The 72,089-nt window shown below is 37.8% G+C and overlaps 1 protein-coding gene across 1 annotated transcript; it reads left to right on the top strand.

Moving 5' to 3' along the window:
• The first annotated feature begins 17,638 nt into the window (after positions 1-17,638).
• On the top strand, positions 17,639-51,815 carry PPARD (peroxisome proliferator activated receptor delta). Its single transcript, XM_053706845.1, has 6 exons — positions 17,639-17,765; positions 41,832-41,977; positions 45,653-45,791; positions 46,361-46,557; positions 47,111-47,561; positions 48,356-51,815. Exons 1-6 carry the CDS (start codon positions 17,756-17,758, stop codon positions 48,601-48,603), a joined length of 1,191 nt encoding a protein of 396 aa, XP_053562820.1. The 5' UTR covers positions 17,639-17,755; the 3' UTR covers positions 48,604-51,815.
• Positions 51,816-72,089: the final 20,274 nt, after the last annotated feature.

Below are 72,089 nucleotides of genomic sequence, written 5' to 3' on the forward strand. Positions count from 1 at the left end.
CAGACACAGCCTTTCCACAAAATGACAACAGCCCCCCTCACCAAACAAGGACACAAGGAGAAAACCGGACTACCCACACATCTGTGGGGGTGCACACTGTAAACGGCCAGGCTAGCCACAAACATAAAGTGAAACTGCAAGAATGGCAGCACACTAAAAGCACCACAGGAAAAGTACAATATTTAACTTTTATTAGTCCATTAAAAACCCTTACACGTTTCGTGCCAATGACAGGCACTTAATTATAGGTTACGAATTATGCTGCAGTCTCCCAATTTAAAGAGATGATAGCCAATCCGGATTTTCAAATTAAATACATAAGAACAATTACATTTTTCTCTAAAAGATGCAAATATGTACAAGCATAATATCAAATTAGGAAACAGCCCCCCCCCCCCCCCCCTCAACCTCATAAGTCCCTAATACCTAGCCACAAATGTTGTGAGGATCTTTGGGTTATATTTTCAGTTCTGTAAGTTATCGAAACAAATGGTAATATATTTATATGTTGCTACCAATATAAACCAATATAATTTAGAATTAAACATATAGGGGTAGATTTACCAAGCAGTGGATGCTGCTATATACCCCGCCATACTTTTCCGGCTCACTGGAAATGTAAGTTAAGAAGTAGCGGTCATAAGACCGCTGCTCCTTAACTTGTCTGCCACTTCTGAGATGGCGGACAGCAATTAGCCCAATTAGATCCGATCAGTTGATTGACACTCCCTGCTAGCGGCCGATTGTCCGCAACTGTGCAGGGGGCGGCACAAGCATTCCACTAGAAATGCTTGTGCAATGATAAATGCCGTCAGCATATGCAGTCAGCATTTAAAATCTACCCCTTAGGATTAAAAAAAAATGTGCATTCAGACATTAAACATTATTTTATACTACACCTATTTCTCCAACATTGGTGTGTCCGGTCCACGGCGTCATCCTTACTTGTGGGATATTCTCTTCCCCAACAGGAAATGGCAAAGTGTCCCAGCAAAGCTGGCCATATAGTCCCTCCTAGGCTCCGCCCACCCCAGTCATTCTCTTTGCCGTTGCACAGGCAACATCTCCACAGAGATGGTTAAGAGTTTTTTGGTGTTTTAATGTAGTTTTTATTCTTCTATCAAGTGTTTGTTATTTTAAAATAGTGCTGGTATGTACTATTTACTCTGAAACAGAAAAGGATGAAGATTTCTGTTTGTAAGAGGAAGATGATTTTAGCAGACAGTAACTAAAATCGATTGCTGTTTCCACATAGGACTGTTGAGATGAAGTAACTTCAGTTGGGGGAAACAGTTAGAAGACTTTTCTGCTTAAGGTATGACTAGCCATATTTCTAACAAGACTGTGTAATGCTGGAAGGCTGTCATTTCCCCTCATGGGGACCGGTAAGCCATTTTCTTAGTCAAACATACAGAATAAAGGGCTTAATAAGGGCTAAAAAACTGGTAGACATTTTTATGGGCTAAATCGATTGCTTTATTTGGGCATATTATTCAGATTTAGGCTATCAATTGGCATTTATAATCTTGGGGAACGTTTATAAAACGGCAGGCACTGTGTTGGACACCTTTTTCAGTCAGGGGGCCTTTCTAGTTATAGACTGAGCCTCATTTTCGCGCCATTACTGCGCAGTTGTTTTTGGAGAGCAGGGCATGCAGATGCATGTGTGAGGATCTAAAAATCACTAAAAAAGCTTCTAGAAGGCGTCATTTGGTATTGTATTCCCCTCTGGGCTTGGTTGGGTCTCAGCAAAGACTATAGCTGGGACTGTATAGGGGTTAAATTTTAAAACGGCTCCGGTTCCGTTATTTTAAGGGTTAAAGCTCTGAAATTTGGTGTGCAATACTTTTAATGCTTTAAGACACTGTGGTGAAATTTTGGTAATTTTTGAACAATTCCTTCATACTTTTTCACATATTCAGTAATAAAGTGTTTTCTGTTTGAAATTTAAAGAGACAGTAACGGTTTTATTTTAAAACGTTTTTTGTGCTTTGTTGACAAGTTTAAGCCTGTTTAACATGTCTGTACCTTCAGATAAGCTATGTTCTATATGTATGAAAGCCAATGTGTCTCCCCATTTAAATTTATGTGATAATTGTGCCATAGCGTCCAAACAAAGTAAGGACAGTACTGCCACAGATAATGATATTGCCCAAGATGATTCCTCAGATGAGGGGAGTAAACATAATACTACATCATCTCCTACTGTGTCTACACCAGTTTTGCCCACGCAGGAGGCCCCTAGTACATCTAGTGCGCCAATACTTATTACCATGCAACAATTAACGGCTGTAATGGATAACGCCATAGCAAATCTTTTATCCAAAATGCCTACTTATCAGAGAAAGCGCGATTGCTCTGTTTTAAACACTGAAGAGCAAGAGGGCGCTGATGATAATTGTTCTGTCATACCCTCACACCAATCTGAAGGGGCAATGAGGGAGGTTTTGTCTGATGGAGAAATCTCAGATTCAGGAAAAATTTCTCATCAAGCTGAACCTGATGTTGTGACATTTAAATTTAAATTAGAACATCTCCGCGCACTGCTTAAGGAGGTGTTATCTACTCTGGATGATTGTGACAACTTGGTCATTCCAGAGAAATTATGCAAGATGGACAAGTTCCTAGAGGTTCCGGTGCCCCCCGACGCTTTTTCTATACCCAAGCGGGTGGCGGACATAGTAAATAAGGAGTGGGAAAAGCTCGGCATACCTTTTGTTCCCCCCCCTATATTTAAGAAATTATTTCCTATGGTCGACCCCAGAAAGGACTTATGGCAGACAGTCCCCAAGGTCGAGGGGGCAGTTTCTACTCTAAACAAACGCACTACTATTCCTATTGAAGATAGTTGTGCTTTCAAAGATCCTATGGATAAAAAATTAGAAGGTTTGCTTAAAAAGATTTTTGTACAGCAAGGCTACCTTCTACAACCAATTTCATGCATTGTTCCTGTCACTACGGCAGCGTGGTTCTGGTTCGAGGAACTAGAAAAGTCGCTCAGTAGAGAAACTCCATATGAGGAGGTTATGGACAGAGTTAACGCACTTAAATTGGCTAACTTTTATTTTGGATGCCGCTTTGCAATTAGCTAGACTAGCGGCGAAAAATTCAGGGTTTGCTATCGTGGCGCGCAGAGCGCTTTGGCTAAAGTCTTGGTCAGCGGATGTGTCATCCAAAACAAAATTGCTTAACATCCCTTTCAAGGGTAAAACTTTATTTGGACCAGAATTGAAAGAGATTATTTCAGACATCACTGGGGGAAAGGGCCACGCCCTTCCACAGGATAGGTCTTTTAAGGCTAAAAATAAGCCTAATTTTTGTCCTTTTCGCAGAAACGGACCAGCCTCTAATTCTGCATCCTCTAAGCAAGAGGGTAATACCTCACAACCCAAACCAGCCTGGAAACCAATGCAAGGCTGGAACAAGGGTAAGCAGGCCAAGAAGCCTGCCACTGCTAACAAAACAGCATGAAGGAGTAGCCCCCGATCCGGGACCGGATCGAGTGGGGGGCAGACTCTCTCTCTTTGCTCAGGCTTGGGCAAGAAATGTTCAGGATCCTTGGGCGCTAGAAATAGTTTCTCAAGGTTATCTCCTGGAATTCAAGGAACTACCCCCAAGGGGAAGGTTCCACGGGTCTCACTTATCCTCAAACCAAATAAAGAGACAGGCATTCTTACATTGTGTAGAAGACCTGTTAAAAATGGGAGTGATACACCCAGTTCCAATAAAGGAACAAGGAATGGGATTTTATTCCAATCTGTTCGTAGTTCCCAAAAAGGAGGGAACGTTCAGACCAATTTTGGATTTGAAGATCCTAAACAAATTTCTCAGGGTACCATCGTTCAAAATGGAAACTATTCGAACTATTCTACCCACCATCCAGGAAAGTCAATTTATGACTACCGTGGATCTAAAGGATGCGTACCTACACATTCCTATCCACAAGGAACATCATCAGTTCCTAAGGTTCGCTTTTCTGGACAAGCATTACCAGTTTGTGGCCCTCCCATTTGGGTTGGCCACTGCTCCAAGGATTTTCACAAAGGTGCTAGGGTCCCTTCTAGCGGTTCTAAGACCAAGGGGCATTGCAGTAGTACCTTACTTGGACGACATTCTAATACAAGCGTCGTCTCTGTCAAAAGCAAAGGCTCATACGGAGATCGTTCTAGCCTTTCTCAGATCTCACGGATGGAAGGTGAACAAAGAAAAAAGTTCTCTGTCCCCGTCAACAAGAGTTCCCTTCTTGGGAACAATAATAGATTCCTTAGAAATGAGGATTTTTCTGACAGAGGTCAGAAAATCAAAACTTCTAAGCTCTTGTCAAATGCTTCATTCTGTTCCTCGTCCTTCCATAGCGCAGTGCATGGAAGTAGTAGGATTGATGGTTGCAACAATGGACATAGTCCCTTTTGCACGAATTCATCTAAGACCATTACAACTGTGCATGCTCAAACAGTGGAATGGGGATTATACAGACTTGTCTCCAATGATTCAAGTAGATCAAAAGACCAGAGATTCACTCCGTTGGTGGCTGACCCTGGACAATCTATCCCAGGGAATGAGCTTCCGCAGACCAGAGTGGGTCATTGTCACGACCGACGCCAGTCTGGTGGGCTGGGGCGCGGTCTGGGAATCCCTGAAAGCTCAGGGACTATGGTCTCGGGAAGAGTCTCTTCTCCCGATAAACATTCTGGAACTGAGAGCGATATTCAATGCTCTCAGAGCTTGGCCTCAACTAGCAAAGGCCAAATTCATAAGGTTTCAATCAGACAACATGACGACTGTTGCATATATCAATCATCAGGGGGGAACAAAGAGTTCCCTGGCGATGAAAGAAGTGACCAAAATAATTCAATGGGCGGAGGATCACTCCTGCCACTTGTCTGCGATCCACATCCCAGGAGTGGAAAATTGGGAAGCGGATTTTCTGAGTCGTCAGACATTCCATCCGGGGGAGTGGGAACTCCATCCGGAAATCTTTGCCCAAATAACTCAATTATGGGGCATTCCAGACATGGATCTGATGGCGTCTCGTCAGAACTTCAAGGTCCCTTGCTTCGGGTCCAGATCCAGGGATCCCAAGGCGACTCTAGTAGATGCACTAGTAGCACCTTGGACCTTCAACCTAGCTTATGTATTCCCACCGTTTCCTCTCATTCCCAGGCTAGTAGCCAGGATCAATCAGGAGAGGGCCTCGGTGATCTTGATAGCTCCTGCGTGGCCACGCAGGACTTGGTATGCAGACCTGGTGAATATGTCATCGGCTCCACCATGGAAGCTACCTTTGAGACAGGACCTTCTTGTTCAGGGTCCATTCGAACATCCAAATCTGGTCTCCCTCCAACTGACGGCTTGGAGATTGAACGCTTGATTTTATCAAAGCGTGGGTTTTCAGATTCTGTTATAGATACTCTGGTTATGGCCAGAAAACCTGTAACTAGAAAAATTTACCATAAGATATGGAAAAAATATATCTGTTGGTGTGAATCCAAAGGATTTCCATGGAATAAGATAAAAATTCCTAAGATTCTCTCCTTTCTGCAAGAAGGTTTGGAGAAAGGATTATCTGCAAGTTCTCTAAAGGGACAGATCTCTGCTTTATCTGTCTTACTACACAAAAGACTGGCAGCTGTGCCAGATGTTCAAGCATTTGTTCAGGCTTTGGTTCGGATTAAGCCTGTTTACAGACCTTTGACTCCTCCCTGGAGTCTAAATCTAGTTCTTTCAGTTCTTTTTCAAGGGGTTCCGTTTGAACCTTTACATTCCATAGATATTAAGTTACTATCTTGGAAAGTTTTGTTTTTGGTTGCAATTTCTTCTGCTAGAAGAGTTTCAGAGTTATCTGCTCTGCAGTGTTCTCCGCCCTATCTGGTGTTCCATGCAGATAAGGTGGTTTTGCGTACTAAGCCTGGTTTTCTTCCTAAAGTTGTTTCTAACAAAAATATTAACCAGGAGATAGTTGTACCTTCTTTGTGTCCGAATCCAGTTTCAAAGAAGGAACGTTTGTTACACAATTTGGACGTTGTCCGTGCTCTAAAGTTCTATTTAGAGGCTACTAAAGATTTCAGACAAACATCCTCCTTGTTCATCGTTTATTCTGGTAAAAGGAGAGGTCAAAAAGCGACTTCTACCTCTCTTTCCTTTTGGCTTAAAAGCATTATCCGATTGGCTTACGAGACTGCCGGACGGCAGCCTCCTGAAAGAATTACAGCTCACTCCACTAGAGCTGTGGCTTCCACATGGGCCTTCAAGAACGAGGCTTCTGTTGACCAGATATGTAAGGCAGCGACTTGGTCTTCACTGCACACTTTTGCTAAATTTTACAAATTTGATACTTTTGCTTCTTCGGAGGCTATCTTTGGGAGAAAGGTTTTGCAAGCTGTGGTGCCTTCCGTTTAGGTAACCTGATTTGCTCCCTCCCTTCATCCGTGTCCTAAAGCTTTGGTATTGGTTCCCACAAGTAAGGATGACGCCGTGGACCGGACACACCAATGTTGGAGAAAACAGAATTTATGCTTACCTGATAAATTACTTTCTCCAACGGTGTGTCCGGTCCACGGCCCGCCCTGGTTTTTTAATCAGGTCTGATTAATTATTTTCTCTAACTACAGTCACCACGGTACCATATGGTTTCTCCTATATATATTTCCTCCTGTCCGTCGGTCGAATGACTGGGGTGGGCGGAGCCTAGGAGGGACTATATGGCCAGCTTTGCTGGGACTCTTTGCCATTTCCTGTTGGGGAAGAGAATATCCCACAAGTAAGGATGACGCCGTGGACCGGACACACCGTTGGAGAAAGTAATTTATCAGGTAAGCATAAATTCTGTTTTTTACTTGCTTTTCGCCCATACTTTAGCAAAAGATCTAACAAAATTGTTGACTTAGTAAATTCTGTGCTAGTTTTGAATCACTAAAAACTCTCAAACTCTCATGTATCACCCAGGACTCCAGATGTTTGCAAATTCTTTCCAGAGCATAAGCACTTGGTGAATAGTGATTTTTCCAAGATTTACTAGCAGACTATTGAGGAGTATCACTAGAAGGTTTTTATCTCTTGTGGAGTAAAACAGCTTGCAGTGAGGTTTTTATTTAAAGGGACATAAAGCCCACATTTTTTCTTTCTTGATGCAGATGCAATGTTAGGATTCATGATTACATGATACAGATAGAGCATGCAATTTTAAAGGACCAGTAAACACAGTAGATTTGCATAATCAACAAATGCAAGCTAACAAGACAATACAATAGCATTTACTCTGAATTTCAAATAAGTAGTAGATTTTTTTCTAACAAATTTCAAACTTATGTCTATTTCCACTCTTCATATACCATGTGATAGCAATCAGCCAATTACAAATGCATATACGTATAGTCTGTGAATTCTTGCACATGCTCAGTAGGAGCTGGTGACTCAAAAAGTGTTAATATAAAAGAATGTGCACATTTTTTTTAATGTAAGTAAATTGTAAAGTTTAAAATTACAGGCTATATCTGAATCATGAAAATGTTATTTTACCTGAGTGTCCCTTTAAACAACTGTACTTCTATTATCAAATTTTCTTCATTCTCTTGGTATATGTTGTTGAAAAACAGGGACATAAACTCAGTAGTCTGCACGTGTCTAGAGCACTATATGGCAGCAAGTTTTCAAGAATGTTTTTTTTTCAGAATTCAGAAACGGCATGTAATTTTACACAATGTTTCAAGTTAATTCTATTATCAAATTGTATTAATTCTCTTGGTATTCCTTGTTGTAAAGCAGGGATGGGGACTGTGTTTATACAGTAAATAGATATGTATATGCTTATATACATATATTTATGTGTTAATATGGGTATATTCACATATAAACACATAAATATATATTAAAGTTATTTGATCCCGCACACCACAAAAGATGTAAACACTAATAAGAAAAAATGCAAAAAGCATTATTAAACCTTTCAAAGAAGCACCTTACAAGACATCTATAAAAAGTATATGGGGCCTATCTATCAAGCGCCGTATGGAGCTTTAGGGGCCTGTGTTTCTGGCGAGCCTTCAGGCTCGCCAGAAACACCAGTTATGAAGCAGCGGTCTAAAGACCGCTGCTCCATAACCTGTTTGCCTGCTGTGAGGAGGTGCACAGACATTGCCGCAATTCAACCCGATCGAATACGATCGGGTTGATTGACACCCCCTGCTAGCGAATCTGCAGGGGGCAGCGTTGCACCAGCAGCTCACAAGAGCGGCTGGTGCAATGCTGAATGCGGAGAGCGTATTGCTCTCCGCATTCAGCGAGATCTGTCGGACCTGATCCGCAATGTCGGACAGGCCTTTCATAAATAAAGAGGCAAAAGTAATGTACCAGTGAATCATCAAATACTAGTATATAAAAAAATCAATGCAGTCGTTCTGATAACAGAGTGGATAGCAGTCAAGGGTTAAATATCCGCTAACCACAATACAAATGCATATACTAGATCTATACAAATAAAGGGATTGTTAACATTCAAAAGTGACACAGCCCTTTCGTGGCTCTCTTCCTACCTGTCAAACTGTACCTTCAGTGTAGCCTTCTCTGGGGCCTCCTCTGCCCCGTCACCACTTTCTGTCTGAGTACCGCAAGGCTCTGTCCTCAGTCCCCTTCTCTTCTCAATCTATACGTCATCACTAGGTTCCCTAATTAAGTCCCACGGTTTCCAATATCATTTGTATGCCGATGACACCCAAATCTACTTCTCTGCACCAGACCTATCTCCTTCCTTGCTAACCCGTGTCACTAACTGTCTTTCTCACATCTCTTCCTGGATGTCCTCTCACTACCTCAAGCTAAATCTATCCAAAACTGAGCTCCTCATTTTCCCCCCTTCTTCCAAAATCTCCACCCCCAATATCTCTATAACTGTCAGCAACTCCAACATTACCCCTACACCGCATGCCCGATGTCTCGGGGTCACATTTGACTCAGATCTTTCCTTCACTCCTCACATTCAGTCCTTGGCTACAGCCTGCCTCTTCCACCTTAAAAACATCTCTAAATTAGACACTTCCTTACACAAGACACAACTAAGATTTTAATCCACTCTCTCATTCTTTCCCGCCTTATTTACTGCAACTCTGTCCTCTCTGGTCTCCCCACCTGCCGCCTAGCTCCTTTACAATCCATAATGAATGCCTCTGCCAGACTCATCTTCCTTACACGTCGCTTTTCATCTGCTGCGCCTCTCTGCCAATCCCTTCACTGGCTTCCTCTTGCCTCTAGGATCAAACACAAAACTCTCACTCTTACATACAAAGCCCTGAACTGCACTGCTCCCCCCTACATCTCAGACCTTGTCTCCAGATACTCTCCCTCCCGTCCCCTTCGCTCTGCTCATGACATCCTACTCTCCTCCTCTCTTATCACCTCATCACACTCCCGTTTACAGGACCTCTCCAGACTGGCTCCCATCTTGTGGAACTCTCTGCCTCGCTCCACAATACTCTCTTCTAGTTTTAAAAGCTTCAATTGCTCCCTAAAGACTCTACTGTTCAGGGACGCATACAACCTACGCTAACCTTTCCTAATACCAGTTCCTCTCCTCCACTGCAATCCCCTGAACCCTCTTAGCATGTAAGCCTAAAAGTCCAGCTGTTTGTAGTTCACCTTCTTAAGAGCTGACTACAACAGTGCAACTCTTGGCAGGGCCCTCTACCCTATAATTGTTTTGTTGTACTCCCCCTTTTTTTATAGCTCTGCGGAATCTGTTGGCCCTCTACAAATAACCGATAATAAAAGTTCGGCTCCCTGTTAACCACAGTGTGTGTGTTCCGGCCCTCAAGGGTTAAAACCCGCCAACATATGGAATAACAGGTTTGGTGTCTAATCCCACTTTATGTGCATTTGCGGTAATAGTAACCTCCAATTGTAAAAAACATTCTTTCAGGCTTTAAATTGTATGGTCCCTCTCGGATAAAGCACTAGTGGCACTTAAGTATATTAATCCGCCACAAGTATATGACAGTGTTTCCACTGATGTATCTATGCACAGTTCATTTTGTAACGCCTCCTGCAGAGGTGGTATGAAGTGTAAAAATAATGTTCCTTTTAGCCAGAAGCATCTCTTAAGCAAGCGGCTGTCACAACAAATGTATTTTAGACACCGCTTATATTACCTTTCCGTCTTTCACTGCTAGTCTGGTCCCTTTCACTTTGGCCATTTGGGCTGAATGAGTGATATACTCACAGCACTTTCAATAAGTATTAGGTCCCTCAAAGTTCATGCAAGGACCCCATTGCTGTAGTTGTATTTGAAGTCAAGCCTTTTGCAGTCGACACAATCACCACTACCTCTGGCGTCTCACAGGTACAAACAATGCCTCGTTCACACATACATATATATTTTTATTTTGCTGCCCAACGCTGCGCGAATTGCCCTCTGAGATCGCTAGGTGCTTTGCTGTGTCTGACGCATGAGAACAAGGCTCCCATTGGAGCCTATGAAAGTGCGCTCTCGTGAGCGCAAGGCTTCTAGGCAATGTAAATGCAAGGTTGCGTTCGCATTGCTCCTAACTTGTAATACCAGCGCTGGTATTACTGAGTGAAGCCCAAATATCACTAGCCCTAAAATTACATTCTTTAACAAATTAGAGTAGGATTCTAAAAACTTTTTTCCCAAGACCCAGTGCAATGATCCCACATACCTTTGCGACCCTATTTTTATTCCTGGTCTGAAAAGTTTGTAAGTAAAATACAACAAGATAGCTGCAATTTTTGGCAAAGTGACTAAAATGTGTGTGTACTCTATTCCTAATCTTAGTCATACCTGAAAGTGTAGTAAAAGGTTACAACACACACACGCTCTCATACAATACACACACCACACAACACACACTCTCCTACAACACACACTCCCATTTAACACACCACACACTCTAATATAACACACACCACACACACACTCTCCTACAACACACCACATGCTCTAATATAACACACACTCTCCTACAACACACACTCCCATATAACAAACCACACACTCTAATATAACACACACCACACACACTCTCCTACAACACACCACACACTCTAATATAACACACACCACACACACACACACTCTTCTACAACACAACACACGCTCTAATATAACACACACTCTCCTACAACACACAAACAAGTCATGACCCAGTAAACATGGTGTTGTGACCTAGTAATGGGTCCCGACCCGTGGTTTGAAGAACCCTGAATTAGAGCATGTAATTTAAAGGAAATTTAAAAAAAATATATAATTATATAATTATTATTCCTAAGTAAGTATTGGTCTGATGTCTATGCCTCCTTCTTTTTCCCAAGACCCTTGTTCTCCAGTACAACTTGCCTTATCTTACTCATGTCAAGGTAGAAAACCCTGTATCCAAACTGTTTGCAACCGGAAAAGGTTTGGATTTCGAAATAGTTTTAATTTTGGAATATTTGTATATTAGCATCTGCTAAATGTGATAGCTTGGAGAAGGGGTGGGACCAAGTGTATACGATAATATATTATTTAATTTAGGCAATGTTCACGTCATGCAATTTAAAGGTAGTTTTACATAAATGTGAATTATTTTATACATACATAGTGCCATAATAAAGATAGTACAGAACTGTAATCAGAAAGTTAATTGTATTGTTTTAAATAAATATAGAGTAGTATTTGCATTTTAGAACACAAAAATAAAGAATTAAAAAATAAAGAAACAGACAGAGATGATTGGAACTTACTGGTTGGGGAAAATGATCATTTTAAAAAAACTTTATTAAAAAAAAAATGAAAAAGCCTGGATTTTGGAATTCTGGATTTGGGGATTAGTACCTGTATTAGGAAACTGCTACAAATATAACATTCCATCACTTCTTGTTTCAAACTTGTCACAACTACACTATAATCTTTACAGCCTTTATGTCTGCATCACCAGCTAAATTCTAATCCACTCACTTGTCATATCTTGCCATGACTATTGCAGCTCTATACTCTACAGATTACCACACTACCATTTGTCCCGTCTGCAATAATCATGAATGCTGTTGTCCGACTTATATTCCTTATACACAAGATACCTCATTTTTTTTCCAAACCGAACCCCCCCCCCAAAAAAAAAGACACAACTATACAGGGAAACATAAACAATTAAAGGTTAACTAAATACAATAGAACTTCATAATCATAAATGCTTAAAGGGACATTAAACTTTAAGTAGATTTTTTAATCATTGAAATTCGCCTTTCGTTGCATTCCGGTGCTGACCTATTTGCGCATGTGCAGCAAGTCTCCTTCAGTTACCTGCAGTGAAATGAGGTTACAAAATGGCAGCACCCATGATTAGATGGAGCCGTAGGCAGGGGTCAAGTCGAGCGGGAACGCATGGGAAAGGAGTTCCTGCACTATTTTTGCAGGAGGAACTAAGTTCCCTCTGGACAGAGAATAGAAACATTTCAGTAAACACTTCTGCTGCTGCTGCTGGTGGGAGGAGTTGGAGCACAGTCTAGTAAGAAGGGATAGTGAGATCCTCTAGTAATGGGCAGTAACACTTCCTACAATACACTAAATGCAAGACTGTCATTGGTCCTGCTGTGTGATCAAAGGCAAGCATTTAACCCTTCTATGGATTTAATTTGCTTTCATTAACCAAAGTGTATAGATTATATACATATAAATACAGTGTGTGTGTATTTGTGTGTGTATGTATATATATATATATATATATATATATATAACAATATTAATTGTGAGGGAGGGTGAAAGTCTTGGTGAGTTCCCACACTCTTTTTTGTAGGATTTGACCCCTGGCCGTAGGTACATGAAATCTGTTTAGGGCCAGATTACAAGTGGAGCGGTATTAAATGCTCCTGCTCGAGCACTAACTCCACTAGAAGTCAGCTTTTTGTGCGCGTCGGGTAGCACTCGTATTACAAGTTGAAAGCAGTTTTCACTTGCGCGCTAACCTGAAGCGTTTAAAAATGTATTGCACACACAATAATGTATTCCCCCATAGAAGTCAATGGAGCAAAAAAAGGAAAACAAAAACACCCTACTTGCGTGCAAACCCGATTGCATATTCTCAAGTGAGACATTTAAATATGAAACATTCCAATGTTCTTCACATAACACAATATGTTCTATTTATTAATAAATACATATTTCTACATATATCTGATGGTATTTTGGTACAATATATTTCTAAACCTATATATATATATATATGCATGATTATATATGGGAATAGATATTTACAGATATACAGAGGAATATCTATTAAAAAATATATACATATCCATCTTTAGGCACGTATATGTATATATCTCAATGGTAAAGCCCTTTGCCTGCCTTTTTTTCCTTACATATGAGCCCTTTTATCTTTGAGCCCTTATAGCTTTCTTGAGTAATTTTAGATGGTGTTATAATGAGTGTGACTCTGCTTTGTAATGTATTTTGATGTGTTGTGTTGATTGTGACATTTTTTTTGTTTTGTGAAACAGTTAACCAGAGCTCTGAGGATGTGGTAATCATTCTAGTGTAAATTGCGATTCCTCTCAAGCAATTGTGTTTACTTTCAACTTGTAATACGAGCAGTAAACCTGACACGTGCAAACACCCGCGATAAAACCCTTTTTGCTCACAAGTAACTGTTAATGCACCACTTGTAATGAAATAACACAGAGGACCCGATTTGTTAAAGCTCTCTAGTCCAACGAGATTCTATAAAATACCTCTTCAGTATTACACGACCCCTCCAAGATTTTTTTTAAACGCAATTTTTACCTTGGGAACTGTGTATTTCATTAAGAGGAGTTCAAAAATATTCTTAATGTGAAAGAGAGACACTTAAATATAGTACTCAGTAAAATAAACTGATGATTTTTATTAATGACGAAAATCTGGCCCATAGTCTTAGTACATAAGTAGAAGTTCTGACAAACTTCAAAGATACTAACATTTTCCTGCCCCCTGTATCATGTGACAGCCACCAGCCAATAATAAAAGAATATACATATTTACTGTGAACTCTTGTACATGCTCAGTTAGTACAAGCTGGTGCGCCATAAAGGGCACATTTAAAAATATATATATATTTTTTTAAATATATCTTTATTATCCAATTCAACATAACATTCCATTAAACAGAAACAGATAAGGATTACCGAGGAAAAAACATCAGGGTTCCTTATAAATGCATTACAATCAATACAATTGTTAACAGTACCACAATATATTACGTAGTCATGCATACATTGATTCAAATACTGCATATTGGGCCAAAAAGGAAATTATTTTAATATGTTAACTTCTAAACCTATATTTATAGGATCAATACATAATATTAGGCCCTTGTTACATATTGAATTGGAAATTTTCTAATAAACTGAAAATAAAACAGAGGAAGAGAAAAAGAAAGAAAAAGGAGAGAGAAAAAAAAAAAAAAAAAAAAAAAGGAGGGCGAGTCTCTCTACTCTCCACTCTCGACCCCTCTCTCCCATCTTACCCTGTCAACGCAGGATAATCTTTATTAGCTATCGCCTGTTCCATATAAATTAGGGCACATTTAAAAATATTATGCACATTTTGATCATGATAGTAATTTGTAAAGTTTTTTTTGTTGTTTTATATGTTGTTTTTGCATACTCTATCTGAATCATGAAAGTTTAATTTTGACTTTAGTGAGTTAACCTACTTGTCACCTCAGATTATTCACCTATATACAATAGTTCCCCATATACCTCCTATAGAAGATAACTTTACATAAAGGTGGTGAATTATCAGATAATCACTTGTGATCAGAGTTCTCTAACCCTTTATCATCATTTAAAATAGTTTTTCTCTAAATATTATCACGTGATCATAATCTAATGCCATATGTTAACGCTATATAAATAATGGATAATAATAGAGTACTTCTATTATTATTATTATTATTAATAATAATAATAACAATAATCAGACCCGGACTGAGCATAGCGAACGCAGGACATTTGCCCTGCCGGTGGGGGGATGGGAGGGGGGCAATTGTAGACCGGTTGGTTTAGCCTCACCCAGTCACCAGAATTATTAGTTGGGAATGATGGAGGTAGGGTTGCCACGTTGAACCTGTTAACCTGGATAGTTATGAGTTATACATGCTGCAGGGTGTGCAGGGAGGAACATGACTAGTGCTGTTGAGCAGCCCTATTCATGTGCTATCCAGGGACACAATACATGTTCCTCCCTGTACACCCTGCAGTATGTGTAACTCATAGCTTATGTGGCAATCCTAGATATGGGGCCAGCCCTGTACTGTCTTTCACTGCCTTGCTATGCCTGTGAGCCAGGTCACTGTAAGTCCATCAGCCCTTTAATTTTGAGACTGTAGAAGAAATAGCTTCTGTTTTTTGTTTTTTTTAATTGCATTTCAATGTATTATTTAATATAAGGTGACCGGATTTTTAAAATGAAATACAGGGACTTTTTTTTTTAAACCCTTACAGTAAATTATATTTGCCCCCTACAATCATCACTTGCGAAACTAACCGGCCAGGTCAAATCCTGCTTATGTGTTTAATACCTGCTTTTTTCCCCTCAGAAAATAAAATAAGGCCTAGCAAAATTTAGAAAGCTGGAGGGTTTCCCACATTGCTTCCCTATCTTCTACCACCAGTCCAAGCAGCGTGATCCATTATTCAAGACTAAGGATTCCAGGCCTGTATAGGACCAGCTCAAACACCTACATAAAAAAAGTATTTTTTTGATAATCTTATTCTTTTAAAGAGAACTAGAATTCTTTTTTTTCCCAAAAAACACAAGTAAAAATGTCAAACGTATACTATAACATACCCCTACAAACAACGCAGTACCCTTTCGGTTTTTAACGGGCACGCGTTACTCAAAGCCAAAGATACACATCTCTTATACTCGCTTTAATAATAATGCCTCACGATAGGCCACTTGTAAAATCAATCACCAGAAGATACCCCTACTTTGTAGTTTTTGACCAATCAAATTCTTAGAAAGATTACATACTTCTAAACATTCCAATTTAACATACTAGACTTACCCAACAAGGTCTCAGCCTCTCGATTCCATTGCGTATTAGAAAGGATAAAGTATGAGGCAATGTTAGCACTTCCCTTCAGGTGCTCGCTTCCAGTGAGCTCTTTTATTTTGGAGGTGAAAGCAACAAGGTTGACTCAGAGGACATGGGCGGCTTGGTTCCCTGGAGGTGACACAGCGCCGACACTTTCAACACTTTCTCGATTCCATTGCGCCTCCACATATCACTTTAACAACCAACGAGAACTTACCTTGCACCTTTGAGCCCTTGTAAAGCAGAGCTGGCAACCCTGTGAAGCACCTCACAATCTATATAGAGAGGGCTTCAAAACTTTTAGCTTCAGCTGCGCTGTGAGCGCCAGTGGTAAAGTATCCAGGGAAGCCAAACTAATCAGTGTCTAAAACAGATAAATCTATCAACTTCCTACGAGCACCGGTAACATACACGGGCCTCCGACCATCTTGCCGGGGACATTTCCGGGGACATAATTTGTCCGGGGACAGTCTCCTCAAACCAGGGACTGTCCCCTAAAGCCGGGGACATCTGGTCACCCTAATTTAATAACAATCAATAAACAAAATACAATGTCAAACTCTAAATGTTTTTGTAAATCAACCTAGTAAATTATACTTGTTAGTTTTAAAGTATTTTTCAACAACAGAACTTGGGGAAGGGGAGTTGGTGACTGTGCCTTAAAATGCTGGGCTCTATTTTTGTTCCTAGCCAGGCCTGATAATAATAATAAATACAGGTGGCCCTCGGTTTACAATGGTTCAATTTGTACCGTTTCAGAATAACAACCTTTTTTTTCAGTCATGTGACTGCTATTGAAAAGCATTGAGAAGCAGTGCATTGATTAAAATAGCCAGTAGGTGGAGCTTCCGCTTGTGTTGCAGAAAAGATATGCAAGCCAAGCAAGCTGAAATTAATCAGTTTAACCTGACTTGAGCTATCGAGCAGCTTGCAAAGGAACAAGATCTTCCTGTCTATAAATCAGTCCAGATTGGAATGGATAGAAAGAACTGTTTTCAGAAAAATGCAAGTAAAGTCTGTGTTGTGTGATTATTTTATTAGGTTTATAATGCTGTTTAGCAAATGTTTTTGTTAATTTAACTTAGTTTAATTATATATTCTGTGTTGTGTGATTATTTTATTAGGTTTATAATGTTGTTTATCATTTAAAGTCTTCATTTCAAAGCTTTAAAAATAATGTATTAGGTGTTACTTATGACAATTTTGAGAGGGGCCTGGAACCGAACTCCCTCACTTCCCATTGACTTACATTATAAACTGGTTTTCAATTTACAACGGTTTCGATTTACAACCATTCCTTCTGGAACCTAACCTAGGCGTAAACTGAGGGCTATGTGTAATAGTATGGGCAGTGCATTAATGTTTTATACTGTATATGTGATGACAGAGCATATATCAATGAATCATGCATACAAATCATAATAAATTGGAGCAGCAGCACACTGTAGTGCTTTTCAGTGTAATTGCTGCAGAGAGCATTGTATGACAGTGGGCTGTACAGTGAGTCAAGGAGAAGCTGATGGGGGTAGTATAGGGGTGGAATGCAGGCAGTGAACACTCCCTCCCCCGCACACATTCCAGCTGCCCGCTGTGATGTCATCAGAGTCACAGGAAGCAACAGAGCAGGAAAGGGGGATGGGGGAGTTGGTTTTTAAAATCCTGAACAGAAAATCCTGTCACATCGCAGACAGATGAAAGACGGTAAATGACCTATTTAAATACTCCAGCTATTCTAACATGGCTGTGTATCAAGATGATAGATGTGTGTCTTACTGTGTGCAGAACTATTTAGTGTTTATATCGCTGCTCCCTTTGTATGTGTGTGAGAATGTGATGATGTGTACAGTGTTTATATACAAAGTATGCACAGCACTGACAATACGTATGTATTCTGTATGTATGTTCTTTATGAAAGTAGCTACTGTGTGTGTGTATATATATAAATGGTAGAAGAGCATTATCTATGTATGATCTATAACAGAAGCATATTCCAGTATTTAGTGAAGCACTTGTATCTAGATATGCGTCTATGTTTACAGAAATGTTATATTCATCTCCATTATAAATAGACCAAAGAACTTGCAACTATTTTTCATGAGACTTGCTGTGCTTTTTTTTTTGCATGTATCAAAAATCGAGATAGGCTCTGATCAAGTAAAAATAAGCTGTGTTAGTGTAAATCAGCATGAAAATATCACTCTATGTGAGAAATATACAATATATATATATATATATATATATATATATATATATATATATATATATATATATATATTAAGGAAACCCAATTATTATTTAGATTTAAAGCCAGTTTCCACAGTTATTAATATGGTAACAATGACTTAATGATTTAGTTATGTAGTTTGATATGTTTTGCAAAATAATAAGAATACAACGTACCTTTTAATTAAATATTAATTTATATGCCACTCAAATAAATTTGGAGTTACACAGAGATATAGTAAATAGCTATTTTTTATTTTAGATCTTATAAATAATTAGCTATAAATGTATTGTCAGTTTGTATATTACTGTTTTAGTTTGCATTTTAGTAAATATCGAATCATAGTGATACTGTATACAGAACTGGTGAACTGTTTTTTACTGAATTTTCTTGGGAAAAAATGTTCTGGATTTTGCAAATACTAGAGAATTTAGACACAATATACCAAGTAGTTTATATTTGTGCAGTAATTAATATCACACTATATTAGTGCTAAATAATGGTTCCCGCTATTCCCTGGTAGCCTTTGTAGATATTCTGTTTATAGACCCATCACATTCTCTGAATCAAGTCTTTCCTTTATTTTACCCCACACAAAAATGAACTATTTATTCATTTTCCATAATTAATCTATTTACCCTCCACACATTGTGGATTTTAATAATTCCAATGCAGGCCCCAGAGGATGAAAATAAACTGTGTCCCTTGGGGAGAAGTTGGTTGTCTGTCATTGATCTTTGTATATAAACAAATGCTGGTTATTTTACAACTTAACTGATAAAGTATAATAAAACTGTCATTTTGTCAAGTTGCTTATCAGTAAATTCTCCAGTGTAGAAATGTGTTCAGACGCTCCATATTAAAAGAATAGTGATGGTATAAACTTTTTTGTTTTTCTCTAAAGAACTGTTAAAGCTGGAAGACAAGTTATTCTATGTACATTAAAATTGTTTAAAGGGACACAACTGGTCCCTTGAAAATATTAAGAGACATGGAATATAAAAAAATAAAATTCTAAATTAAAGTAAAAAGACAAACCTATTGTGTAAAAACATAACAGAAATGTACCTGTTTTCTTGCAAAATGAGCACTCAGAATTTCTCAGTGTTCGACTCATACTTTGTATATTTTTGTATCGTTTACACATTAGATTGCATGTCTATTATTTACATGAAAACTTAAAAACTGTCAGCTTCAGTGAACTCCCAGAGAGTGTCATCTATGGGCCGGCCAGATAATCACACATTCTCTAGTTTGGAGAGAGATTATAGTGCTGACTTCACAGAGGCAGAACTCAATTTTCTAAGAAAATGGGAGTAACATGGAAATCCCAGAGAGATGCAAGGTGCCTCCCATAGAAAGTAATGAAGCTCTCTGGGATAAATTTCACATGGGGGGGAGAAGCTAACTGGAGATTCCCTGGGGCTGATATAAAGGCTCCATTTGCATCAATTCCAAATTATACTGAAATGTTACTACATTTCACTACAACATAACTTGCTTTTGTCTATATTTTAGTATATATTACTTTTCTTTCATGTAATTAGCAAGAGTCCATGAGCTAGTGTCGTATGGGATATACATTCCTACCAGGAGGGGCAAAGTTTCCCAAACCTCAAAATGCCTATAAATACACCCCTCACCACACCCACAAATCAGTTTTACAAACTTTGCCTCCTATGGAGGTGGTGAAGTAAGTTTGTGCTAGATTCTACGTTGATATGCGCTCCGCAGCAGGTTGGAGCCCGGTTTTCCTCTCAGCGTGCAGTGAATGTCAGAGGGATGTGAGGAGAGTATTGCCTATTTGAATTCAATGATCTCCTTCTACGTGGTCTATTTCATAGGTTCTCTGTTATCGGTCGTAGAGATTCATCTCTTACCTCCCTTTTCAGATCGACGATATACTCTTATATTTACCATTTCCTCTACTGATTCTCGTTTCAGTACTGGTTTGGCTTTCTACTACATGTAGATGAGTGTCCTGGGGTAAGTAAGTCTTATTTTCTGTGACACTCTAAGCTATGGTTGGGCACTTTTTTATAAAGTTCTAAATATATGTGTTCAAACATTTATTTGCCTTGACTCAGGATGTTCAACGTTCCTTATTTCAGACAGTCAGTTTCATATTTGGGATAATGCATATGGATTAATCAATTTTTTTCTTTCCTTAAAATTTGACTTTTTCCCTGTGGGCTATTAGGCTCGCGGGGGCTGAAAATGCTATTAGGCGCAAATTTTTTTTTTCTGTTTCCGGCGTCATACGTGTCGCCGGATGTTGCGTCATTTTTTTTTTTACGTTTTTTTGCCCCAAAAGTGTCGGCGTTCCGGATGTGACGTCATTTTTGGCGCCAAGAGCATTTAGGCGCCAAATAATGTGGGCGTCTTTTTTGGCGCTAAAAAATATGGGCGTCACTATTGTCTCCACATTATTTAAGTCTCATTATTTATTGCTTCTGGTTGCTAGAAGCTTGTTTACTGGCATTTTTTCCCCCATTCCTGAAACTGTCATTTAAGGAATTTGATCAATTTTGCTTTATATGTTATTTTTTCTATTACATATTGCAAGATGTCTCCGTTTGTCCCTGAGTCAGAAGCCACTTCTGGAAAAATGCTTAAACTGAGTTTCAGTTCTACCAAAGCTAAGTTCATTTATTTTAAATGTTATAAATGTTTATCTTTAGCTATGGTTTGTATTAAGTTATTATGATATACTTTTACATGCAGATTCCATTAGTATTTATGCTTTATACATTTCCATTCTTAAGTACAAGAAATGTTTAGAAGATTTATAAGAAATATTTTTTCTGATTAAGGCTTTGTCTGACTTCGTGCCTTCTAATACAATTTTTAGGTCTTTTTCACTTCTTTTTTAATTATTGAAGTTTCAAATGACCAACAACATACTGATTTATCCTTCTCTGATGATGTTTTTTTTCTCTTTCAGAAATTCTCTTCATCAGATATTGACACTAACAAATCTACTTTTTTATATCAATTTTTTATTATTAAAGTACATTTGTTCTTTGTTGAAGAGGTGTTGATTATTTTGGATATTAAGGTAACTAGTTCTTTAAAACTAGCTGACACTATTTCTGCCTTTTTATTCTTCTGTGATTTCAGAGGTTTTCCTTCTAATTCCCCATACTAGGGAATGGAATAGGCTGAGAATTTTCTTTTATTTTTAAACTATATTCTTTGTCAGCAGTTAAATTTTATTTGGAGGGTTCTCCAATTTATTGGAGCTATCTCTACTCCTACTAATTATGCTATTGTTGTTATAGCAAAATAGTATTTATTTTCCTTTATATAGTTATATCTTATTTATGGAAAATTATTTAGTTTCAGGTACTTTTCTAAGTATCAGATTATGATTTATTTTAGCATTGTTAAAGGGACAACATTTACTAGACTAGGTGCTGTTGCATTTGTCTTGTTGTTTTGCATTTTGCAAGTCCTCTGTTTTGACTGGTCCTTTAAACTGGACTATCATGCTAATGATTTCATTTGTGTCTTCATTTTATTGAATATATTCGCAAATGAGGGTTAATCTATGTCTTTAGCTATTTTAGCTAGAAGAATTTTGTGTTTTTAAAAAAAAAAAAAGAAAAAAGAAAAAAAAAAGAAAATCCATATTTCTTTTGTTCTAAGATAATCAATTATAATTGGATTCAATTCTTAACTGTTACTATGGGCTTCAAGATTGAGTTCTAAGACTAAACTTTAAGCTTATATTAGTTTGGTTGTTCTTATTAAGGAACAAATTCCTGAGTTCTTTCCCAAGTAACATGTTTATAATTGGGGTTCGAAATCAGCTCCCTAATATTGCGATGTACGTGCCGTATTCCAGCTTGGCTGGTAAGGGGCAGGTTAAGACTTCTTTGAAATTTATTTGGTTCTATTCTGTCCAAATTTCTTTGATTTTATTCCAGTAAGGCTAACACTTTCTTTCAGTGTGTTTCTGTCCTATATATTTTGGATACTGTTGAAGCATGGCTCAAGCGCTGCTCAGACCTGGAATCTTCTGGGGTATTTCTTCCAGTTCTTTTTCTAGGAACTGAGTTTTGGAGTTTTATTCAAACTATTCTGCCTTTTTTATGGTCATTGATAGCATTATTTGTTTTCATTAGATACAATAAATGCATATTCTTCATTTTTCTGTTTTCATTCAGATTATTTCCTGTGGATGCGGAATCTCATATGTTTCACTTACTCTTCAGGACATAGTTAGAGGATCTTTTTTTCAAAAAGCTCTTGTTTTCCTCACGCAAGGGTCACCTTTTTTAGGTTTCCAGATGGTTTATGTCACTATCTTTGTCTCTATCAGACTAGGGACAATTTGATTTGTGTTCCGTCTGTCGGTACCTTTAGTCTCTATTATTTTCTTCAGTTGCTATATATGCATAGAAGTTTTAACAGCATTGGATTCAATTCCCTTTGCTCATTTTCAATGGAAAGATCCTTTCCAGCTTTTTATGAGTGTTGTTTCTTCAAGAACATGGTTGGAGGATCAATTAACCAAAAAGTTTGTTGATTCCTCAGACAAGAGTAACCTTTTTTAGATTTCCGGATAGATTCAGTGTCCATGTCTCTGTTTCTGTTGGATTAGAGACGTCTGAAATTGGTTTCAGCTTATCGAAACCTTCAGTCTCAATCATTCCCTTCGGTAGCCTTATGCATGGAAATTCTAGGTTCTTATGACTGCTGCATTGGACGTGTTCCCCTTTGCTCATTTTTCACATGCGACCTCTTCAGCTCTGTATGCCGGGATTATACAAAGATATCTCATTTAATATCTTTAAAACCGATTGTTCGACACCCTCTGACGTGGTACAGACCACCATCGTTTAGTTCAGGGGGCTTCTTTTTTTCTTCCAACCTGGACTGTGATCTCAACAGATGCAAGTCTGACAGGTTGGGGAGCTGTATGGGGGTTTCTGACAGCACAAGGGGTTTGGGAAATCTCAGGAGGTGAGATTTCCAATCAATATTTTGGAACTCCGTGCAATTTTCAGAGCTCTTCAGTCATGGCCTCTTCTAAAGAGAGAATCGTTCATTTGTTTTCAGACAGACAATGTCACAACTGTGGCATATATCAATCATCAAGGAGGGACTCACAGTCCTCTGGCTATGAAAGAAGTATCTCGAATACTGGTATGGGCGGAATCCAGCTCCTGTCTAATTTCTGCAGTTCATATCCCAGGTATAGACAATTGGGAAGCGGATTATCTCAGTCGCCAAGCGTTACATCCGGGCGAGTGGTCTCTTCACCCAGAGGTGTTTCTTCAGATTGTTCAAATGTGGGGACTTCCAGAAATAGATCTGATGGTTTCTCATCTACACAAGAAACTTCCCAGGTATCTGTCCAGATCCAGGGATCCTCAGGCGGAAGCAGTGGATGCATTGTCACTTCCTTGGAAGTATCATCCTGCCTATATCTTTCCGCCTCTAGTTCTTCTTCCAAGAGTAATCTCCAAGATTCTGAAGGAATGCTCGTTTTTTCTGCTGGTGGCTCCAGCATGGCCTCACAGGTTTTGGTATGCGGATCTTGTCCGCATGGCTTCTTGTCATCCGTGGACTCTTCCGTTAAGACCAGACCTTCTGTCATAACGTCCTTTTTTACCATCAGGATCTCAAATCCTTAAATTTAAAGGTATGGAGATTGAACGCTTGATTCTTAGTCAAAGAGGTTTCTCTGACTCTGTGATTAATACTATGTTACAGGCTCGTAGATCTGTATCTAGGATGATATATTATCGAGTCTGGAAGACTTACATTTCTTGGTGTCTTTCTCATCATTTTTCCTGGCATTCTTTTAGAATTCCGAGAATTTTACAGTTTCTTCATGATGCTTTGGATAAAGGTTTGTCTGCAAGTTCCTTGAAAGGACAAATCTCTGCTCTTTCTGTTCTTTTTCACAGAAGGATTGCTATTCTTCCTGATATTCATTGTTTTATACAAGCTTTGGTTCGTATAAAATCTGTTATTAAGTCAATTTTCTCCTCCTTGGAGTTTGAATTTGGTTCTGGGGGCTCTTCAAACTCCTCCGTTTGAACCTATGCATTCACTGGACATTAAATTACTTTCTTGGAAAGTTTTGTTTATTTTGGCCATCTCTTCTGCTAGAAGAGTTTCTGAATTATCTGCTCTTTTCTTGTGAGTCTCCTTTTCTGATTTTTCATCAGGATAAGGCGGTGTTGCGAACTTCTTTTTATTTTTTACCTAAGGTTGTGAATTCTAACAACATTAGTAGAGAAATTGTGGTTCCTTCATTATGTCCTAATCCTAAGAATTCTAAGGAGAGATCATTGCATTCTTTGGATGTTGTTAGAGTTTTGAAATATTATGTTGAAGCTGCTAAGAATTTCCGAAAGACTTCTAGTTTGCTATCTTTTCCGGTTCTAGGAAAGGTCAGAAGGCCTCTGCCATTTCTTTGGCATCTTGGTTGAAATCTTTAATTCATCATGCTTATGTCGAGTCGGGTAAATCTTCGCCTCTAAGGATTACAGCTCATTCTACTAGGTCAGTTTCTACTTCCTGGGCGTTTAGGAATGAAGCTTTGATTGTTCAGATTTGCAAAGCGGCAACTTGGTCTTCTTTGCATACTTTTACTAAATTCTACCATTTTGCTGTGTATTCTTCTTCTGAAGCAGTTTTTGGTAGAAAAAATACTTCAGGCAGCTGATTCAGTTTGATTCTTCTGCTTATAATTTCAGTTTTCTTTATTATTAGATTTAAACTTTATTTTGGGTGTGGATTATTTTTCATTGGCTGTCTTTATTTTATCCCTCCCTCTCTAGTGACTCTTGTGTGGAAGATCCACATCTTGGGTAGTCATTATCCCATACGTCACTAGCTCATGGACTCTTGCTAATTACATGAAAGAAAACATAATTTATGTAAGAACTTACCTGATAAATTCATTTCTTTCATATTAGCAAGAGTCCATGAGGCCCACCCTTTTTTTGTGGTGGTTATGATTTTTTTGTATAAAGCACAATTATTCCAATTCCTTGTTTTTTATGCTTTCGCACTTTTTTCTTATCACCCCACTTGTTGGCTATTCATTAAACTGATTTGTGGGTGTGGTGAGGGGTGTATTTATAGGCATTTTGAGGTTTGGGAAACTTTGCCCCTCCTGGTAGGAATGTATATCCCATACGTCACTAGCTCATGGACTCTTGCTAATATGAAAGAAATGAATTTATCAGGTAAGTTCTTACATAAATTATGTTTTCGGTTAGTTAAAATAAGTATATTATGAATTTTTAGCAAACCTTATCTGCACACAACTAGCAAGACAAATCAGTGAGACTAGCTTGTTTAAAATGCTTACAAAATTTCACTAGACTTGTGAGAGAGCTTCAGACATGTCCTGTCCCTCCCACTCTCTGAAGCTGTGAGGTTTAGTTTGCAATGTAGCAAATTCAAAGTGCAATGTAATTTGTAAAAGCTACACAGAAGTATACAAAGTAATTTGTTAATGTATCATGGTAACTTTCAAAACATAAACAGAATTTGTAGAATCTCTGCTAGAGCTAACTCCTAAATGTATTAAAATATAAATGAGTACAAAGCGTAAATGCTATAATACTGAGAGAACACCAAGTGCTGATAAAATGACTGTTTGCATCAATTACAAATTAAAAAATGTTTTACTTGTTTTTGCCTATAGTTTAGAACAGGGTGTCAAACTCATTTGAGTCACTGGCCATTTTCCATACAAGTGCAACTCGCACGGGCCGCACACTACCTACATGTTTTGCCATGTTTGTTGTTTGTGATATGTATTGATTGTCTTTTAATGTTATATTGTTTGGCAACACTAATTAAATTCTTTGCAAATAACGCCAGTTTGACACCCCTGGTTTAGAAGATATTGCTTTTCTGTTAGTTAAATAAGTGTATTGTGAATTTTGAGCAAACGTCACCTGCATACAGCTGGGTGAGAAAAATCAGTGAGACCAGCACATAGGACCTGATATTCAAAAGCTCGCTGCTCAGGTGAGATGATCTAAGACGTCTTGTCAGTACAGAGCGGTCCCTAAAAAAAAATATAAAAGTTAGAAACACAAATTTTAGTTTGAAAAATGTTTATCTTAGTATGCAGGGTTCTTGCTGTGAAGCAGAGACACCTACATTACAATATGAGGTCTAAGATTTTGCCTGATTTCTTTCCATGTCCCTCTATTTCTGAAGCTGTGTTTTATTCTAAAGGGACCAAATCTGAAGTGTAAAGTAATAAAAAATTCAAAGCACAAAGTGTAAGTGTAACAAAACTCTTTCTTGCACTCCTATATTACACTGAGCTTTTACAGAATTTCAAGCGATCTCGAAGTGCTGGAGAGTTCCGCCCTATTTTGGTGTTGAGCATTCAGTGAGTTCAGTCCATGTAAAGTCTGCACTAAAATGTATCTCCATTCTGGAGAATCTTTGATCATCAGGCCCTAAGCCAGCTCATGGTACTCTAGAAGAGTTATTACAACAAGTAGATATGCCTTCCTTTAGGGACTCCAGCCCCTTGTAGGGCTGTGACAGGAAGTAATGGACACTATACAAAGGAAGTAAAGGGGAAAAAAAAAGGAAAATCCTTTTAAAATGATAAATAATACATATTGCATTGACTTCTGTTAAAGTATAACCCACTGCTTAGTGTATTGTTTTGTTTTTTTGTTACAACCATGAAACAGACTGTTTGTTTGTTTTTATATCCCTTTAATACACTAAAACATGTAATTTCCTGTAAGAGAAATATGTTTTGTTAATGTAATTTGTGACTGTGTGTGTATGTGACTGTGTGTGTGACTGTATATGTGTGTGTATGTGTGTGTGACTGTATATGTGTGTGTATGTGTGTGTGACTGTATATGTGTGTGTGTGTCTGTGACTGTGTGTGTGACTGTATGTGTATATATGTGTGTGTGTTTGTGACTGTGTGTGTGACTGTATGTGTATATGTGTGTGTGGCTGTATATGTGTGTGACTGTATGTGTATATGTGTGTGTGGCTGTATATGTGTGTGTATGTGACTGTGTATATATGTGTGTGTGTCTGTGACTGTGTGTGACTGTATGTGTATATATGTGACTGTGTGTGTGTGACTGTATGTGTATATGTGTGTGTCTGTGACTGTGTATGTGACTGTGTGTGTGTGTATGTGACTGTGACTGTGTCTGTGACTGTATGTGTGTGGCTGTATATGTGTGTGACTGTATGTGTATATGTGTGTGTATGTGACTGTGTATATATGTGTGTGTCTGTGACTGTGTGTGTGACTGTATGTGTATATATGTGTGTGTGACTGTATGTGTATATGTGTGTCTGTGACTGTGTATGTGACTGTATGTGTGTGTGTGTCTGTGACTGTATGTATGTATATATGTGTGTGTGTTTGTGATTGTGTGTGTGACTGTATGTGTATATGTGTGTGTATGTGACTGTGTATATATGTGTGTGTCTGTGACTGTGTGTGTGACTGTATGTGTATATATGTGTATGTGACTGTGTGTGTGTGTGTGTGTGACTGTATGTGTGTATATGTGTGTGTCTGTGACTGTGTATGTGACTGTATGTGTGTGTGTGTATGTGACTCTGACTGTGTCTGTGACTGTATATGTGTATATATGTGTGTGTGTGTGTGAACATTTATTTTGGATACGACTCCCTTACCAAAAAATATTATGGCCAAAAAAAGGCCTAAAACCAGCAGAATTTTGAGTGCCTAGAACAAAAGAAATAAAAACGCCACTGATTTAGGAGCTTCCAAATTATATTTCAACAGAATCACATTTATTTAATTTAGTTAAAAAAATATTTTCATAAGGCAACAAAGTGTCCCAATTTGACTTATGTCATTAAAGTTACAGTGGAAAAGGGACATAAAACCCACATTTTTCTTTTGTGATGTAGTTGGAGTCAAATTTGCTTCATTCTCTTTGTATCCTTTGTTGAGCTAGCTGAACACATTGGGTGAGCCAATGACAAGAGGCATATGTGTTGTCCACTGCTTCTCCTGAGTCTACTTTGGTATGCTTTTCAACAAAGGACAACAAGAGAATTAAGCTATTGAGATATTAGAAGTAAATTGGAAGTTGTTATAAATTGCACCCTCCATCTAAATCCTGAAGTTTCTTTGATTTTACAGTAAATTCAAATTTGTTCTTACAACAGAAATTGCATTGTGTAGTGAAAACAATAATAATCACATAATAACACTATACTGTAAGACAACAAGTTCATTATTATCCCTAGTGAATGTTAATTCAGTTTATGACTATGGAAGCTATGAATATACAAGATTAAACTAAATGATTATTCACTATACCTTTTTGTTTTATTGCACGATTTTGTGTGGAGCTGAGGTTTCTATTGTAGTACAATGCATGTCTGCAAACATAACATACAGATAATAGTACTTTGTTGCATTTCTTCTTAAAGGGATATAAAACATTGTTTCTTTCTTGTAATAAAAAAGCACTAAGCAGTGGGTTATACTTAATAGAAATCATTGCAATATCTTTTATCATTTTAAAAGGAAACAACCTTTTATTTCTTTTGTAGGGTTCATTATTTGTGTGCTGTGCAAAGGCAACGGAGCAAGTTTTCCTTTGAAGTGTTGCTAGAACACACCTGTAATAGCAGCAGTCAGTTTACTGCCCATGCTCATGAGAGGCTTTTGCTTCAACAATCAGGTGGCAGTAAAACTTAAAAGGACATGAAACCCAATATTTTTCTTTCATGATTCAGGCAGAACATACAATTTTTTTTTTTTACATCTTTTATTTATTATCAGCAGGGATAACATTAGATTTCATAGTAACAAAGAGTTCATAACATAATATTTTTCTAAAAGGATAACATATGATAAGATATTAATTTCATATCAAATACATCAATTCGATAAATCAATAAGAAAGACAAAAAAAAAAATTTCTAATCTTGAACCGTTGATATGAGTTACTACTTAGTTCAATCTGACTAGATATAAGTCTGCTGGATTTTCCTTTTAAAATAACAAAAATAAACCAGAGAGATAATATTCCTGGAATGGATTAACTTAACTATTTCTTGTGTTAGATTGTTTGCTTTCCTTTTTCTTTTTCTCTTTTTCTCCTTTTACTTTTGAATGTATCAAATTATGTCCAGAGCTGAGGGGGAGAGGGAAGGGAAGGGGGAAACAAAAAAAAAAAAAAAAAAAAAAAAAAGAGCTGTTTGTTGTTCAGATAAGATAAGTTAAGTTACCATATGTCTAATAACACAATTTCGGTATTCCGAAATGGATAGATTAGAGTATCAATCTCGCTAGGGGGGAATATCCTAATAAATCTTGACCACTTTCGAAAAAAGCTAGTTATCTCTTGCTCCGAATTCAAGTTCGTTGCTAGTTGTTCAACTATACATTGTTTCCTAAGATAGTTTTTAATCTCTGTTATTGATGGTATAATATTGTGCTTCCAGTCCTTAAATAACAAATTTCTAGCTGCTAAAATGATTAGATTTATTATTCTTACTTCTTTTAAAGTTGGACTCTTATCTTTCAAGAAAATTATATCTATGCCTGTAAGCTTTAGAGGAGTTATTTTTAAGACTTTTTCTATCCAAAATTCTATTTTGAGCCAGAGTTGTTGCAGTTTAGGGCAAGACCATAATACATGAATTATGTCGGCCGCTGGTAATCTACATTTGGGGCAGCTATTAAAGTTTGTATTATGCCATTTATAACCTTTATCTGGGGAATAGTATGTTAAGTGTATGAGTTTCACATGGGACTCCCTCCAAGTCTCAGCTATTGTGGTCTCAGAAAGTAAGACTATAGAACGTAAAACCTGCTTCTTATGATCAATATTAATCATAAAGAGGTTTGTCCATTTTTGAGCTATTTGTTTGACGCACTCTTCACCCTTAAACCCTACCATATATGTGTACCATGAAGAGATAGAGGTAAGTCCGGCTTTAATCAGAACTGGCCAATTCCCTAACCTACCCCATGTCCAGTTCCACGGGAACTTATGAATTAATTGCGTTACGTAGTGTCTAACTTGCAGATATGTAAAAAAGTCATGATTATCCAAGCTATATTCTTGTTTTAAGTCTTCAAAGGATTTAATGTTCCCCGTCTCAAAATTAACCACTTGTCGTGCATAGTATATTCCCTGCCTCTTCCATTTCATCAGAATGGGTGAAGAAGTTGCTTCTTGGAATTCTGGATTACCAATAAGGGTTTGATGTTTAGGTATATCTGTGTTAATTCCAACTTTTGCTCCAATCTTTTTCCACGCCTTAATGATTATAAAGATTGTTTTAAACTTCTTTACTTGTTTAGGAATAGAGTTATAAGACAAGTGCAGCAAAGATAGTGGAATTAGAGGGAATATTATGTTTGCCTCAAGATCATTGTCTGTGAAATAATCTGCTTCTGCTATCCAGTCAGAAGCTATACGACCTAGAAAAACAAGATTATAGGAATGCAGATCAGAGAGTGCCAGTCCGGCATATTGTTTAGGGAAGGCTAGTTTTTGAAGTGAAATTCTAGGTTTTTTTGAATACCATATAAAACTTCTAAGAGTAGAATTAAATTTCTTTATATCATATATTTTAATCAGAACAGGAAGGTTCTGCAAGATATAGAGAATCTTAGGAAGGATAGTCATTTTGTAAAGAGCTATTCGCCCTGAGATGGAGAGTGGCAGATGTTGCCAATTCTTCATATAGCTCAGAGCTTGTTTTAATATAGGAGATATATTTAGAGAGTACCAATCTTTAGGATTATCTGATATTATGATTCCTAGATACCTAAAGGAACTTGTAACTAGTTTGTAAGGATGTTTTGTGCAGGAATCTTTCATTTTCCTCAGCCACAATAGTTCAGACTTTGTGTTGTTTATTTTATATCCTGAGCATCGACCGTATAAATCTACTATTTTATTAAATTTGGGAATATTTGACGATGTGTTTGAGATATATAGTAGCAGGTCATCGGCATATAGGGAGACCTTTACCTCTTTTTTATGAATTTTTATTCCCTCAATCTGATGTCTAACTTTCAGTGCAAGTGGTTCAATTGCTAGGTTGAATAATAGAGGTGAAAGAGGACATCCTTGACGGGTTCCTCTTTTCATTCTAATTGTATCTGATACATGCCCATTAATAACTAGACTCGTGGATGAATATAAACATATATTTTCCACCAGTTTATAAAATTTGTTATCAATTCCAAAGCGTTGTACGGCATCTAATAAGAACTCATGATTAACACGATCAAATGCCTTTTCGGCGTCTACCGCTAATATTGCGGCATCAGACTGTTCTTTCAATGTACTCTCTTTGACATTCTTAAAGTAGTCAATAATTAGAAGTAATTGCCTAATTTTTGCTGCTGAACTGCGGTTGCGAATAAAGCCCACTTGGTCTTTATGAATGACATCTGCTATCCCCTCTTGTAATCTTGCTGCTAAAATTGATGTGAATATCTTATAATCTGAGTTTAACAGTGCTATTGGTCTATATGAGTCCCTGTTCACTGGATCTTTCCCAGGTTTAAGTAGAAAGATAGTATTAGATTCTAAAAATGTATTTGGTATTTGGACCTCGCCTGAGAAATATTGGTTAAAGAGTTTAGTTAAGTGGGGAATTAAGGTAGGTGCCATGATTTTATAAAAATCGTTAGGCATTGCGTCCGGACCTGGAGCTTTCTCAAGTTTTAATGATTGGATAGCTTTTGAGACTTCGAGCTCAGAAATGGGCCCATTTAATTTCTGGCTGAACTCAGATTTGAATTTCGTGATCTTTAAGTCTTTCCAGAACACATCCCTAGCCGACTTATCCATAGGTGTAGATGAATAAATTATTTTATAATGTTGGTAAAAAGATTCCAATATGTCTTCTGGGGCATTCAAATGACTATCCTTGATCTGTATTGATTCTATTGTTGGTGATTGTTTAAAGTTTTTTACTAGTTTAGATAGCAGCTTACCTGATTTATTTCCATATTTATATAGGTTCGCTTGATATTTTAGTTCTGATCGAATTGTTGAGGCTGTTAAGAAGGAATCCCGTTCTTTTTTCAATTTGGCATATCTAGTCCAGTTTTCTTCTGATTGAAAATTTAAAAATCTGTTATAAGCATTACTTACTGCTGCTGTTAGTTGCTTTTCCTTTAATCGAGAATTACGCTTGCCCCTCGCCATATAGGCGATGATTTCTCCCCTTAATACCGCTTTCGCTGTCTCCCAGACAACTGAGAAGTTAGATACTGATCCAATATTAAACTGAAAAAATTCTTCTAGTTTATTTTTTAGCCAATTACTGAATTTCGGATCGTTATTTAAATATTTTGGATAGAAAAAACGCGCTCTTCTTGTAGATAGATTATTTACTGGGATATCTAGCATCACAGGGGCGTGATCTGAGATACAAATTTCTGAAATGGTAGCTCTGGCTCCTCTTTGATATAAGCTATCATTTACTAGAATAAGATCAATTCTGGATAATGATTTAAATGCCTTTGAATAACATGTATAATTTTTTAAATCCGGGTTTTGGACCCGCCAGATATCTCTGACGGCTAGATTTTGAAAGATAGTGTTAAAAATTTTTGCTTCCAAGTTATCTTTTTTAGTTTTTTTTTGCGCAGTACCTCTTCTCAGTCTATCGAGGGGACATCGGGGTGCCATATTAAAATCACCTGCAACTATTACATAACCTTCTGCTACTTGAAGTAGTTGAGATTGGAGGGAGTCCCAGAATTCTGGTTTAATTGTGTTGGGGGCATATAAGTTGCATATTGTATATATAGATCCTGCTATTTTCAATTTTAGTATTAAATATCTGCTTTCTAAGTCTACTATTGTGAGTAGTTTGTCATATACTAATTTTTTTCCTAGTAAAATAGCTACCCCGTTTTTTCTATTGGAGGTCGGAGCGCAAATTACTTCTGACACCCATGTCGATTTAAGTTTCATGGATTCCTCTAGATTTAAATGTGTCTCTTGAATTAATGCTATTGATGTATTAATCCTTTGTAGGTGTGATAAAATCATTTTTCGTTTAATAGGGGATGTAATTCCCCCTATGTTCCATGTTGTGAGTCTAAGATTTTTACCCATCTAGTATATATTTATTGGTGTAAGTAGCAGATATGCAACAACAACAAAATAAAAGAAAAATAAATAAATAAATAAATAAATAAAAAAAATAAAAGAAAAAATAAATAAATAAATAAGGAGAAAAAAGGAAAGAAACAAAGGTCTCCCTCAGCTCTGGAATTACAAAAAGTTTATCTATTATTAATATCATGGTGTAGATATGCAAGAATTTATTAATGGTATGGGAGAAAAAGAAACATAGAAAAAATTTATCTAAGCGATGGTTAAAACCCATGCTCTGCTAATTTTCTCTCTGCCTCGGCTACTGTTTGAAAAAAAAAAGTTTGACCTTCTACAGTTACCTTGAGCCTAGCAGGATAGATAACTGTGGCTTGCCAGCCGACCTTTAGCATTTTTCCACAGACTGGGGAGAGCTCCTTTCTCTTAGAAGATATCTCCATAGAGAAATCTTGAAATAACAATATCTTTGAGCCCTCATAGACCAAGAGCTGCTTTTTTCTGTAATATTGCATAAACAGCAATTTATCCTGATAATTTAAAAATTTTGCGATAATTGGTCTTGGTTTAGAGACATTTGGAGATCTCCCCAATCTGTGAACTCTCTCTATCAGAAAAGGCGTAGGTGGTGGGGGAATGTTCAGCAATTGAGGGAGTGTGAGTGTCATGAATTTCATTAAATCTTCTTGCTGTACAGATTCTGGGTATCCTATAATTCTTAAATTATTCCTCCTTGCCCTATTCTCAAGATCATCTATTTTAGCTTGGAGTTTATTTATTAACTTTTGGTTTCCCTCAATTTTTGGGGTCTGAATATTTGTCTTATCTTCAAGATCAGAAATTCTCTGTTCTATTTCTTGTAGTCTACCAGCGAACTGTTTCACTTCTATTGCTAGTGATGCGATGTCCTGCTTTATTTCATTTTTTAGGGAATCAAATTTAGGTGATATGGCCTCTAGGATACTAGAGACTAAAGATTGTGTGTTTTGAGATTCTATGGAGCTTATGCTCTGTGATTGAGCAATAGAGTCGTGTGGTGCTACAGGGCTCTCTATGTTTTTTGTTCTGCGCTCCTTTGATTTTGCTGCCATACCTGGATTAGTCTTGGGAGTGCAAGTGGGGGAAGTGATATATTTGTCCATATACTCAGAAAGAGAGAGAAAAGCAAAAGGGTTCAATCAATGTGTGTGCGTGTGAGAGAAAAAAAAAAAAAAAAAAAAAAAAAAAAAAAAAGGAGGTGCTGAGAGTGAAAAAAAAAAAAGAGGTGCTGAGAGTGGAAAAAAAAAAAAAAAAAAAAAAGTGCTGGGAGTGAGTGTGGGGATAAAAAAAGAAAAGGGGTGATTAATATGTTCTTATGTGAGTTTGGACCAGAATTGGCAGGGAATGTAAATAGAGACTACTGTGCTAAAGAAAAGAAAGATTCTCATTAAACCATGAGCTATTAATTAACACAGCCAGTTCACTAGCTCCAAAGAAAGAGGCAGAGATCTCATGTAGAAGCCTTTTCTAATTGCTTATACGATTTTGGAATACTAAATTTCAACTTTGTATGCTTAATATAGATCTGTTCTTTAAGAGATATTACAGCCTCTGCAGCAAGATCTTAATTTTTTGAGTAACTATTGTATCAGTATTCTTACAGGTGCTATGGTTTATAATGTGACAGATTTCTGGCCCTTTAGGCTCTCAATTAGTTAAAATACAGACTATTTGTAAATTATATATCACCCCTATAAATCTCACTTCTATAGTTTTTCCTTTAAATATCTAGTAAAGAAATTTAGTTACTACAATAACAGGGATAAGCCATTCAATTATACAATTATTATAAGTTGTAACAAATTCTGGTATTTTTTCTAAAGAGTAATACAAATTCCCTTTTTAGTGAGGTTAACAGGCTCACTGGAAAGAATGGGTTCTCTGTTTGCCAATAAGTAGAAAATATATCATGTTATAAAGATAGAAAAAAAAGGCTGCACAGATACTTAATTTTTAGATATTAAAGTAATACCCAGTTCCTGATTTAAAAAAACAATCTGAGTTCCTATAGGCCAAAAAGCCTTGCTGCAGTTCTTACTGAGATTAATAAATACAAAGGTAGTTCTTAAGCCAGTTACATATGAATCTAGCTTTTAAGCATACTTTAGTCCGTTATCAAGGCAAAGATATAAAAGAGTTCTTATAGTTTTTGTAGATAATTTTACTTCCTTGCTATGCCTTTTATTCATTAAAGGGGAGGTTATTCTCAAAGTAGCTTGATTTTAACTTCTTAAGCAGGTTTTTTTTTTTTTTTTTTTCCTTTTTTTTTTTTTAAGCAGCAAAACTTGTAGGATAGAAAAGTCAATTTCAGTTAAATGCCTTCAATATTTCAACTTTAGCATAAGCCAGAGAGCAGAGTTTTGCCAAGTATGGATCAGGTAAAAAGACACAGATTATTCCCCCTTACCCCAATATGTTCCTTGTGCTTCAAGTTGAAGTTGGGTATGGAGCAAAAAAGAAAGTTTGTTCTGAATCCCAACCTTTCAAACTCTTTGCAATCTTTAGACGCTTACCGGGCTTAGCGGGGTGTCCTTCCAGCTGGTCTCAGCAGGTCCCGGTATGCTGAGTGCCTCCGTCTCCGAATCCCTCCGCGCAGTTCCGGGGGAGGAGAGGAGGAAATAAAACCAGGTTCACTATCCTCCGCGCTGATCTCAATGATCCATCCGCTCACCACACGCAGCACCGGTGGGTGGGAGCGGGCTTGATTGCCCCCGAGGCAGGTCAGGTGCCGGTAAGTTGCTGTGAGGGTCCGCGCTTCAGTTTAGCAAGGGGGAATAATTCAAGGCAGGCTGCTTCTTGGTGCTGTTATGCTGCGGATTGCTAAGTCTGGTTAGCCCGGCATTTCCTCCATCAAGAAAAAAAGTCAGCGCTTCACTTGTGCTGCTAGCCAGGGTATTATTCTTTCATTATGGTAAGTTTACCCAGTAAAATGCTCAAATGGGTTATTAGTCTCTCCAGAGAAAGGTCTTTTATCTTAAGCGTATGATATCAGTTTACGCTGTGGAGGGTAGCTGGTGTGTTGGCTTTAACCAGCTGCAGAATTTCCTTCTAACATGAAGGATCCAAGCGCTACAAACCGCCAAGGTGTAACTGCAGGGGAGTGATGTCTGTACAGGTGCTCAGGTGCACTAATGCACAGGTGCAGCCTATGCACAGTCTCCTCCTCTTCCTCCAGAACATACAATTTTAAACAACTTTCCAATGTATTGCTATTATCTAATTTGCTTTGTTCCTTTAGTATCCTTTGCTGAAAAGATGCATAGGTTGGTTCAGGAGTTGAGAACTAGCTGCAGATTGGTGGTTGCACATATATGCCTCTTATCATTGGCTCATATGATGTATTAAGTTAGCTCCCAGTTGTGCATTGCTGCATCTTTAATAAAGGATACTTAGTGAATGAAGCAAAATTCAATAATATAAATACATTGGAGAGTTGTTTAAAATTGTATGCTCTATCAAAATCATGAAGGGGAAAAAAAACGTTGGGTTTCATGTCCCTTTAAGTTCTGCAATGGTAGCTCTAGCTGCAGGCAGTGGCTACACTGAGAATATGTAAGTGCTCATTTAGCAAGAAAACAAGTAAGTTGTTTGCTGTTTAACACGATCTGTTTTTTTTTTATGTTTACATTGATTTAACTTTTTTTTTTTCTTCTAAAGGAGCACTATTTAATATCCCTTTAAATTAGAATACAAATAGGGGTATGACATGATCCATATGGGCATGTAGCAATATATGCATGTGCTCATATGGCAAATGAATTTAGCTTTTCACCAGTATAAATCCTTCACGTTGTTCCTATTTTTTGAGCCAGTATCTCATATATGAAGATAGAAAGAAAAAAAAAATTCCTTCTGTCTCCTTGAAACTTCAAACTGCAGCTTTTTAAAGAAAGAGACTTCTCTAAATAGATATCTTTACCTTGACCTTGACAATATTTTCACTGTTTTTATCGCTTCAGAGTCTACAGTGGATAACTTTAGCTGTTTGGCAGAATATGCTTTGGAGTGTGTCTGTTCTGAAGCATTTGGGTCTATAGACAAAAGCCCAGGAGTATCTGTATGTAGTATTTTTATATATAGCAAGAACAAAAACTTAAAGGACCAGTAAATACATTAGATTTGCGTACTCTAACACTTAGGCCCCAATTTATCAAAGGTCTTGCGGACCTGATCCGACACTGCGGATCAGGTCCACAAGACCTCGCTAAATGCGGAGAGCAATACGCTCTCCGCATTTAACATTGCACCAGCAGCTCACAAGAGCTGCTGGTGCAACACCGCCCCCTGCTGACTCGCGGCCAATCAGCCGCCAGCAGGGAGGTGTCAATCAACCCGATCGTAATCGATCGGGTTGATTTCCGGCAATTCCTGTCCGCCTGCTCAGAGCAGGCGGACAGGGTTATGGAGCAGCGGTCTTTAGACCACTGCTTCATAACTTGTGTTTCTGGCGAGTCTGAAGACTCGCCAGAAACACGGCCCTTCAAGCTCCATACGGAGCTTGATAAATATGGGCCAATGTCTGAACTTGAAATGAGTAGTAGTTTTTTTTTCTTTCTGACAAATGTTAAAGTTATGTCTATTTCCACTCACCCTGTATCATGTGACAGCCATCACCCAATCACAAATGCATATACGTATATTCTGTGAATTCTTGCACATGCTCAGTAGAAGCTGGTGACTCAAAAAGTGTAACTATAAAAAGACTGTGCACATTTTGTTAATGGAAGTAAATTGGAAAGTTGTTTAAAATTGCATGCTCTATCTATATCATGCAAGTTCAATTTTGACTTGAGTGTCCCTTTAAGGGACAATATATGCCAATTTTCATTTTACTGCATGTAATAAACCTTACTATAAAGAATAATATGCACAGATACAGATTTAAAAATCCAGTATAAAACCTTTTAAAAAACTTACGTAGAAGCTCCCAATTTAGCACTGTTGATGAGGTTGTCTGGGACACCCTGTAAAAGGGGTTGGGAGCAGAACCTCCCCCCTTCCATGGCATATGAAAAGACCAATTATACAAGCAGAAGCAATCTGAAGTCTGTATAAAGACATTAAACACTTAATAAATTATAAATATAATGATGCATTCAAAGTGTCTGTTTTACCCTGAGAATACTATGCAAATTAATGTTTTAAATTATATTTGTTGATTAAATATTAAAGAAATAATATAACGTTTTAGTTTCAATAAAGTAATGATGTTACATTTGTACAGAAAAGCAAGAGGTGTTTACTTGTGTTTTAAGCTCACGTCAAAGATAAACATAGGTGGACTCATACCCCCCAACTGTCCCGATTTTCGCGGGACAGTCACGATTTTAGGGGTCTGTCCTCCTGTCCCGGGTTGCTAGCCATCGGTCCCGATTTGCCCCGGGCATTAAAAAAAAAATTAAAAAAATCTTTTTATTTTTTTTATTTTAAATTATATTGGGCCCATACTCAGAAGCAGCTGGCTTTGCTCTCACAGGGTTAGATACCTGTTAGATTCCCTGTGGAAAAAGGAATGGTGTGTTTGTTAAGCAGGAGTAAGAAGGCTGTATATACTCTGACCACGGTTAATGGTGACCTCTCTAACCTACCTCTGGTAATGATGATATCTAACCCCTGGTGATAATACTAGCATACCTTCAGTTTCATACAATGAGCAGTGCTAATACCAGGGTAACGAACAGTGGCAGCCGCAGACTGCCAGCTAATGTGCTTGCCAACCCCAGGACCCCATACAATGAATTACAGATACCCATATGTGATGTAGTGTGTGTGTGTCTATCTGTATCCATAACTGTGTGTGTATCTGTATGTATAAGTTCATGCTATGTAGTGTGTGTGTGTGTCTGCGTGTATAAATGTATGTTATGTAGTGTGTGTGTGTGTATATGCCTGTATAAGTGTATACTATGTAGTGTGTGTGTCTGAATGTATAAGTGTATACTATGTAGTGTGTGTGTATATCTGCATGTATAAGTGTATGCTATGTAGTGTGTGTGTGTGTATCTGCATGTATAAGTGTATACTATGTAGTGTGTGTGTGTGTATATCTGCATGTATAAGTGTATGCTATGTAGTGTGTGTGTCTGCATGTATAAATGTAAGCTATGTAGTGTGTGTATGTGTATCTGCATGTATAAGTATGTATCTGCATGTATAAGTGTATGCTATGTAGTGTGTGTGTGTCTGCATGTATAAGTGTATACTATGTAGTGTCTGTGTATCTGCATGAATACGTGTATGCTGCATGTATTAGTGTATACTATGTAGTGTCTGTGTATCTGCCTGTATAAGTGTATGTTATGCAGTGTGTGTGTGTGTCTGCATGTATAAGTGTATGCTATGTAGTGTGTGTGTGTATCTGTATGTATAAGTGTATGACATGTAGTGTGTGTGTCTGCATGTATAAGTGTATGCTATGTAGTGTGTGTGTGTCTGCATGTATAAGTGTATGCTATGTAGTGTGTGTGTGTGTCTGCATGTATAAGTGTATGCTATGTAGTGTGTGTGTGTCTGCATGTATAAGTGTATGCTATATAGTGTGTGTGTGTGTGTGTGTCTGCATGTATAAGTGTATGCTATGTAGTGTGTGTGTGTATCTGCATGTATAAGTGTATGCTATGTAGTGTGTGTGTATCTGCATGTATAAGTGTATACTATGTAGTGTGTGTGTATCTGCATGTATAAGTGTATGCTATGTAGTGTGTGTGTGTGTGTGTGTATCTGCATGTATAAGTGTATGCTATGTAGTGTGTGTGTATCTGCATGTATAAGTGTATGCTATGTAGTGTGTGTGTATCTGCATGTATAAGTGTATGCTATGTAGTGTGTGTGTATCTGCATGTGTAAGTGTATGCTATGTAGTGTGTGTGTATCTGCATGTATAAGTGTATGCTATGTAGTGTGTGTGTATCTGCATGTGTAAGTGTATGCTATGTAGTGTGTGTATATCTGCATGTATAAGTGTATGCTATGTAGTGTGTGTATGTGTATCTGCATGTATAAGTGTATACTATGTAGTGTCTGTGTATCTGCATGTATAAGTGTATGCTATGTAGTGTGTGTGTATCTGGATGTGTAAGCGTATGCTATGTAGTGTGCTACTGTGCATTTTTGCTGACTTTAAAGGCCAGAATCTAGAATATTAATGCGGTTTGCAGAGAGCAGTTTTAAAGAATCTATTATTAAATGTCCAATTAAGATAAAAATATTTAGCAATGCCTTTGCAAAGGCTAATTAAATACATAGCTCACATAGCTATACCAGTGGTTTGAGCTTGTGTTTGATTTGCTGCCTAAGTGTATTAAAATATATGACTTTATTTAGAATTTTATTTATATTACTTTGGTCTTATGATATTTTTAAGCCCCGTCCACCACATTTCATTTTTTTTTTACGCGGGGGGGTCCCTCTGTTGAATTTTGAAATGTTGGAAGGTATATTGATTGGCTTTTTAGTTCTTATCAGCTAAGAAATAGACCAGTCACGTGACTAATAGGAAGTGTGCATGCACACAGAAAAGTGACATCATATTTTTAACTAGAAGATCTTATAAAGCTGAAAAAGGGCTAGCATGAAAAACGGATATAGTTCTGTTTAAACTATGCCCAAACTGCACATGCATATTTTTATACTTTATTTGAGATCACAATAAAGTTCTAGCTGCGGAATCTGTTGGCACTCTATACAAATACCTGATAATGATGAAAATAATAATAAAAAAGATCTGATGTATGCTCCAGACCTGGAAATAGTGGGTAAAGCTTGTCTATGCCATGAAATACCTAATGGTATTCTTACATGCATTTTTGCATCTGAAATACTGGACTAGCACATTAAAGGGACAGTCTAGGCCAAAATAAACTTTCATGATTCAGATAGAGCATGTAATTTTAAACAATTTTCCAATTTACTTTTATCACCAATTTTGCTTTGTTCTCTTGGTATTCTTAGTTGAAAGCTTAACCTAGGAGGTTCATATGCTAATTTCTTAGACCTTGAAGCCCACCTCTTTCATTTTGCATTTTAACAGTTTTTCACCACTAGAGGGTGTTAGTTCACGTATTTCATATAGATAATACTGTGCTCGTGCACGTGAAGTTATCTGGGAACAGGCACTGATTGGCTAAACTGCAAGTCTGTCAAAAGAACTGAAATAAAGGGGCAGTTTGCAGAGGCTTAGATACAAGATAATTACAGAGGTTAAAAGTATATTAATATAACTGTGTTGGTTATGCAAAATTGGGGAATGGTTAATAAAGGGATTATCTATCTTTTGAAACAATACAAATTCTTGTGTAGACTGTCCCTTTAACTCTAATATACAGATATATAATTACATTAAATTACATGTATATTGACATACAACGCGTTTTGACAGTAACTTTTTTTTTTTATTTTACCCTTCAGGACCTCCACCTCGCTCTCCATCTTCAGATGAACAGCCGTCCGTCCCTCAGGAACCAGAGGGAGCGCCCCAGGCAGTGGACTGCAAGATCTGTGGAGACAGGGCGTCAGGGTTCCATTATGGTGTACATGCATGTGAAGGATGCAAGGTAATAAGAGAGAAGAAAGGATTGAGACTGTAAAAAAAATAACACGTTAAGTGAAACAATAAACAAATTAATAAATATTAAAATATATTGTATCTTAACTTTTTTTATATATTGTAGTTTTGAGATAAACTGTTTAATTCATTATCACACAGCCGGATGGATAGGACAGCAAATTTACTTACAAATATCCTTAAAGGGACAGTCTACACCAACATTTTTCTTAATTAAAAAGATAGATAATCCCTTTCTTACCCATTCCCCGTTTTTGCATAACCAACACAGTTATATTAATATACTTTTTACCTCTGTGATTACCTTGTATCTAAGCCTTTGCAGACAGCCTCCTTATCTAAGTGCCTTTGGCAGACATGCAGTGTAGTCAATCAGTGAAGACTCCTAAATAACTTCACGGGAGTGAGCACAATGTTATCTATATGACACATGTGAACTAGCATAGTCCAAAGAATTCAGCAGCACTCACCACTATGTAGAAAATTCCATTTTTATTGGGATATTTCGAAATAGAAAAGACAACGTTTCGGACCTCTAGTCCTTAATCATGTCAATCATGTGAACTAGCACAGTCTAACTGTGAAAAACTTTCAAAATGCTCTGAGCTAGGAGGCGGTTTTCAACGGTTTAGAAATCAGTTTGAGCCTAGCTAGGTTTAGCTTTTCAAAAATACCACCAAGGGAACAAAGCAAATTTGATGATAAAAGTAAATTGGAAAGTTGTTTAAAATTGCATGCCCTATCTGAATCATGAAAGTTTAGTTTTGACTTTACTGTCCCTTTGAAATCACCACTAATCACAGTAGACTGGCACAATCAACAAATTGCATAATAAAAAGACAATGCAAACGTACTTAGTTTGAATTTCACATGAATAGTCAAAAGTTTTTTTCTGACTAATTTCAAAATTAGTTTTATTTTCCTTCCCACTGTATCATGTGACAGCCATCAGCCAATCACACAATGCATGTAAGTATATTCTGTGAATCTTGCACATGCTTAGGGGGAGCTGATGCCTCAAAGTGTACATATAAAAAGATTGTGCACATTTATATAGTGGAAGTGAATTGTAAAGTTGTTTAAAATTTTGTGCTCTATCTGAATCATGAAAGTTTAAGTTTGACTTTACTGTTCCTTTAATGTTGCTACATCATCGCAAAATAAGTTCTTAATCAGAGTATTTCATTTATCCCATCATGCCAAAGATTAGAATAAATTAGTGCACCAAGTAAAATTCAATATACTGTGCCATATGGAGATACAAGTGTGTGTGTATGTATGTGTGTGTATGTATGTGTGTGTGTATATATATATATATATATATATATATATATATATATATACGTGTGTATATATATATATATATATATATATTATAAAAGAAAGAAACAGAGACTATGATAGGTATCTGTCAAAGAAGGACCAAAGGCTGCACTAAAGGTTTAGCTGTGTTTATTACTATACTTAGTAAGGTCAGATAAACACAAGTGGGACGTTCCCCACCCGTATTTCACATGATAAACACACACATTATTAAAAGACAAGCAAAGAACAACAGACTGTGTGAAAATGCTGGGATATCTTTCATAGACCCTGAAAATAAAACATATCTAGCGCCAGATAAAGTTATACACTTAATATGAAATGTTAGACTGTGATAAACAGCTGTATTTTGAAATTGGTGTATATAAAGTCCGGTGCAAACACATATATTTCATCAGATAATAATGGTGCCCCAAATGTATGCAAATTGAATAGAAAGACTGACGACATAAGAGTCCAAGTATATTTGCTGAAACCAGGCTATCTAGTATTAACCAACACGCTCTAGTAATTGATTATAACTCTATTCAGATTACAGTCGCAGTGACTACTTTGTTCACAAATGAAAATCAACTTGTCGGGTCTTTAGGGTATAAACTCTGTGCTGTCATAAACACTGTTATATGGATGTGTGATAAAGTCCCGCAAAAGACTCCATAAAGAACACTGATAGGGGTTGCAAGACTGAGCTTAGCCGCATCAAAAACTTTCCATCCAACACGCTATAACCGTCACTATATGGAGGACTTTTGGTACCTTGTAATTCCTATGGATATTCAGTGTGGTTCTGTCAGCATCTTCACTTTCAAGTTAACACCTACTTCTCCAGTGTAGCGTGAGTCTTCACACAGCTGTTGTCTGACATAGCTGTTAGTTTGTCATTAGTTGTTCCACCATGACGCGTTTCACCCCTCCCACATAGGGCTGAACATGGGGCCTCATCAGACGTACCTGTAATGGGCGTGATTCCTATTTAAAGGAATTCCCAGCAAAGTTTTCCGCCCACTTTTGCTGAGTCATCAGCATTTTCCTTTGCAGCTACTAATGCTAATGTTTAGTTACTATGTACACGGGTCTCACATGAAACCAATTACTCGAATGTTACAAATCTTAGCCATTGCAATTAAACAGTAGAAACAAAATGTGTATTACACTTTGGTTAGTAGCGATTTTTGAGTCAAACATTTCCATTCACCAATTAGATGTTAAATATAAAGATCATCACATGCAAATTCAATCACAATACAAGAGTCCCTGGTTATATGTGCACAGTTATAACGAGAAAAAGATTACCATATTTACTCCATATAAGCTTATCAACATACATTAATGCTCTGGCATTACTTTCTCTTCATAGAAAACATGAGTATTCTATTTTTTCATTTAGACCAGTGGGGCTCAAAGTGTTTAGTCTATAAATCCATCTTGATTCATGTTGCAATATTATTTTGTCAAGGTTTCCACCCCGTCTACTGGGTCTCAATAGTTCAATGCCCATTAATTGAAGCTTGCTATGATCTGAATTGTGGCAGGATTTAAAGTGTCTCGCTACTGGACTATCATTGTCCTCATTTTTAATATCATCTCTATGCTCTCATACTCTACTTTTCAGTTCCCTTGTCGTTTTACCGACATAATATTTGGGGCGCGGGCAATTTAGGAGATATATTACATTTTTGGAGGTACATGATATCCTGTCTTTAACATAATGTGGCCTGCTTCTAGTCGGTGTACAAAAAGTGGTGGATCTTTTGATATAGACACAATATACACAATGTCCACATGGTACACTTCCAACTTGATTTGATGCAGTGGTCAACCAGTTGGACTTGTGCTCTCTTTTGAATTCGCTATGCACAAGTTTATCTCTAATACTGGGTGCTCTTTTGGCTGTAAGTAACGGATAATCTGAGCACCTCCATATTTAGATTTTTTTTTATATATATATATATATATATATATATATATATATATATATATATATATATATCACATAGAGAAAGTCCAGCACTCACTTACAAGCCCTCAGCTAAGATTAAAAGCAAAAATGGGTGTATATATGTGTGTGTGTGTGTATGTGTGTATATATATATATATATATATATATATATATATACCTGTATATATATAATACCTAGTAATTTACCATTACAACTGTAAAAAAAACAATATTATGTTTGCTAATTCTCTTTAATATATTAATTGACTACATGCATACATATTCAGGTTTATATTTTCTAAATGTGCTATATCATTTGAATCTATTCTTGTTAATAGCTAGATGTAAACATTTTGTTTCTCTATTGCACTCAACACCACCCACCCCTTTTTAATCTGTCAGGGTTTCTTCCGTCGCACCTTGCGGATGAGGCTACAGTACGAGCGATGTGACAGAAACTGTAAGATCCAGAAGAAAAACAGAAATAAGTGCCAGTATTGTCGTTTTAACAAGTGTCTTAGTTTTGGCATGTCCCATAATGGTAAGTTGCGGCTTCAAGATACACAGTTACCACAATTCATTTGATACCACAAATTTATAGACTAAGGAAAATTCTTGATGAGATAACGTGGGTTGTTCTAAAAGTAATTCCATTTACTGAGGGTGGAATAACTTTTGGGGAAAGATGAACAGTCAAATATAGCTGCTTTTGATGGTTTATCCTTTTTTTTAAATAATTTTCCAATCAATTTGAGATCTCAACCCCCCAGGATAATTTGGGGTCCTATCTTCTGGGACTACAAGAGGCCTGTTTCAGTTATAGCACAACTTGTGTGTATTGAAGCCAGGATGTTAGCACTGAATGGTTTTAAAAATTTAATTCTACAAGGACGAGATGATAGATACATTAAAAGACAGCAGAGAAAGATAATAGCGTTTGTTGGCAAAAAAAATAAAAAGAGTGAGAGAAGGGTTAAAGGGGAAGAAATATGGCTCCACAAAGAAAATACATTTTAAAAATAAGAATGTACTTGTAGAAGAGAACAGAAGAATTGATTTGACGCTGCTGTGTAATCATTCTTTTTTTTTCCCCCCTATCGTCTGTAACAGCAATCCGGTTTGGTCGAATGCCGGAAGCAGAAAGAAGACGATTAATACAGGCCCCAGCGGCTGATGCTGAGGCTCCAGATTCACCCGTATCTGACTCATTGGTTCTTTCCCAGAGGATCCATTCTTCCTACCTGAGTACATTTACCATGACCAAGAAAAGGGCCAGAGATATTCTGACTGGCAGGAGCAGCATTTCGGTGAGGGATATTGACAGCTTATCCTAACGTGCTTAATCCCTTCTGATTAGAACATTGTTTCAGTGAATAAATCTGTTAAAGCAAAAAGAGTACCGAAAATGAGACAGACTACAAAGGAGATGTATTTTCAATTTGTTTGAATGTTGTTCTTTTAACTCTGGGTATTTGCGTATAAAATAAAATGAGAAAGTGCTATTGCCAGTGAGAATAGCAAATATATTTTTTAATATGATGCCACTAATTAATTTTGTGTTTGCTATTATACATTTAATCAGCTGACCACTCATTGAACTGAATGATTTTCTCTTGACTTTCTAATTGAGTGATACTTCTTTTGCTGTAGATTCTCTACCAGTTTAGAAAAGATATCTTGCAAATTTCATAAAAATTATCTGACTAAGTCTATGGTTTTTTATATATATATATATATATATATATATATATATATATATATATATATATATATATATATATATATATATATAATGATAAACTCTACTAATAGTTCACCTCTAAATCATCCTACTCCTTTTTTTCTTTTTTCTTCTCATAGCCTTTTGTAATACATGATATGGACACCCTGTGGCAAGCAGAGCAAGGATCTGTATGGGAACAGTTGCCCACTCAGGACCCCTTTGGAACAGAAATTGGAGTCCATGTCTTTTACCGCTGCCAGTGTACATCAGTAGAGACAGTGCGTGCACTCACTGACTTTGCCAAAAGTGTTCCAGGATTCAGCTCTCTCTACCTCAATGACCAGGTCACATTGTTGAAATACGGTGTCCATGAAGCCATCTTCTGCATGCTGGCCTCACTTATGAACAAAGATGGACTTCTTGTGGCTGGTGGCAAAGGATTTGTCACTCGCGAGTTTCTGCGCAGTTTACGACGCCCCTTCTGTCACATAATGGAACCTAAGTTTCACTTTGCCACTAAGTTCAATGCTCTAGAACTGGATGACAGCGACCTGGCACTATTTGTGGCTGCCATAATCCTTTGTGGAGGTTAGAGACACCACTACTCTTACATTGTTATCCTCTCTCTATCTTCATTCTCACCAAATTCAACTTACTTTATTTTTTTTATGTTTTTGTTTTTATGTTTTTAAATCACCACACATTTTTCAACCATACTCCCATCTCATCTTCCCAAATTCTCTATGAATTTCACCCTACAGCCTCCCTATTTTCAAAATTTCTCATAAACATTTTGTTATTTCTCTGTATCTTTCTATTGCTTAAAGGGAGAGTTTACTCTAAATGTTTTTCCCCTTTAATTTGCTCCCAATTACACATTTTACTTACTAGAGTGTATTAAATTGTTTTTAAATAGCTCCTTTACATTTGCATTTAAAATAGCTGATTTTGCATGGTATCCGTACCTAAAGTGAAAGTTTCTATACTTAAGTATACGCTATAATAAAAGCTGCGTAAACACAGCCACCAGAAAAATCATACTCCTAGTCGGAGTTAGGAGAGATAAGCAATAAAATGTTAATTTCCAATTGTTCTCTCTAAGTATTGGGATTTGGTAAACAGAAATAAGATAAGGGAGCATTTGTGTGTACAGAAAGTGATAACATAACATCTGATTTCCCTGCAAACTCAACCCATTTTGATGGGTTGTGTTTTCCAAGAACAAAACCATCTATTTCATGTACAAAATGTAATCTAAAGAAGCAACTTCTCATACATTTCATACTCCTGCAGCTGGTATAACAAGTACATTTAAGGTAAAAACTAATTTTACAGTATACTCTCCCTTTGGTAACATTCATTTTATTTTTATATCTCTTTAGATCGCCCAGGTCTTATGAACTCCTCGCAAGTAGAGGACATCCAGGAGGGTATACTGAGTGCACTTGGGCGTCACCTCCAGATGTCTCATCCTGATGCTCCTTTCTTATTTCCAAAACTCCTGCACAAGATGGCCGACCTACGTCAGCTAGTGACTGAACATGCAGAACTTGTGCAGAGCATAAAACGCACAGAAACCAGCGCAGCTCTGCATCCTCTACTACAAGAGATCTATAGAGACATGTACTGATCTGTGTATATATGTGTGTGTATATGTATGTATATATATATATATATATATATATATATATACTGTGTGTGTATATATATATATATATATATATATATATGTGTGTGTATGTATGTATGTGTATGTGTGTGTATATATATATATATATATATATATACACACGCATATGTATTGAAGGCATCTCAAACTACCAAAAGGCACTTCTCCTCAAAGCATCACACGCTTTATTTTATTCGTCTTGATTTTTTTTTTTTCCTCAAAAGATTTTTTAATTGTTGTGACCAAACTTAAAACCTGTGATTTTAAATAATTATCACTATTACACCTGCTTTACTTACCAGCATATGAAAGAAAGGGCCAGATTACAAGTGGAGCTCTAATTAACGCTCACGCTCGAGCGTTAACTGCGCTAGAAGTATGCTTTTTGCGGGCGTCGGGTTGCAGGCGTATTATGAGTTAAAAGTAAACAGTTTTCGCACGCGTGCTAACCCAACGAGAGCAAAAAGGCGAACTTAGAATATTGCGTGCGCATTCACATATTCCCCCATAGAAATCAATTGAGCAAAAAAAGAAGAAAAACTCCCTAATTGCGCACAATCCCAATTGCATTTTCTTATGATTATAGATATATACAGAATAGATATATATTGGAATATCTATAAATACATAGAACATATTCTGCTATGTACATAACATTGGAATATAAAATATTTACAGTAAATACATAGTATAAGACTTTATTAAAAATGAATATTGCATTAATATGTTTATACATGATTTCATCTACTTAAAGGGACAGTCTAGTCCAAAATAAACTTTCATGATTCAGATAGAGAATTTAATTTTAAACAATTTTCCAATTTACTTTTATCACCAATTTTGCTTTGTTCTCTTGGTATTCTTAGTTGAAAGCTAAGCCTAGGAGGTTCATATGTTAATTTCTAAGCCCTTGAAGGCCGCCTCTTCTCTCAGGGCATTTTGACAGTTTTTTCACCACTAGAGGGTGCTAGTTCATATGTGTCATATAGATAACACTGTGCTCACGCGTGGCCAGACTTTAAAGGGACAGTAAACACCAGAATTTTGTTGTTTAAAAAGGTAGATAATCCCTTTATTACCCATTCCCCAGTTTTGCATAACCAACACAGTTATAATAATATACTTTTTACCTCTGTGATTACCTTGTATATATGCCTCTGCAAACTGCCCCCTTATTTAAGTTATTTTGACAGACTTGCATTTTTAGCCAATCAGTGCTGACTCCTTGGAGCTTCACGTGCCTGAGCTCAATGTTATCTATGTGAAACACATGAACTAACGCCCTCTAGTGGTAAAAAACTGTCAAAAAGCTTTCAGATTAGAGGCGGCCTTCAAGGTCTAAGAAATTAGCATATGAACCTCCTAGGTTTAGATTTCAACTAAGAATACCAAGAGAACAAAGCAAAATTGGTAATAAAAGTATATTGGAAAGTTGTTTAAAATGACATGCCCTATTTAAATCATGAAAGTTTTTTTATGACTTTACTGCCCCTTTAAGCCGACAGACATTTGACCGACACACAAGTGGCTGTCAAATAACAGTCCGGCCATGAAATAGATAGATAGATTTGATAGATTAGATTAATTGATGCAATTGATAAAATAAGAGAATTACAAGACGTGCAGGCTGGGACCCATGGTAAGGTTCCCAGAGGCAGTTGTGGCGCCCGAGGCTTTGATTAGAACAGAGTACTCTGGAGCGTATCTGCCCTCAGTCGAAATCGGAACATGCTTCGGCATTCTGTCCGTCGGCCAAATGTCCATCTGACAGAATTCTGTCTGCCAAATGTCCGTCTGCATTTTGCCAGAGCAACGTGCTCATGCACGTGGAGTTCCACTGAGCCGGCTCTGACAGTTTGCAGAGGCTTAGATACAAGGTAATCACAGAGGTAAAAAGTGTATTTATATAACTGTGTTGGTTATGCAAAACCGGGGAATGGGTAATAAAGGAATTATCTATCTTTTTAAACAATAAAAATGTCCTTTTAACTGCAAAGGGCTCCAATGCACTTCTATATATGTGAACCTATGTATTTATGTGTTTATATGTGTAAATATGTCTGTAAATATACATATAAATACATAACTACATATGTACACATATATATATATATATATTCTACATACATCAAGTATATCTTTACACATGTATAAGTATGCATCTCTATGTTAAAGCCCTTTGTCTGCCTTCTTTTCTGTAACACCTGAGATCTCATATCTTTGATCCCTTATAACTTTTGTGTTTAATATGTTTTGTAAATCATTTTATTAGATGGTTTTATTATGTGTGTACCTTTACTTTGTAATGTATTTTTGATGTATTTTGTGCAACTTTTTTTATTTTACAAAACAGTTAACCAGAGCTCTGAGAAAGGGGTAATCATTCGAGTGTAAATCGCGATTGCGCTCAAGCGATCGCGTTTACTTTCAACTTGCAATACCAGCTGTAAGCCTGAAGAGCGCAAACACCCGTGATAAACTCCTTATCGCTTGCATGCAAACGTTTGTGCTCCACTTGTAATCTGACCCTTTCTTCCTTTCTTTTACGTTTTTTTTTTTTTCTCTCAAGCCTTTCATAATAGCTGTTTTATCTTATGTCAAAATATTTCCTATCGACAAAACTTTGTAAAAAAAAATTTTTGGACTTTAAAAGATTTATATTAATTTAATATTAAAAATTTAAGAAGTTCTAACTGCTATTAAAAAAAGCCAAACTTTACCTATAATTAACCTACTAGCTTCTGGAAAGCATAAAATGTAAGAATAAAAGCATTTTTTGTTCATTATGTACATATGTTACTAAAATAAAGGTTTTTAACTTATATTTCAAGGCAATATATTTTATAGAAAAGAAAAGACAAATTGTAGCTTGTTTACAGGCCTTTGTGTAGTATTGTGCAATATTTTTTACCATTTCTAGGCTAAATTCCCTGTAGATTTTCAAGCAATCTTTTTCACTTACTCGACAGAAAATATGCAAAAAACTTACTCCTGATGTATATATTGATCAAATAACTTATGAGGTTTTTAAGCAGATTAAATGTAATATGGTGATAGCCATCCAGTCTGACATCTAAATAATGTATATTAAACTGAATGTGAACTAAGAACAATATATGTTTGATTATTTTAAAAACACACTGTCATATATTATTAAATACATTTATTAATAATTTTAGTATTTCGCACTTTTATTCAGAGGAAAATAAGTATACATTTATTTTCTTCTAATTAGATATATTCATATCTAACATACAGCGCTTCTGAAGAATATAAAGGAATAAATATATATATATATTTTTTTTTTTTTATTTTTTTTTTTTTTTTGTTCCTTTATATTCTTCAGAGGTGCTGTATGTTAGATATGAATATATCTAATTAGTATCCTTTTAAAGGGACATTAAAAACTATGAGATGGTAATATAAAATTCTAAATCATACATATGAAAAAAAACTCTGCAATATACTTTTGTTATTTATTTTGTCCCCTTTTCCTGTAATTCCATTCTGAAATTGATCTTTTCAGTTCCTGTTAGAAATGGATGTGCAGAACACTGTTATATTCCACATAGCCATTGGCTGCACACTCTAGTGACCTATTTATAATTGTCCCTTATTAGCCACAGCAGAGAAGGTAACCTAAGTGTAAATTATAAACTTTACACTTTTTTTGTCAATATTTAAACAGTTAATGAAATTTTAAAAAATACATCTACATGTTATTCTAAGACTAATCTTTTCTTTATGCATCATTCTAGCAAACATTTATTTAGTGCTTAATTTCCATTTAAGATTTTTTAAAAGGGGCATGAAAAAATTTTCTTTCAAGATTCAGACAGTGTTTAATTAAACAAACATAATTTATGTAAGAACTTGACTGCGTTCTGTATAGAAACAAAAAAAGAAGAGGCGCTCTGGTGCAGATGATCCTTGGCTACAAATGATTCTAAACTAACAGTTCAGAGTAATACTCACAAAGATGTTTGCACATGCAGTGCAATAACAGGTGAGCCGAAGCTTCAGAGCCGCTCGGCTGACTCGCTAGAGGGTGAAATCAGCTGTTCACTGGGTAATCACTTCACCAACGATGTGGGGAAAAAGATACCTATGACATAAAATATAGATACCGCCCTTGGTGCAGATTATCCCAGGCACAGAATACACATACAACAGATGTCGAGAAGTTATACTCACAAACGGAGTTGCACAAGCAGTGCAATATCAGGCGTGCCGAATCTTAAAGAGCCGTTCGGCTGACTCCCTGAGGCCTGTACAGCTGCTCCTGGATCGTTGGAGGAGTGGTGGAAAATAAAGGTGGATATGCCGATAGAGGTTAATCCAAGCAAGGGATCAATAAGGCAAATAGAACAATTCACCAGCAAGGTAGACAAAATAAAAGTATTTATTAAAAATATAAAAATTACTTAGCAACGCGTTTCTCGGCTAACATGCCGTTTCATCAGGCTACATCTCTGAAGCTTCGGCTCACCTGTTATTGCACTGCATGTGCAAACATCTTTGTGAGTATTACTCTGAACTGTTAGTTTAGAATCATTTGTAGCCAAGGATCATCTGCACCAGAGCGCCTCTTCTTTTTTTGTTTCTATACAGAACGCAGTCATCTCTTTTTCAACATCTTTGGAGAGAGCAGCTATCGTTTGGGACATCATTTCCAGATTGGACATCACTCTATATTGGGACTTTCACTTGCATCTATGGATGTATATTTCCTAACCATATGACTGTGGTGACTATTGTTATGTATTTGTATTTATAATTATACAGTTCATATTGTTTATTTTTTGTAAGATATAAAACTTAGGATCTATCCATATTATCACTTTTTTGAAATAGCATAAATTAGGCGCACCTTATTTCTGGACACACTACTTAGATATAGTAGAGCCCCATTGTTTTTGTATGTAAGAACTTACCTGATAAATTCATTTCTTTCATATTGGCAAGAGTCCATGAGCTAGTGACGTATGGGATATATAATCCTACCAGGAGGGGCAAAGTTTCCCAAACCTCAAAATGCCTATAAATACACCCCTCACCACACCCACAATTCAGTTTAATGAATAGCCAAGCAGTGGGGTGATAAAGAAAGGAGTAAAAAGCATCAACAAAGGAAATTTGGAAATAATTGTGCTTTATATAAAAAATCATAACCACCATAAAAAGGGTAGGCCTCATGGACTCTTGCCAATATGAAAGAAATTAATTTATCAGGTAAGTTCTTACATAAATTATCTTTTCTTTCATGTAATTGGCAAGAGTCCATGAGCTAGTGACATATGGGATATCAATACCCAAGATGTGGATCTCCACTCAAGAGTCACTAGAGAGGGAGGGAATAAAATAAAAACAGCCATATACCGCTGAAAATTTTTGAAAGAAAAAAACTTAAATCAAAAGCAGAAGAATCAAGCTGAAACAGCTGCCTGAAGAACTTTTCTACCAAAAACTGCTTCCGAAGAAGCAAATACATCAAAACGGTAGAATTTAGTAAATGTATGCAAAGAGGACCAAGTTGCTGCTTTGCAAATCTGATCAACTGAAGCTTCATTTTTAAAAGCCCACGAAGTGGAGACTGATCTAGTAGAATGAGCTGTAATTCTCTGAGGCGAGGCTTGACCCGACTCCAAATAAGCTTGATGAATCAAAAGCTTTAACCAAGAGGCCAAGGAAATAGCAGAGGCCTTCTGACCTTTCCTAGGACCAGAAAATATAAACAGACTAGAAGTCTTCCTGAAATCTTTAGTAGCTTCAACATAATATTTCAAAGCCCTCACCACATCAAAAGAATGTAAGGATCTTTCCAAAGGATTCTTAGGATTAGGGCACAAGGAAGGGACAACAATTTCTCTACTAATGTTGTTAGAATTCACAACCTTAGGTAAAAATTCAAAAGAAGTCCGCAAAACCGCCTTATCCTGATGAAAAATTAGAAAAGGAGATTCACAAGAAAGAGCAGATAGCTCAGAAACTCTTCTAGCAGAAGAGATGGCCAAAAGGAACAACACTTTCCACGAAAGTAGTTTAATGTCCAAAGAATGCATAGGCTCAAATGGAGGAGCCTGTAAAGCCTTCAGAACCAAATTAAGACTCCAAGGAGGAGAAATTTATTTAATGACAGGCTTAATACAAGCTAAAGCCTGTACAAAACAGTGTATATCTGGAAGTATAGCAATCTTTCTGTGAAATAAAACCGAAAGAGCAGAGATTTGTCCTTTCAAGGAACTTACAGACAAACCCTTATCCAAACCATTCTGAAGAAACTGTAAAATTGTAGGAATTCTAAAAGAATGCCAGGAAAATTTATGAGAAGAACACCATGAGATGTAAGTCTTCCAAACTCTATAATAAATCTTTCTAGAGACAGATTTACGAGCTTGTAACATAGTATTAATCACTGAGTCAGAGAAACCTCTATGACTTAAAACTAAGCGTTCAATTTTCATTCCTTCAAATGTAATGATTTGAGATCCTGATGGAAAAACGGACCTTGAGATAGTAGGTCTGGCCGTAACGGAAGTGGCCATGGCAGGCAACTGGACATCCGAACCAGATCCGCATACCAAAACCTGTGTGGCCATGCTGGCGCCACCAGCAACACAAATGACTGTTCCATGATGATTTTGGAAATCACTCTTGGAAGGAGAACTAGAGGCGGGAAGATGTAAGCAGGATGATAACACCAAGGAAGTGTCAGCGCATCCACTGAACATCCCTGGACCTGGACAGGTATCTGGGAAGTTTCTTGTTTATTTTGAAATATTTTTTATTAAAGGTTTCCACAACAATACAAATAATAAGTCAGCAATAATCAAATCAATAGACAGATCATATCTTAGCATGAGAAGCTGACCGACATTACACAACAACTTTATATGTTTATATGGTTACCTCTTAATTTTCAAGTTTAAGTAGTCATAGACAAACTAATAAAGATAGGAGGAGGACAAGAGAGTCTACAGATAAAAAGAGAAAAAAAAAAAAAAGAAAAGAAAAAAAAGAAAAGAGAGAGAGGGGAGAGTTCTGAGGGGTACTCACCAGGCCATTTCAATCTTGTAATCACTTCTTAGTTCTCCTGGTTTCTAATGCTTTGTCTATTCTGCATTCTAACTGTATCTTCCCATACAATCCAGTCCTCCCAGATCCTCAAAAATTTGTTTCTATTATCTAGTAGTGAGGACGCAATGTTTGCCATTTGATAGTAAAATCTAATTTTATTAAGAATAACATTATAATGAGGAATAGGGTTTTTCCAATACTTTGCTATAATTGTTGGGAAGTTTCTTGTTTAGATGAGAGGCCATGAGATCTATCTCTGGAAGACCCCACATCTGAACAATCTGAGAAAACACATCTGGATGGAGAGACCACTCCCCTGGATGTAAAGTCTGGCGGCTGAGATAATCCGCTTCCCAATTGTCTACACCTGGGATATGCACCCCAGAGATTAGACAGGAGCTGGATTCCGCCCAAACAAGTATTCGAGATACTTCTTTCATAGCTTGGGGACTGTGAGTCCCATCCTGATGATTGACATATGCCACTGTTGTGATATTGTCTGTCTGAAAACAAATGAACGGTTCTCTCTTTAACAGAGGCCAAAACTGAAGAGCTCTGAGAATTGCACGAGTTCTAAAATATTTATTGGTAATCTCGCCTCTTGAGATTTCCAAACCCCTTGTGCTGTCAGAGATCCCCAAACAGCTCCCCAACCTGAGAGACTTGCATCTGTTGTGATCACAGTCCAGGTTGGCCGAACAAAAGAAGCCCCTTGAACTAAACGATGGTGATCTATCCACCATGTCAGAGAGTGTCGTACATTGGGATTTAAGGATATTAATTGTGATACCTTTGTATAATCCCTGCACCATTGATTCAGCATACAAAGCTGAAGAGGTTTCATGTGAAAACGAGCAAAGGGGATCGCGTCCGATGCTGCATTCATGAGACCTAAAACTTCCATGCACATAGCCACTGAAGGGAATGACTGAGACTGAAGGTGCCGGCAGGCTGCAACCAATTTTAAACGTCTCTTGTCTGTTAGAGACAGAGTCATGGACACTGAATCTATCTAGAAGCCTAAAAAGGGGACCCTTGTCTGAGGAATCAAGAAACTCTTTGGTAAATTGATCCTCCAACCATGTTTCCGAAGAAACAACACTAGTTGATTTGTGTGAGATTCTGCAGAACGTAAAGACTGAGCTAGTACCAAGATATCGTCCAAATAAGGAAACACAGCAATACCCTGTTCTCTGATTACAGAGAGTAGGGCACCCAGAACCTTTGAAAAGATTCTTGGAGCTGTTGCTAGGCCAAATGGAAGAGCAACAAATTGGTAATGCTTGTCTAGAAAAGAGAATCTCAGAAACTGATAATGTTCTGGATGAATCGGAATATGAAGTTATGCATCCTGCAAGTCTATTGTGGACATATAATGTCCTTGCTGAACAAAAGGCAGGATAGTCCTTATAGTCACCATCTTGAAAGTTGGTACTCTTACATAACGATTAAAAATTTTCAGATCCAGAACTGGTCTGAATAAATTTTCCTTCTTTGGGACAATGAATAGATTTGAATAAAACCCAAACCTTGTTCCAGAAGAGGAACTGGCATGATTACCCCTGAAGACTCCAGGTCTGAAACACACTTCAGGAAAGCCTGAGCTTTTATTGGATTTACTGGTATACGTGAGAGAAAAAAATCTTCTCACAGGAGGTCTTACTCTGAATCCTATTTGATACCCTTGAGAGCCAATGCTCTGAATCCATTGATTTTGAACAGATTTTATCCAAATATCCTTGAAAAACCTTAATCTGCCCCCTACCAGCTGAGCTGGAATGAGAGCCGCACCTTTATGCGGACTTAGGGGCTGACTTTGGTTTCCTAAAAGGCTTGGATTTATTCCAATTTGAGGAAGGCTTCCAATTGGAGGCAGATTCCTTGGGGGGAGGATTGAGTTTTTGTTCCTTATTCTGACGAAAGGAACGAAGACGGTTAGAAGCCTTAGATTTACCCTTAGGTTTTTTATCCTGAGGCAGATAAACTCCCTTTCCCCCAGTAACAGTTGAAATAATAGAATCCAACTGGGAACCAAGTAAATTATTACCTTGGAAAGAAAGAGATAGTAATCTAGATTTAGATGTCATATCAGCATTCCAGGATTTAAGCCACAAAGCTCTTCTAGCTAAAATAGCTAAAGACATGGATCTAACATCAATTTTGATAATATAAAAAATAGCATCACAAATAAAATGATTAGCATATTGCAGTAAGCGAATAATGCTAGATAAGTCAGAATCCAATTCCTGTTGCGCTAAATTCTCCAACCAGAAAGTTGATGCAGCCGCAACATCAGCCAAAGAAATTGCAGGTCTGAGAAGATGACCTGAATATAAATAGGCCTTCCTTAGATAAGATTCAAGCTTCCTATCTAAAGGATCCTTAAATGAAGTACTATCTTCTATAGGAATAGTGGTACGTTTAGCAAGAGTAGAAATAGCCCCATCAACTTTGGGGATCTTTTCCCAAAACTCTATAGATTTTGCTAGTAAAGGATACAATTTTTTAAACCTTGAAGAAGGAATAAAAGAAGTACCTGGCTTATTCCATTCCTTAGAAATCATATCAGAAATAGCCTCAGGAATAAGAAAAACCCCTGGAGAAACCACAGGAGGTTTAAAAACAGCATTTAAACGTTTATTAGACTGAACGTCAAGAGGATTGGTTACCTCAATATCCAAAGTAATTAACACTTCTTTTAATAAAGAACGCATATACTCAATTTTAAATAAATAAGTAGATTTGTCAGTGTCAATGTCTGAGGAAGGATCTTCTGAATCAGATAGATCCTCATCAGAAGAGGATAAATTATTATGTTGTTGGTCATTTGAAATTTCATCAACTAAATGAGAAGTTTTAAAAGACCTTTTACGTTTATTTGAAGGTGGAAATGTAGAAAAAAGCCTTCAGAATAGAATCAGAAACAAATTCTTTAAAATTTACAGGTATATCATGCACATTAGAAGTAGAAGGAACTGTAACTGGCAATGTACTATTACTAATGGATACACTATCTGCATGTAAAAGTTTATCATGACAACTATTACAAATGACATTTGGCGATATAATTTCTACAATTTTACAACAAATGCACTTAGCTTTGGTAGAACCGATGTCAGGCAGCAATGTTCCAGTAGAAACTTCTGAGGCAGGATCAGGTTGAGACATCTTGCAAAATGTAAGATAAAAAACAACATATAAAGCAAAATTATCTATTTCCTTATATGACAGTTTCAGGAATGGGAAAAAATGCAAATAGCATAGCCCTCTGATAGAAAAAAGCAAGAGGCAAACATCAATGGGGTATAGAAATAATGAAAAAATAACCGGAAATGACACACTCGCGTCACTAATGACGCAACAGTGTGAATAGTCTCGGCGTCAAGTATGACGCCGGAAGTGACGAACTTGCATCATAGACTTACTTTTTCGCGCCAAAAAAATTTTCACGCCAAGAATGATGCAATAAAGTTTAGCATTTGTCGCTCCCGCGGGCCTAATACCGCCCGCAATTTGTAAGAAGTAGTCAATTGAAAAAAAGACTAAACCCCAGGTAAGAAATACATTTCATTTTTAAAAGATGTTTATATTCCCCAAATATAAAACTGACAGTCTGCAGAAGGAAATACATGAACCTGACTCATGGCAAATATAAGTACAATACTTATATTTACAACTTTATATAAATGCATAAAGTGCCAAACCATATCTGAGGTGTCTTAAGAAATAAAAAACATACTTACCAAAAGACACCCATCCACATATAGCAGATAGCCAAACCAGTACTAAAACAGTTATTAGTAGAGGTAATGGTAAATTGAGAGTATATCGTCGATCTGAAAAGGGAGGTAGGAGATGAATCTCTACGACCGATAACAGAGAACCTATGAAAAAGACCCCCGTTAGGGAAATCATTGTATTCAAATAAGTGATACTCCCTTCACGTCCCTCTGACATTTACTGTACTCTGAGAGGAATCAGGCTTCAACAATGCTGAGAAGCGCATATCAACGTAGAAATCTTAGCACAAACTTACTTCACCACCTCCATAGGAGGCAAAGTTTGTAAAAACTGAATTGTGGGTGTGGTGAGGGGTGTATTTATAGGCATTTTGAGGTTTGGGAAACTTTGCCCCTCCTGGTAGGATTGTATATCCCATATGTCACTAGCTCATGGACTCTTGCCAATTACATGAAAGAAAAACAGAATTTATGCTTACCTGATAAATTACTTTCTCTTACAGGTGTATTCAGTCCACAGATTCATCCTTACTTGTGGGATATTCTCAATCCCTACAGGAAGTGGCAAAAAGAGCACAAAGCAAAGCTGTCCATATAGCTCCCCTCAGGCTCCGCCCCCCCAGTAATTCGACCGACGGTTAGGAGAAAAAGGAGAACCATAGGGTGCAGTGGTGACTGTAGTTACTGTAAATTAAATTTGAACCTGACTTGATGCCAGGGCGGGCCGTGGACTGAATACACCTGTAAGAGAAAGTAATTTATCAGGTAAGCATAAATTCTGTTTTCTCTTACTTGGTGTATTCAGTCCACGGATTCATCCTTACTTGTGGGATACCAATACCAAAGCAATAGGACACGGATAAAGGGAGGGAACAAGTCAGGTAACCTAAACGGAAGGCACCACTGCTTGCAAAACCTTTCTCCCAAAAATAGCCTCCGAAGAAGCAAAAGTATCGAATTTGTAAAATTTGGCAAATGTATGCATTGAAGACCAAGTCGCTGCCTTACAAATCTGTTCAACAGAAGCCTCGTTCTTGAAAGCCCATGTGGAAGCCACAGCTCTGGTGGAATGAGCTGTAATTCGTTCAGGAGGCTGCTGTCCTGCAGTCTCATAAGCCAATCGGATGATGCTTTTCAGCCAGAAGGAAAGAGAGGTAGCAGTCGCTTTCTGACCTCTCCTCTTACCCGAATAGACAACAAACAAGGATGATGTTTGTCTGAAATCTTTAGTTGCTTGTAAATAGAATTTTAAAGCACCAACCACGTCAAGATTGTGTAAAAGTCGTTCCTTCTTAGAAACTGGATTAGGACACAGAGAAGGAACAATGATTTCCTGGTTAATATTCTTATTAGAAACCACTTTTGGAAGGAAACCAGGTTTGGTACGCAAAACAACCTTATCTGCATGGAACACCAGATAGGGTGAATTACACTGCAAAGCAGATAATTCAGAAACTCTTCGAGCAGAAGAAATAGCTACTAAAAACAAAACTTTCCAAGATAACAACCTAATATCTATGGAATGCAAAGGTTCAAACGGAACCCCTTGAAGAACTGAAAGAACCAAATTTAGACTCCATGGAGGAGCCACAGGCTTGTAAACAGGCTTGATTCTAACTAGGGCCTGTGCAAACACCTGAACATCTGGTACAGCTGCCAGACGCTTATGTAACAGGATAGACAGAGCAGATATCTGTCCCTTTAAGGAACTAGCTGACAGACCTTTCTCCAATCCTTCTTGGAAAAAAGACAATATCCTTGGAATCCTAACCTTACTCCACGAGTAACCCTTGGATTCACACCAACAAAGATATTTCCACCATATCTTATGGTAAATTTTCATGGTGACAGGCTTCCTGGCCTGTATCAGAGTGTCTATAACTGAATCAGAGAACCCACGCTTAGCTAGAATTAAGCGTTCAATCTCCAAGCAGTCAGTTGCAGATAAACTAGATTTGGATGCTTGAAAGGACCTTGAATTAGAAGATCCTGCCTCGATGGCAGTTTCCATGGTGGGACCGATGACATGTCCACTAGGTCTGCATACCAAGTCCTGCGTGGCCACGCAGGCACTATCAGAATTACCGAAGCTTTCTCCTGTTTGATTCTGGCTACTAGCCGAGGGAGAAGAGGAAACGGTGGAAAGACATAGGCTAGATTGAATGACCAAGGTGCTGTTAATGCATCTATCAACGCCGCCTTGGGATCCCTGGATCTGGATCCGTAAAGGGGAAGTTTGGTGTTCTGACGGGACGCCATCAGATCCAATTCTGGAATGCCCCATAGCTGGATCAGCTGAGCAAAAACCTCCGGGTGGAGTTCCCACTCCCCCGAATGGAAAGTCTGACGACTCAGAAAATCCGCCTCCCAGTTGTCTACCCCTGGGATGTGAATTGCAGATAGATGGCAGGAGTGATCCTCCGCCCATTTGATAATCTTGGATACTTCCTTCATCACTAGGGAACTTTTTGTTCCTCCCTGATGATTGATGTACCCTACATACAGTCGTGATGTTGTCCGACTGAAATCTGATGAATTTGGCCTCTGCTAGTTGAGGCCACACCTGGAGCGCATTGAATATCGCTCTCAGCTCCAAAATGTTTATCGGGAGAAGAGATTCTTCCCGAGAAAATAGCCCCTGAGCCTTCAGGGAGTTCCAGGCCGCACCCCAGCCTAACAGACTGGCATCGGTCGTGACAATGATCCACTCCGGTCTGCGGAAACTCATACCCTGAGACAGGTGATCTTGAGACAACCACCAGAGAAGAGAGTCTCTGGTTTTCTGGTCCATTTGAATTTGCGGAGACAAATCTGCGTAATCTCCATTCCACTGTTTGAGCATGCACAGCTGCAGTGGTCTGAGATGGATTCGGGCAAAAGGGACCACGTCCATTGCCGCAACCATTAACCCAATTACTTCCATGCACTGAGCCACGGAAGGCCGAGGAATGGAATGAAGAACTCGGCAAGTATTCAACAGTTTTGACTTCCTGACCTCTGTCAGAAAGATTTTCATTTCTACTGAGTCTATCAATGTTCCCAGAAAGGGAACCCTTGTGAGCGGGGACAGAGAACTCTTTTCTATGTTCACCTTCCACCCGTGAGACCTTAGAAAGGCCAGGACGATGTCCGTATGAACCTTGGCTCTGTGAAAGGACGACGCCTGTATTAATATGTCGTCTAGGTAAGGTGCTACTGCAATGCCCCGCGGTCTTAGTACCACCAGAAGGGATCCTAGCACCTTTGTGAAAATTCTGGGAGCGGTGGCCAACCCGAAAGGAAGGGCCACGAACTGGTAATGTTTGTCCAGAAAGGCGAACCTTAGGAACTGATGGTGATCTTTGTGGATAGGAATATGTAGATACGCATCCTTTAGATCCACGGTAGTCATATATTGACCCTCCTGGATCATCGGCAAAATAGTCTGAATGGTTTCCATCTTGAAGGACGGAACTCTTAGGAATTTGTTTAGAATCTTTAGGTCCAGGATTGGCCTGAAAGTTCCCTCCTTTTTGGGAACTACGAACAGGTTTGAGTAAAAGCCCAGTCCTTGTTCTGCAATAGGAACTGGGTGTATCACTCCCATTTGTAGAAGATCTTCTACACAGCGTAAGAACGCCTGTTTCTTTATTTGGTCTGAAGACAAATGAGAAATGTGGAACCTTCCCCTTGGGGGAGAATCCTTGAATTCTAGAAGGTACCCCTGAGCAACTATTTCTAATGCCCAGGGATCTGGAACATCTCTTGCCCAAGCCTGAGCGAAGAGAGAAAGTCTGCCCCCCACTAGATCCGATCCCGGATCGGGGGCTACCCCTTCATGCTGTCTTGGTAGCAGGAGCAGGCTTCTTGGCCTGTTTACCCTTATTCCAGCCCTGCAAGGGTTTCCAGGTTGCTTTGGGCTGGGAAGCGTTATCTTGCTTTGCAGCAGCAGAGGTTGTGGCCGGTCCACTCCGGAAGTTGCGAAAGGAGCGAAAATTAGCCTTGTTTTTAGCCTTAAACGGCCTATCTTGTGGAAGGGCATGGCCCTTGCCCCCTGTGATATCTGAAATAATTTCTTTCAGCTCTGGGCCAAACAGAGTTTTCCCCTTGAAGGGAATATTTAACAGTTTCGTTTTGGACGACACATCGGCCGACCATGATTTGAGCCAAAGCGCTCTTCGCGCCATGATGGCAAAACCTGAGTTTTTCGCCGCTAGCTTAGCTAATGGAGAGCGGCATCCGTGATAAAAGAATTAGCCAGCTTTAGAGCATGAATTCTATCCATGACCTCATCGTATGAAGTCTCCCTCTGGAGCGACTCCTCCAGGGCTTCGAACCAAAAAGCCACTGCAGTAGTTACCGGAATAATGCAGGCAATTGGTTGAAGAAGAAAACCTTGCTGAACAAAAATTTTCTTCAGCAATCCTTCCAATTTTTTATCCATAGGATCTTTGAAAGCACAACTGTCCTCTATTGGTATAGTTGTACGCTTAGCAAGTGTGGAAACAGCCCCCTCCAGCTTAAATTTAAATGCTAAGGAATCTGACTCTGCCTGCTGAGAAACTTTTCCTGTGTCAGAAATTTCTCCCTCAGACAGACCGTCCCTCACTGCTACTTCTGAGTTTTGTGAGGGTACTACAGATAAATTATCCAAAGCTTCAGATTGCTCAACCTCTGTATTTAAAACTGAGCTATCGCGCTTTTTTGGAAAAACAGGCAGTTTGGATAAAAATGCTGCAAGGGAATTATCCATTACTGCTGCTAATTGTTGTAAAGTAATAGGGGCCAATGCGCTAGAGGTACTAGGCATCGCTTGCGCGGGCGTAACTGGTGTAGACACATGGGGGGAGGAAGAAGGACTATCCTCATTACCCTCCGTTAAGGAATCATCTTGGGCTGCATTTTTAATTGTCACTGGATGATCTTTAAAATGCTTTGATGTTTTGGCACACTTTAAACATAAATGCAATGGAGGTACTGCCATGGCTTTTGAACATAAAGAACAAGGTCTATCTGAAGGCTCAGACATGTTTGACAGACTCAGACAACACTAAAGTATTGAAAAAATCACTTTTTGAAAAAACGTTACTGTCTCTTTAAATAATAAAAAGCACACATTTTTTTACCAAATCATCAAAAAACATCCGATCTTAATGAAATTTTCACCACATGATCCTAATGCTTTGAAATGATTGCACGCAAATTTTCAAATCAATTAACCCCTTATTGCTCAAACCGGAGCAAAATGAAGTAAATAACCGTTTTAACCCACTACAGTATGATGCCACAGTCTTTGCTGTGGCTTTACCTTCCTTTAGGGTTATTTACAGAAGAAAAATAAGCCTCCCTGAAGTCCTCCTGTACTCTTAAGGCTCTACACGTGAAGCTGCATAAAGCTATCTTGTAAATCAACTGCGCAACTGAGGCGCGAAAATGAGGCCCCCTCCCTCTTCCTTCCAGAGTTATGGGTCCTTCCTGAGTCAAATTAGGTGTCTTTTAATATGCCAGGCGTAATAAAAAAAAAACAAAAGTGTTACCAACGTTTAAAACGCTTGATAAATACCAGATTACCCTAATAAAGTAATCGATTTAGCCCATCACAGTGTCTACCAGTATTTAAGCCCTTAACTTAAGCCATCATTCTATACTGTGTCTCAGAAAATGGCTTACCTTCCCTCATTGGGTTTCTGTCAGTCTTCTAGCACTACCAAGTCTTGTTAGAAAAAATGACTGAGCATACCTTAAGCAGTATAAGCCTGCAAACTGTTCCCCCCAACTGAAGTTCTCCGGTACTCAACAGTCCTGTGTGGGAACAGCCATGGATTTTAGTTACAACATGCTAAAATCTTTTTCCTCTCAGCAGAAATCTTCATCACTTTCTGCCTCAGAGTAAATAGTACAAACCGGCACTATTTTAAAATAACAAACTCTTGATTGAAGAAATAAAAACTACAAATCTAACACCACATACTCTTTACCTCTCCCGTGGAGATGCTACTTGTTAGAGCGGCAAAGAGAATGACTGGGGGGCGGAGCCTGAGGGGAGCTATATGGACAGCTTTGCTGTGTGCTCTCTTTGCCACTTCCTGTAGGGATTGAGAATATCCCACAAGTAAGGATGAATCCGTGGACTGAATACACCAAGTAAGAGAAAAAATAATTTAGATTTTACTTCTATTATGAAATTGCCTGTTTTCTTGGTATCCTCCATTGAAACGCAGGTAGGTAAGGCACATGTCTGAAGCGCTATATGGCAGCAGTTTTGCAAGAATGCCTTTAAAAATGCCATACACTGTGAAAGCACAGGGCCATCTAGTGCTCAAAAAGTATTCTTGGAAAACTGCTGTGCACGCTACCTATCTAGGCATTCTCTTCAATAAAGAATACCAAGAGAACAAAGTAGATTTAAAGGGACATGAAACCCAAAAAAATCTTTCATGATTCAGATAGAGAATACAGTTTTAAACAACTTTACAATTTACTTCTATTGTTTAATTTGCTTCCTTCTCTTGTAATCCTTTGCTGGAAGGTTTATCTAGGAAAGCTCAGGAGCAGCAAAGAACCTAAGTTCTAGCTGCTGATTGGTGGCTGCATATATACACCGATTGTCATTGGCTCACCCATGTGTTCTGTTAGAAATCAGTAGTGCATTGCTGCTCCTTCAACAAATGATGCCAAGAAAATGAAACAAATTTAGATAATAGACGTAAATTGGAAAGTTGTTTAAAATTGTATTCTCTATCTGAATCATGAAAAAAAAAATTGGGGTTGCATGTCCCTTTTAATAATATAAGTATGTTTGAAACTTTCTGTTTTTAAAAAAAATATTTCTCTATAACGAGAGAATTTTTTTTAGGTGGGTTCATGTCTCTTTAAATTTTGAAGAACTACATGTTTTATCAAAACTAATATGGTCTACATTCCAATCCATTTTGGGTTTGCTGGGTGTATTCAATGCATCTGATTTTTGGGTTTGTTATGTTTATCCACTTAAACCCATTTGAATAGCTGCTGTTTAAATTAGATATGCTAGGCCATCTGAATTACATATATAATATAAACCTGGTTGAAGGGACTTTAAACATGATGTGCTTCTGTATCCTATGTTCCCTAGAAAGGCTAAAGAGGCAGCTTTTGTAACCTGGGTTTTCTTCCAAATGTTGCAATCTGTCTCTACCTATTTATCAAGAGAATCTTTAAAGGTACAGTCTAGTCAAAAATACATTTTTATGATTCAGATAGGGCATATCATTTTAAACAACTTTTCAATTTACTTTTATCATCAAATTTGCTTTGTACTCTTGTTATTCTTAGTTAAAAGCTAAATTTAGGTAGGCTCATAATTTCTAAACCCTTGAATGCTGCCTCTAATCTCAGTGTATTTTGACACGTATTTACAGCTAGAGGGCGATAGTTCATGTGTGCTATATAGATAACATTGTGCTCATATTCATGGAGTTAACTAGGAGTCTGCACAAACTAGGAGTTTGGCTAAATTGCAAGTCTGTCAATAGAACTGAGATAAGGGGGCAGTCTGCAGAGGCTTAGATACAAGGTAATCACAGAGGTAAAAAGTATATTTCTATAACAGTGTTGGTTATGCAAAACTGGGGAATGAGTAATAAAGGGATTATTTATTTTAAAACAATAAAAATTCTGGAGTAGACCATCCCTTTAAGCAAAGCTTGGTTACAGAATTTCCTTTTCTTTTATGTGGCTTCTCAGGGGAAATTTGGACAAGCACAATTTTACATAAAAGGAAGAAGGTTTAAAATAATACTATACATCTTTTGGATTTGTGTAAAAATAGAAATAGTGAGGACAAAAAAGCAAATTCTGTACCCTGCAAATGCTGTTAATTAAATAGCTGGTTTAAGCAATTTTGCAGGATGTTGAAAACCTAGGTTACAGATTTTGTTTTCCGGCCTCTCTGTTGCAAAGCACAATTTTTATGCAAAAACATGAATTGTTAAATGTACTTAAAATGCTTTTGACAAATATTTTTCAAATGTGCATTAGCGGGGAAGGGGAGGTTAGAAATCTTCACAAAAAAAAGATAAGATAAAGGGCCCGTGTTTCTGGCGAGCCTTCTAAAGACCGCTGCTCCATAACCTGTCCGCCTGCTCTGAGGAGGCGGACAGAGATCGCCGCAATTAAACCCGATCGAATATGATCGGGTTGATTGACAACCCCCTGCTAGTGGCGTTGGCCGCGAATCTGCAGGGGGTGGCGTTGCACCAGCAGTTCCCAAGAGCGTATTGCTCTCCGCATTCAGCGAGGTCTATCGGACATGATCCGCAATGTCGGATCATGTCCGACAGGCCTTTCATAAATAAGGGCCTAAGCCAAAGATAAAGTAAACTCTTCACCTAATTTATTCAATATTGATGATGAATTTTAACATTTTAGAAGTGTCCAGTCACTTGATTTACAAACCAAAATTAACATTCTATTTTAGTATACGTGTGATTTGAGAATTTTTAAAAAAAATTTTTTTTAGAAATCTATTAAATTATTATTTATTAACTTGTGAACTGAGCGTGTGCATACACTTTAACATAAAACAAGTCACTGGAATAGGCAAGATATGCAGCATTTTAAAAAGGCCAATATTATTTTTAATAGGTAAAACTGTTACATTAGAGAATTTCGAAATCACATAAAAAGCTGCTCAAAAATGTGGTGTCTGATGGAAAACAATCTGGATGGCAAATTCTGTCATACGATTTAGAGGTCCCAGAGAACCCTTTAAATGAATTTCGCAGCCACGACCAGACTGGAAATAAAAAGCAGCCCTGGAAAAATATATAGACCAACCTTATAATGTGCATGCCCCCCCTTTTTCTCAGAGGAGATTTCTGAGATACTCCTACGCCGAAATTAAATTATACTAGTTTGTATTAAATAAAAGTGCCAGGTTGTTATATAGGCATACAAAGAGAGAAGTGCTCTACCAGGAATGAACAACAGCTCAGTAGCTTGTTCTATGGTGAGTTACCACCTAGGAGCAGCCTCTTTTAGCCCAGTTGTGCTTTTCACAAAAGAAAACTTTCCTGAAGTATATCAGTCTGATCCAGACAAGTAAGATCAGTCCAGCCTCAAAATACCAGGCAATTCTCCTCTGAACAAGGAACATGACAACCCCAGACAATCGTTTCGGCCTTCTATGGGCCTCATCAGTGAGGTGCAGCCACATTAGTCTAAGCACACTGAGCAAGGAGTCCAAGTCTGGTTTCCTCCATCGCCCTTAGGGAGACCTCCCCAGGGTCATAAACATTTTCATACAAAGAGAGAAGCGCTCTGCCTGGATCAAACAACAGCCCAGTAGCTTGTTCTATGGTGAGTAACCACCTAGGAGCAGCTTCTTTTAGCCCAGTTGTGCTTTTCACAGAGGAAAACGTTCCTAAAGTATATCAGTCTGATTCCACCAATTAAGGTCAGTCCAGCCCTGAAATACCAGGCAATTCTCCTCTGAACAAGGAACATGACAACCCCAGACGATCGTTTCAGCCTTCTATGGGCCTCGTCAGTGAGGCACCCTACAACCCAACCGCATCCATTAGTCACACCTTTAAATTGTAGCTTTTTAACCCCAGCTGCTGCAGCCCACCGGGAAAGCTGGTATTTTGGTGGGCCAATCTGGCCTTGTTTGCAGCACGTTGAGCACACTCGCACTGTCGCTTTCTGAGCCTATCAAATTGCAGATTTATGAGTATGAAAGAAGTAGGCTCTTCTGTTCAATCAACTGCAATCACTAAGTATATGCACCACTCTGCAGCCACACACTCTCCAAGATCACAGGGGATTATAAAAGTGGGTCATCTAAAAGAACCCTATTTATTTTTTATATAACTTTTAATTATGAAGAAAGCAAATAATACATCATATTGTTTTAACAATACAGACAGGTAAAAAAAAAAAAAGGTCAATATTTAATAAAGATCTTTGAAGGGATATGAAACCCAAAAATATTATTTTGTGATTCAGACAGAGCATTTACCAATCTACTTCTTTTATCAAATTTGCTTTGTTTCCTTGGTATTCTTTGTTGAAGAGATACCTAGGTGGAGCACACTACATTCCAGGAAATAGTGCTGCTATCTAGTGCTCTTGCACATGGATAACATTCTTGCAAAACTGTTGCCATATAGTGTTCCAGACACGTGCATGCTCCTGAGCTTGTGTCCCTGCTATTCAACAAAAGATACTAAAAGAATGAAGAACATTAGATAATAAAAGTAAATTAGAAAGTGGTATTACATATCTGAATCGTGAAAGAAAAAAAATTGGGTTTCATGTCCCTTTAACCCCTTCATGCCGGGGTGCAAAGTCTTAGATAAGTTCAGATGTAAACACTTGCTGCAAAAATTAAATCACATGATCAGATCCTGGGATCGGATCATGGGGACTGCCTGCACTCCTAGGCACGACCCCAGTCCCATTCATGCTTTTAGTCAAAGGGGGAGGCTGCAGGATGCCCAGCGCTGTTAGGACGGCATGAAGGGGTTAATCTGCCCTAAGACTAATAATGTACATTTAAATAAGTTAATGTACTTTTTTTTTTTTTAACATTTTTTATTGAGAGTTCGGTTCAAATATAAAACATTATGTTATCAAGAGGAAATACTAAGTATAAATTATGAACATACCAACAGTAATGCAGATTTACACTCTTTGTTTAGATATAAGGTAGAACCTAAAGTCCCAATGGTTTTTTTTTTTGTATCCATTAGAAATTGAATACTGTAAAATCTGTACTTTGCTGAGTTAGACAGAAGGAAATAAGAGGGATAGAAGCCATTTGTAACTGATGGGAGGGGAAGGGAAGGAGGAGAGGAAAAAAAAAACACAAACCCAAGGAAAGGGGGGAGGGAAATTAAGGTAAGAAGCTGGGATATTTAATAGAGAAGTGCTTTCTAGTCCGAAAAGTGCTCCATCCAAGGGGACCAAACTTTGTAATAGAAAGCAGTTTTGTCTAGGGATCTGTGGGAATATAATTCCATCTGTTTAATTTAATGGATGATGGAGAGAACCTGTGACGTAGGTGGAGGGTCCTTGTTTTTCCAGGTTCGGGCAATAGCCAGTTTTGTGGCCATGAGACAATAAATTGCAAGTGCTTCTCTTGCTTTCGTTAAGGCAGGGAAGTAGATATGGAGTAAGGCTATCTCTGGTTTGAAAGGTAGTTCAATATGGAGGAGATTGAGAATGCGGAGAAGCCATCTCCAAAGGGGGTGTATCTTGGGACACGACCACCAGATATGTAATGGGGTACCCATCTGTCCACATCCTCGCCAGCATCTGGGGGATTGAGTGTTATATATTCTGTGTAATGCAGACGGTACTAAATGCCATCGTACTATAATTTTATATTGTAGTTCCCACAGTGTGGCACAGTGAAGGAGTTTTTTGGTTATGAGTATCCGTGTGTGCCATGTGTCAATGTCTGCCTTAAAGCCTATCTCTCTTTCCCAAGCCTTGTGTTGTGAAATTTTGTGAAGGGTGGTAGGTTCAAGTACAAGATTATAATGGAAGGATAAGGCGTGTTTAAGACTTTGTCCCTGTGACCATTTCGTTCCCATTTAGAGAGGGATCTCAAATCTTGTTTGGGGAAACCCCAAGATTTCAGGCAAGTGCTGAGTCGAAAAGCCTCAAATTGTAAAAAAGGTAAGAATGTCATATTTCAAACAGAATTGCGAGTGTGTGACCCATTTACCCCGATCGTAGAAGTCCACAACTAGAGCTGGTTGTAAATTTTTCCATAACTTCATATGGGAATCCGGAAGACAGTAAAGGGCTCCAGTTAAGGTAAAAGCAGGAGAAGGGTGGGGTGCTAGATCTGGGCTGTGTCTGACAGAATCCCAGAATTTTAGGGCTTCTAGTATAATTGATGGCATGGTATCCAGTTTTCCTCTGTAATGGGTAGGAATCCATGGTAAATCACATAGTGTGACCCCAGGGGGTAGGCCGGTCAGTTCAGTATCTACCCAACGCGGGTAATCAGATGTGATTGACCAGCTGAGTATGTGTGACAACCTGGCAGCATTGTAATAGAGGATGATATTGGGTAGGGCTAAGCCCCCATGTGTGATTGGTCTCTGCAGCGTGGTGTTAGAAGTCTGAGGTCTATGATTTTTCCATATATAGCTAGTTATGAGGCTCTGAAGTCTGTTTAATAAAGGTCTGGGGATGTTATATGGTATGCACCTGAATAAATAAGTGAGCTTGGGTATGAAGGACATCTTTATAGCAGCAATTCTTCCTGTCCATGAGACCTCTCTGAATTCCCAAGTAAGAAGAAGGTTCCGGAATTCTGTAAGTCTCTCTGTATAGTTTTTTGATATTGTGAGCTCTGGGTTGGGGCTTAAGTATGTGCCTAATACTTTTATTTTATGAGAGTTCCATTGGAAACGTAACTTTTTTTGTAAAAGGGAAAGTTCCTGAAGGGGGATGTTTAAATATAGAGCCTCTGTTTTATTAATGTTCAATTTATAATAAGATAGTCGTCCGAAGTCATCAATGAGTGTAAATAAAGCTGGAAGAGATGTACTTGGTGAAGTAAGGAATAGAGTTATGTCATCTGCGTATAAAGATATGGAATGAGATGACGATGTTAATTGTGCTCCTGTAATATGTGGATGGAGTCTGATCGCT

The sequence above is a fragment of the Bombina bombina genome, chromosome 3 (genome assembly GCF_027579735.1).
Source record: "Bombina bombina isolate aBomBom1 chromosome 3, aBomBom1.pri, whole genome shotgun sequence".
NCBI lineage: Eukaryota > Metazoa > Chordata > Amphibia > Anura > Bombinatoridae > Bombina > Bombina bombina.

What these genes read in the sequence shown, in the direction of transcription:
- PPARD (XM_053706845.1), top strand. An exon ending in TTTTGGCATGTCCCATAATG is followed by an intron (nt 45,792 to 46,360) that starts GTAAGTTGCGGC and finishes CGTCTGTAACAG; the next exon opens with CAATCCGGTTTGGTCGAATG. An exon ending in TGCCATAATCCTTTGTGGAG is followed by an intron (nt 47,562 to 48,355) that starts GTTAGAGACACC and finishes ATATCTCTTTAG; the next exon opens with ATCGCCCAGGTCTTATGAAC.